Source organism: Oryza sativa, chromosome 4 (genome assembly GCF_034140825.1).
Source record: "Oryza sativa Japonica Group chromosome 4, ASM3414082v1".
In the NCBI taxonomy this organism is placed as follows: Eukaryota; Viridiplantae; Streptophyta; class Magnoliopsida; order Poales; family Poaceae; genus Oryza; species Oryza sativa.
This window is the reverse complement of record NC_089038.1, coordinates 7,074,677-7,146,316: the sequence shown is the minus strand read 5'-3', so window position 1 is coordinate 7,146,316 and position 71,640 is coordinate 7,074,677. Positions and strand designations below refer to the sequence as shown.

Sequence of the window (71,640 nt, the reverse complement as noted above, 5' to 3'; positions counted from 1 at the left end):
ACTACTATCATGTAAAATTGACATAGAAGGATAAAAATCCAATGACATGTCCATGAATAATACGTTATACAGACTCGACGTAATGCATACAATATATATACTATCTATATATGTTCACTGCTTAAAATTATTCTACGATACAATTTTTCAGTGAACTTTATCATTCAATAGACAAAACATCATCAGCATATTTATTACTTCAATTGAAACCAAAATCCAAGAAATTCTTAAATAAGTCATGTGGCCTATGAGTTTGATGGAACTACAAGGTACCCCGCGCGTTGCATCGGGACATTGTGCATGCAAAGAAAAGAGAACGTTTGATCCATCACAAATAGAAATAGTGTATATGAAAAACATTACTTTTATGAAAACATTTTATCATCACATTTTACACATTTTATTAGTCGAATAGATCCAAGTATTTTCCAACTGACCTTAATCTTATTATTAGACCGATCATAGGAAAATGAGTTGGTTGAATAGGTCCAAGTATTTTTCTAACAAAGCACAATCTTATTTGATCAACTATAGGAAAATGAATTTTATTGACTACAAATGTTGAAAATAGGTAAAATACTAACCTTCTGATGTGATCATGAAAGTTGAGTAGTATGTGCCGTGTAACGGCCACTGTTTACTGTGCTCTGCTTCAAACTAAGTACGGATCAGTTGCACAATTATTTCAAGAGTGGTAATATATTATTTGATAGAAATAAATAATATTGTAGTATAAGAAATAAGCTAATTTGAGGGGTACAGCCTGGAATTTCTAGAAATCAATGCCTCTGAAGAAGAAACTGAATCTCTTCCGAATCATACCATAGCTGAAATATGATTTAAGATAGAAATTAGTGACCAAAATTTACATTCTAATTAGGTGAGAACATGCAGCATAAAATCCATCAGCAAAAAAGTATATGATCTTCATCTAAAGGAAGGGGGAATCTGATATTAAATCTTGGCTGGCATACTGAAGACAGACACCTGGGACATTTCTTTTTTACAGTACTAAATGGGAAAAAAATGAGTACAGCCGATGAACTCATCCAAAAGACACATGTTTTAATTTGGTGAACCAATAAACTCAATAGGGGAGAATAAGGGAAAAGAAGAATGCACCTGATCCAATTGGGAACAGAAAAAAATAGTGCAGGCCAGGATGATAGGAAACACCGTCGCTGGTGTGTGCAATGCAACACCGTCGCTGCCTCGCTGGAGGATGAATTAGCTGAGGCCGTTTGCGTCCAATAATCCCTAATCAAGATGGAGATTGGCTAATCCATCTTTTTTTTTATCAAAAGAACAAATTGGCTAGTGTGTTGCAACAATTAGTTACATAGCAAAGGCGGAGTCTAGTATTCATGGGCTACTAAACCACCAGAGCTACAGATAGAAACCACCAAACCTGATAATCACCCGATGGATACCAGTTATATAGACTCACAATACCTGTGATGGGCATAGCACTCAGATTTAAATGCGTCAATCACGGTAGCCATCAAGGAGCAGTTGAGGTGTCTATGCCGTTTTCCTGATTTTGCGCGCACGAAGGCTAGGGTCACGAAGAGGGAGCAGAGCGATCAGGCGAGAAACCGTCGTGGAGGTAGGGGAATCGGGCGGGGGAGGGGAGGGGAGGGGAGGCGTGGAGAGGGAGCGCGATGCAGCTGGGACGGCTGGACGGGCGCGATCCAGGAGAAGGAGAGGATGCGGCACGGCGAGAGCGATGCGGTGAGGGCGGCGGAGCGTCGTGATGCGGGACAGGGAGAGAAAGCGGTGCAGCAAGCACGCTGTGGTGAGGCGGCATGGCGTGATGCAGGAGAGGGAGCCGACGCGGTGCGAGTGCGACCATGCGGGTGGATAAGAGCAAGGATAATACTATAGCTTGCTGCCGGCGGTAGATTATGTCCAAGTCATCTGAAGACAGCACAGTAGCTGGATGGTATAATGGTTTGGCTATACATTGTCTGGATAGAAGTTTGGATACATTTATTGACTGCATGTGAGTATGATCAAATCTAGCTTTCATTTGTGTGACCATCTGTGTGTCGCATGCCGGATGAGAGCAGAATCTTTTGCATGTTGCACTTGTGAGAGCAGGCAGAATTATTTATGCACACGGGATCAACAATAACTGCGTAACTACCATCCGCACCTGCTGCGGGAGGGCGGCAATGCCTGCGCCGGCATGCTAACGCTCGGCGCTTCTGCAATCGCCCGCTTCACTCTCTTTCCTCTTTTTTTCTCCTCCACGTAGGAATATGCTGACGTGGAGTTTCTTATCGCCAACCTAGTCAGCACTATTATACTTGCTCTAAGTCGATCCGAGCAACGGTTGATCGCTCGATTAGATCGAACGGATAGGGGGAAAGAGATGATGTGGAAGCACCAGGAAGCAGAGAATTGTAGTAGTGGGGATGATTTGTATAGGTATATAGGATACCTTTATAGATTGTACATTGGACTATCACCAATAGATCTTCTTGAATGCAAGGGGATTTTTCGATTTGTGAATTTAATCTAAAACTTGAAACTCATGGATCTATATGATACATGGCTTGGGCGAGTAATGATTCATGTCGTTTCAGAATTCGGATGAGAGAAGAACAGAATTATAATCTAATCTTGATTGGAAAATAATACAGTAGAAGCTAAAATCGAGAGTCCTGATTGATTAAAAAAATAGAATTGTACCTGAGCAGTTCAGCACCTGAGCTGTAGAAGTCTTCAGGTTGCGTGTGCTCCCGATGAGCCTATCATGAAGTCTTCGTGTCGCAAGGTAGTTCTGACTCTAAAGCCTGTAGGATCACGCACTACTAAAAAAATGATTTTCCTTGTACAGGGACCCATTTAGATTGCAGACGGATCATAACTGATCGCGTCTGAAAAAATAAGCTCATTTAAGCTAAAATGAGCCAATTTTCGCATGCGGACCTATTAAGAGGGCCACACGCAAAAATATCCACTCCCTCTTTTCCCTCTGACCCACTTTAATTTTTCCCTTCTTTCTCTCCTCTCCTGTCTATCTCTTTTTCTTCTCTCCTCTCCTTTTTTCCTCTTCCCAATCATCAGTCAACAATAGCGGCCTCACTCATCTACGCCCTCTCCTCTCCTCCTGACAACGGTGGTGGGTGTAGACGATGGCGACAGCGGCGGCGGCGGCGGTGGTGGAGGTGCGGGATCCGGCGGGCGGCGGTCAACCCCCGCACGGATCCGGCTGCCGGCCGCCCCCTCACCCCCCTCCCCCCCCAGGGATTAGGCTCCCCTCCACTCCCCTTCCTTCCCTCCCCAGATCCGGTGGAGGGGAGGGGCGTCGTGGCAGTGCGCCAGAGAGGAGCACGGATCCAGCGGCGGGCGGCGCGGAGTCCGCCGCTGACGACGACGAGGGCGGGAGCGGCGTCCTCGGACGACGACGAGGAGGCGGCGGCGGCGGCACCGCTGGATTCAAGGGTTTTCATTTTTTGAAATTTTATTTTTTTTTGGATTTTTGTTTTTCCGTGCAGGCGACATATCTCGTGTGGGTGCGCCCTAGAATTTTCTGTTTTTTCTCTCCAATCGCGATTTTTGCAGATCTCTGGGTGCGTGCGGGCCGCCCACCAGCATGCGAAAACCGGTTTTGACCGCACGCGAGAATCTTTCTAGTAGTAGTGACGGTACACAAATCGTTGCGGATATATATCTGAATGGATGAAGGGCGATTGGAGAGCGTTCGTCTGCTCGCGTGAAGTCCCATCTGCTCTCATGGAGAGATATAGATCGATGCTGTAGAATCGAATCACAATAACTAAGCCAACCAGAGGGAGGGTGAATAGTTGTTATACCCAAAAACCGAAAACTTTTAGCGGAAATAAAAGTTACCCTCGAATTCGACGGAAGTCGGTCTGACCGAGATTAATCTGCCGGTCTGACCGTGTGGATGCCGTCAGTCTAACCGGTATAGATCAACCGGTCTGACCGCCAAAGTCGCTCGCCGCACCTGTCGCCGCCGCCGGTCTGACCGTCGCAAAACCCTACTTTTCGTCGTTCGTTTGTTGAGGCTGTGCGAGAGGGGGTGATGGCTGGCGGCGGTGGGAGATTCGTCCGGCGTGACGGAGGCGATGGAACCAACCAAGCTGCCGCTGGTGTTCAGCACTTCAACCTAGGCAGAGGAGATGGAGGTGGACGCCGCATGCGTGGAAGAGGCCCTAGGCGCGGTCTTCGCGGTAGGGGCCGAAATCCGTATCACGCAGCCACAGGTTCTGGTACACGCCACAGGGGCTGATGCTGACGGCCACGTTGGAAGAGGTGATCCAGCGGGGAGGGGTCGTGCTGCCGTTGGAGGAGATAGCAGCGCTGTTCCTTCAAGTGGCGCTGGCACTGGTGGAGCTGCCCACGGCGTGGCGGCGGTCGCAGCTGCTCCTGCCCCAGACGCAACGGAGAATGAAGTTGTGGCTACTAAGGCAGCAAATGAGACCGCGGCTAAGTAAAAAATTCGCTGCTTCAGGTGCAAAGAAAAGGGACATGGTGTTACTGGGAAAGAAATTCTCTGCGGCAGTGCCGCAAGCCACACCCTATGCAACACCGCGTAGAATAACGACGCGTGTCCATTGTCCATCAGCGCGCTGCAGCCCCAGCCGGCCTGAGCCCAACTTTGGAGCCGAGCCGATGCCTGGTATACTACACCCACACACCTGTCAGCTCGTTGAAAATGCTACCGAGCCGCATCTACTGGCTACACATGAAGCCTGAATAATTTCATTTTTCAATAGAGCTTTTTTATGCAACTGTTGCTGATAATATGCTGGAGATTTTTCTAGTGTAATATATAAATCCTTTACATAAACTTTATCAAGATGTCTCGGGTGCTCAGAAATTACATTTTGATGACATAACAAATCACGGAACATTTAAGGAGTACTCCCTCCGTTCAAAAAAAAAAAAAGTCCAATCCTAGCTTGTGTCTAGGTTCGTAGCTAGAGTTTGTCTTTTATTGGCATAGAGTAGTAGCTCCGAAAATTTTTAATTGTACAGGTGCGGAGCTATATAGCCATATAGGAATACCAACAACATGAAAGCCTGAAAGTTTGCAACATACAAACCAATTCTAGCGCTATACCCAACCTGACAAGTAAAAATTACATGTGTTGATTGACAACTTAAAAGCACACCTGGTGTTGAAATTAGGTTGGCACGTTTACATCATATTTATACAGCATGTAAAATCATTTGGTCTATATTGCAGAAATAAAAAGAGAGGCAAGACACCACCCTTACATAGGAACCCGAAAACTTACAGACCTAATACAAAAACTATTCATGTGCCCTGGACAGCTTGACTCCAATAAGCAGCGGAAGAAATGGACTCGGCTCGACACCAACCAAAGAGGGCTCGGCCTGCAGCAGGAGATTAAACACGCGTCGCTATTCTGCGGGGTGTCGCACGGGTTGTGGCGTGCGGCACTGCCGCAGAGAATTTTTTTCCGTGTTACTGATTGTAATGCAGTTATTTGTGACATATGTGAAGACCCAGGTCATTTGGCACCTAAGAGCATCCCCAGCAGTTCCTCTAACCGGTCATCCGTCCTTCATTTGCCGTATAGAAGGGGAAAAATCAGCTCGAGCAGATACGCTAACAGGCCCTCCAAAAGGGGCGGATGCGCCAAATTAGGAGAGAGAAGAAGCAAAAATGGAGTGTTTCTCTCCTCACGCCATTTTGCAACAGCCGCCTCTCCCGCCCCCATCCAGACTTTTCCGCGACGCGACCTCACCTCCAGCGCGACCTCCCCTCCATCGCCGTCGTCGCCGGCCGGTGAAGGTGAGTCAGCGGACGGTGGAGAGGGAGGGTGGAGTGAGAGTGGAGATCGAGAGGTGTACCAGATCTGGAGCCGCGCCACCGCCGTCTGTAGCCGTCGCCCTGCCCGTGGCTGACCGCTGGCGCCCTCGCGATGCGCGCGGCCGCTGCTTGCCTCCTCCGCCGCCGCCGCCGTCGCCATGCTCGCGGCCGCCGCTTGCATCCTCCGCCGCCGCCGTCGTCACCATGCGCGCGGACGCCACCTTCCGCCGTCGCCCAGTAGCCCGCACCGTTGTTCAGCTCGGCACCACCCTGCCCTGCAGCGCCGCCCGCGCCGTCCCGCATCGCCCCTCCGTCTGCCGCACGCACGCACCCGCGAGAGGATAAGGTAGGGTCTTTATTTTTTTTTAGCGAGAGAAGGTCCGTTCTTTTCTGTTTTTCTTTTTTTTAAGCGAGAGGATAAGGTCAGTCGCTAGCGCTAATGTGGATTAGAAGTCCATTCATGTAAATACATCATCAATTAAAAAATTATTCATTAAAACTATATCGGTTAAAATTTACTCATTTCAAAATATTATTGCGATAAAAAATGCAGTTAAAATTTAGTAGTTCAAAATATATCCCTTAAAAATATAAATATAAAGTTAGTTGGAAGATATTATTAAAATATAGGAGGGTGGGATATGGATGATGTAATATAGATGATCTGTTAGAGTTGAAAGGAATATGAATGATGAATCTTTTTTGGATGACCATCCATATAGGTATTTGGAGGATCAAATATGGATGAGCTGCTAGGGATGCTCTAATTGCCCACTTCTTCTCGCTCCTAAACCCACTGCAATTGTGTGGCTGGGGTGTAGAGGGTGGTGGCTTCTTCATGATTCCTACACCAGCTAAGGTATCAGGAAGACCAAGGGAGTTTAGTAAGACTGCAACAGTTCGCGTAGAGAATGGTCACATTTCAATTGATAATCTCACCACTGAGCTGCGCCGGTTGGTTCCCGTCAGATTTGAAGTAAAGGAGACGGCACAGGATACATTTGTTGTTCAGTTTCCCTCTACAATTGAATTAGATAGATTGCATAGGGTTGGCAGAGTCCGTAGCTTTGATTTTGGTGTTGATTTGTTATTTAACAAATGGGAACAGGAGATTGAGGCAAAGTTTGTCCTGAAGAAGACATGGTTTCGTGTCTATGGTGTTCCATATGAAATTAGGGACTTTCTTAGCCTTCATGCTGTCGGTTCTGTCATTGGAAATACAACGATGGTGGATATGGTTTATCTTCGGAAACACGGGGTCGTAAGAATGCAGGTTGCGGTGGATGATTTAGCAACTTTGCCGCCCAGTGTGTACATTGTGTTCCGTAACCATGGGTATGAGATTTTCTTTGAACCAGAAATGCCCGAGGAGGAATCGAAAGGAAAGGAAAAGTTAGACGAAGATGATCAGCGTGATGACAGTGAACAAAAGAGGAACGATGATGATGTCATTATGGAAGATCGGAATCCAAAGCGACTAAAAAATGAAGCTGCGTCATCCTCAATGTCATTAAGAGGAGGCTCAGTTACAGACTCTCAGCTTAATTCACATTGTGTTTCAGCGATCGCAGGGTTGCTCACTGTTGTTGATGATTCTGCAGTAGAGCAGCAAGCTGAGGAGGTTTTGCCAACAATTTGCGTGGCTTCTAGCTTGGAAACGGTGATGAACAAGGCTCCAGAAGAGAGCTCAATGCAGATCCCAACTACCGGACAGAACGTGACCTTGGCAAATGAAGAGGTGGCTGCTTTGTCTTTGGCTGTACCGGATAGTGTGGCTGCCATCTCAGAGGAAGAATTTACAACGACATTGACGGATGCGGGAGAGATGGCACCGGCAGGTTGTGCATCTCTCTCGGAGGCTTCGACGGGAGCATCAACACTAGAAGGGGCTGTAACTGTGTCATTGGCTGCTCCTGTTGTCATGGACGACGCAGCCCAGGAGATCGAGTCGGACAAGGTGGGCTTGGTGGCTGCCGATGCTCCAACTTTGTCGGTCGATGCAACTCAGGTCTTGCCGTCCTCGTCAACTGGCACAATGGACGCTGCTCCAATGGTGAATCAGGAGGTGACAGAGGTAACCACATCACAAGACTCGATGATTTTGGATGTCGGGACTGCAGGTGTTAACACGGTAATTGAGTTGGCTGCCGATGGGGCACAACTTGATGCAGCACGCACCATCATCGCTGAAGCAAAGGTGCAAGCAGAAGCAGGTGGGAAGCGTCCCTCTCAAGAAGCTAAACGTCGCTCTCGTCGACTGATTCATCCTACACCAACACGTCAAAGTGAATGACAGAAGGCAATGGCAAACGGGGATGCACCGGTGGCAAACCGAGCAGAGTTTCTAAAAAAGATTCATAACCTCGAAGTGGTAGCAGGTAACAAATTCAACCCTACAAGTTCAATTCTATCTTTGCCTAACAAAACTCTACTTGCAAATATTTCTAAGCTAGGAGTTTCCCTGGGTAGAAATGACATAGAAGTAGATGAGTCTATTTATGGTACAAAAATTTCTGAAGTTGATAGATTTGTAGCTCTACATGCTAGTTCTTCTGTTTACAATGGTTCTTCTAGTAATGTAGATAATGACAAGGATGAGCTTTTAAAATTATCTTCTATCCAGCACTTATGTAGTGATTGGCAAGAAGAAAGTGAGGGTAGCGCTGACGAGTCTTTTGATTCATGCAACGCACCTCAAAGAAAGAAAATTTTGACAAAAGCCAAAAATAAAGTGGTATGTCCACCTTTGGCTAAGCCAAAAATGAAACGCAACAAACATAAAAAATGAAAGGAATTTTTTGGAATAGTTGTGGTTTCGGTGATCCAGCTAAATTCAGATTTATCTCTGAGTGTGTTAAGGAACATCACTTGGATTTTATTGCTATCTTTGAGACCAGAAAACCGTCATTCACTTCAGCAAATCTTAGAAACCTATGTGGTGGAAAAGATTTTTTATGGCATGAGAAACCTCCTGTTGGGAGGTCGGGGGCATTCTTTTAGGGGTTAATTTAGCCGTTTTTGATATCGGTTCAATTTCAGAGGGAGATTTCTATGTGAAATTTCAACTTAGAAATAAAGAAGATGGTTTTAAATGGGTTCTAATGGCAGTATATGGTGCTGCGCAACCCGATTTAAAAGAACAGTTCTTAACAGAATTAGCGCATACTTGCAGTAATGAGTCTCAACCCCTTTTGGTAGGAGGAGACTTTAATATCATCAGGTCGCAAGAAGAAAAGAATAATAATTCATTTGATCCCCGTTGGCCTTTTCTTTTTAATGAAGTGATCAATAGTCTCAATTTGAGAGAAATTGATCTATCGGGGAGGCAGTTCACCTGGGCAAATAACCTTGAAAATCCAACTTATGAGAAGTTGGATAGAGTGTTAATGAACACTGAATGGGAACAAAAATTCCCTTTGGTAACATGCCAAGCACTACCACACGCCATTTCAGATCATTCACCTATTATTCTTAGATCTGGTTCACATGCCCATTTTGGAAACCTCTCTTCCGCTTTGAACTAGGTTGGCTTCAACGGGACGGTTTCTATGAAATGGTCCCTAAAGAATGGCACAACATAAATAAGGGGAACACCCCCATGGAGCGTTGGAGTCATAGGATTGCCCACTTGAGACAACATTTAAGTGGTTGGGCACGAAGTACAAGTGGCGCATACAAGAAAGAAAAATTAAAGCTTTTGGCTTTCATTGATGTGCTAGACAAAAAAGCTGAATTTTCAGTTCTCTCAACAGCGGAATTAGCTTCTTTGAAGCAAGCCAAAAATGACTAGGCAAAGCTGCTACGACAGGAAGAGCTATATTGGTACAACGATCCAAAGCCAAACACCTGCTCGAGGGAGATAGTAATACAAAATACTATCATCTTTTAGCCAACGGTAAGCATCGTAAACAAATGATCTTTCAATTGGAGCAGGATGGGGCTATAATAACCGGTGATAAAAATCTCAAAGAGTACATCACCAATTATTATAAAGGTTTATTTGGGTCAACGGAAGTGAATCATGTTTCTTTGATGGAGGAACAGATTCAGAATATCCCACGGGTATCAAACCTTGAAAATGACATTCTTACTGCTGAATTTTCAGAAAAGGAAATCAAACAAGCAGTTTTTGAAATGGAACATAATTCGGCCCCGGGTCCAGATGGTTTTCCTACAGAGTTCTATCAAGTTTTTTGGGAGGTCATCAAGGATGATCTTATGGCTCTGTTCAAGGAATTTCATAATGGGACTCTTCCTCTTTTTAGCTTAAACTTTGGAATTATTGTTTTATTACCCAAAAGAGCCGATGCAAAACAAATCCAACAGTATAGGCCAATTTGCCTTTTAAATGTCAGCTTCAAAATTTTCACAAAAGTTGGCACCAATAGGATTACATCGGTGGCTCACAAAGTCATTCGCCCAACCCAAATGGCTTTTTTACCCGGTAGAAATATAATGGAAGGGGTGGTGATTTTACATGAGACTATTCATGAGTTGCACAAGAAAAATATGGATGGGGTTATTTTCAAAATTGATTTTGAAAAGGCTTATGATAAAGTCAAATGGCAATTCCTCCAACAAACACTACGCATGAAGGGATTTTCTCAGCAGTGGTGTCATTGGATTTCTAAAATGGTTGAAGGATGAAGTGTCCATATAAAAGTCAATGATGACTTGGGTAATAATTTTCAAACGCACAAAGGCCTGCGACAAGGGGATCCAATGTCCCTATACTTTTCAATATTGTGGTTGATATGTTAGCGGTTCTCATTGAGAGAGCTAAATGCGATGGTCAAATTAGAGGAGTCATTTCACATTTAGTGGACGATGGTTTGTCCATTCTACAATATGCTGATGATACAATATTTTTTCTAGATCATGATCTTGAACAGGCCAAAAATATGAAAGCCATCCTATGCGTGTTCGAACAACTCTCAGGGCTGAAAATAAACTTTCATAAAAGTGAGATTTTTTGCTTTGGGAAAGCCAAGGAAGTGGAGGATCAATATAGACAACTATTTGGTTGTAATTTTGGATCTTTCCTGTTTAGATATCTTGGTATTCCTATACATTATCGAAAACTCCGGAATGTTGATTGGAAATGAGTTGAAGATAGATTTGAGAGGAAACTCAGCACATGGAAAGGCAAAAACATGTCATATGGTGGGAGATTGGCCCTTCTAAACACAGTTCTTTCGAGCCTTCCCTTGTTTATGTTATCTTTCTTTGAAATTCCACGAGGTGTACTTCAAAGACTGGATTACTTTAGGTCACGTTTTTTTTGGAGTAATGATGACCGGAAAAGAAAATACAGACTAAGTGGGAAAACATATGTCGACCAAAAGATCAAGGTGGACTAGGTGTCCATAACCTTGATATAAAAAATAGCTGCTTATTAAGCAAATGGCTTTTCTAGTTGTTTAATGGTGAAGGCCTATGGCAAGACCTTTTGCGAAATAAATACTTAAAGGGTAAACCTCTTTCTGGTATGTCCAGCAAGATAGGTATTTCTTAGTTCTGGGCCGGTTTAATGAAAGTCAAAGACCAATTTCTTAGGTTGGGTTCTTTTAGATGTGGTAATGGGACAAACATAAGATTTTGAGAAGACACGTGGTTGGGATCGCGCGCTTTCAAAGATCAGTACCCTACATTATATAATGTGGCTCGAAAGAAACAGTCTACTGTGGTAGAGGTCATGAGCACAACACCGCTAAATATCTCTTTTAGAAGAGCTATTGTTGGCCAAAAGCTAATCGAGTGGAACGATTTGATCCTCAAGCTAGCTAATATAACTCTGTCAAATGAAAAAGACTGCTTTATATGGTCGCTCCATAAGAATGGTCAATTTTCCGTCAAATCTATGTATGCCGCGATCATGAACTGTAATGTTCGGATCAAAAAGAGAATTCTATGGGACTTGAAAGTTCCACTAAAGATCAAGGTCTTTATGTAGTTTCTTCACAAGAAAGTAATTCTAACGAAAGATAACCTGGCTAAAAGAAAATGGGGGGGGGAGACAAACATTGTTCTTTCTGCTATACACAAGAGACAATCCAACATCTTTTCTTTGAGTGTCATGTCGCTCAGTTTGTTTGGAGATGTGTGTTTTTTGCTTTTAATATCCCCCCACCCCGTAACGCCAAAAACATTTTCGGTAATTGGCTTAGAGGGGTATCTAGGTCCATTAAGAAGATGATTCTAATTGGAGCTAGTGCTGTATGTTGGTCAATTTGGCGTTGTCGCAATGATAAAGTTTTTAATGGTAAACAATTATCTAACCCTATGCAGGTTATCTTCATGTCTTCCTACTGGCTCCACTTTTGGTCTACAATGCTACCACATGAGGAGCAGGATACTATGCGCAATGGTGCTACACTCTTGGAATCGGTAGCCAAGGGTCTCTTATTCCACTATGGGTGGCATAGTTCCATAAGAATTGCTAGCTAAAAATTTTTACGTGGTTTAACGCTAGTCAATAATAAAGGGGAGTTGGAGATTTGTCCCATCACCTTATTTCTCGTTTTGATTTATTTTTATCTTACCTTTTTTATTACTTTTAAACTTATGGCTGTGTGTCTTATGACAGAAGCCGGAGATGTAATCCATTTCCATTATCTAAAAAAATACAACTGCAGGAGCTTGTTGGTACTGAATTTAGACTCAAAGTGGGTTCTTGATTTGGTCAGGTAGATTCACATTTGGTACAGGTCCACGGTGTGTGCGCGTTGGTGTGGCTCATCGAGGCCGGGGATATGGACGAGGGACCGATGATGAACGTGGTGTTCGACACGGGCGATGGTGATCTGGTGGTGCTGGCGTTCAACGCTGTGGGTGACTAGGTAAATGGCTAAGTGGCCAAGGGCGGATCTATAGTATAATCATCGGTGTCAGGCGACACCGACGACTTTCGGCAAAACCTATAGCAAAACTGTTTATCTATATACTATAACATCATGTTCTAAGCATAATTAGCATACTATGACACCGATAGACACGTTATGACACCAACGAACCAATTTTCTGGATCCGCTACTGTAAGTGGCTGCAGCACTGGTACCCAGGATGGTGGATGCCGGTGTGTTTAATATGACCAACGAGCAAGGAAGTGTGCTAGGATGCAACAGTCAGATCCTTTTCTGCCCATTGTCAAATGGGATGGCAAGCCAATTGGTGATGGTAAGTGCTATCTATATTCTTCATAACCGAAAGTAAGTAGAATTATGCATGAAAAATTCATCAGCCATTGAAGCATCTGAATTGATTCAAGTATATTCTAATTTTACAAAGCATGAAGTAGTACTGCTGGTGGTTTGCTGCCATTTTATAACAATTTATTTTTTAAAAGATAATCATAGTAGCAAATACTTGATGAAATACTAACTCTCTTAATATCTGGTTTATTATAGGATTGCATGCACTTGAAAGAATTCATGATAGTTGGTATATCCTTATACTCTATACATTTACGGTTCAAATTTACAGCATGTTCTATAAACTAATTCATAAATGACAAATTTCAATTTATTATGCAGAATGACAAAAAATGCTTTTGCACTATCTAACATGCTTTGCGAAGGCACGAGGACTGGTTCAGATAGGGTTCTTGTTACTTATGATTATACTTGAGCTAGACAACAAGGTCATTTCTGTCTAATTATATCCTTCCATTTAGGTGAAATTTGTCTCGGTGATTAATATAATTTATAAAATAATCAAAACGCTTCTCCTTGTAATATGAAGTTTGGTTTGTATTATTTGTAGGCAATATGTTTTGTTTGTATTCCTAAGATACAAAAGTTGTGATTTTATATTTTGGAGGCTATATAATTAGTGTTGACGAAAGAATCGAACATACCAGCCTAGAAGATCTGCTTAGCTCCTGTGCAGGTCCAAATCTTGATGAGATGCGGGCGTGCCAGTCAGTTTGATCCTGCAACTGACAAGATATGCAAATAGTAGATTAAAACAGTCGATTGGCTGACAAGCCGATGGAGTAGTTCCAACCGATAGCCGATAATAGCCGATGCCCGATACCAGCCGATAGCGATAGGGTTTAAGCAATCGGCTATATGTCCAATGTAGATAATGATATAAAGGCAATCGGCTGATGATGATGTAATAAAATAACAATATAATTCAGTATAAACCAATCGGCAAATAATGATATCATAAATAAGCATCGATCCGAAGGTTAAAGCATATATCGGCTGAAGGTCCGATGTCATGAAATCCACAAGATTAGATTAAACAGTGAAACCTTTGTTGTTATCGGCTAAATCCAACTTATATGTATATGCATTCCTTATGAGCCGATGCAACGTCCAGATAACTCACCGGCTAAAACCCCGATGAAACCCTTATTGGCAATCAAGAAGCAGGCTAGAGATTATGGTTCTAAGCACGACTTAGTAGATCAAACTTAACTGATACAACACTAAGTATGAAAAGAAACATAATATCTAGACAATCAAGCCGTTGACTGAGTTTTCAGGGTGGTAGATGTCTAAGCTAATCTAATCTAGCAACGCGATTTAGTCGATACCTGCAGAAACCCTAAAACGAGAAGCAGCTGATAGAGCTAAATTGATATGCTAAGACTAGATTAACAGAGACATATGATAAATAGGTAGGCAAATATATCATCCAAACCAGAGCAATCCAAGAGGTCGAATGTACTGATGCAGCCTTGAACGACGCCGACGTAAACGATACAATTGCATGGGCCGGCGGAACATTGGACTTACCCCTTAGTCGGAGATCGAACACCGATGCAGCCCCGCGTCAGGTGCCAAGTCCCGCCAGACGATAAAATAAAGTAGAAAAGGTAAAAGGTGGCGATGCGCCGAATTGTATTGATCATGAAGATAGATTACATAGACCCCGGGTGTACATATTTATACCCATGGGTTGATATAAGTCCTTGTCGGATAAGAAAGAAACTTTCCTAAAGATAAAAAGAAAAGATAAAGTCCTTATAGGACACTAAACACACTTTCCTAGAGATAAAAGGAAACTAACAAACTATTCCTAATTAATATATAACTTGCCATGCCGCATTCTCTTTGAACTCGGTCTCTTCTAGATAAGCTTCCTTTAGTAGATCAATTTCCTTAACCGAACATAGCAAGAATCCGACAACTGACGACTTGACAACTCTCATCGGCTAATCTCAGGATTTCGAAGCCGATGCTGACTCTAAGCCGATGTATACTCCGGGCTTACCAAATTGCACGGTTAACAATTAGCAACAATATAATAACTCTCTCCGTAGTTCTTTTTTCCTAAATATTAAATTTATCATATTAGATACTTGATATCGAACCATGTGCCGTGATACGTAGCGTTAGCACGGACACATTACTAGTAATTCTCGAGTTTAAGGTGAAGTCCTATGTCTAATTCACAAATTAAAAGAACTGCTTGAACCAAGATTTTATTTTGGCTTAATATGGCTAAAACAAGTGCAACGAACAAGCTGACCATTTGGTGGGGCTTAAACTTTTTCGTTTAGCTCATGAGCCAAAAAAATAGGGCACATCTATAATTGACATATGAAAAGCTACACAAATATGACTGTTGATTTTAATAGTGTAGGAGTGCTTTATAGCTTTAAATATAATCAACCAAAATGTTGTTTGTTTGTTTGGGTTTTAGTATTTTTGTCTTATAAGCTGCTGGCTCATGAGCCAAAATAAAAAAGAGAGTACCAAATTATAACTGACATTAACCATGTGTTTAACAAGAATACTTATGAGTGTGTACACTCTCTCTCGCGTCACCCTACCCCAGGGGCGGCTCGGGAGGCGAAGACCCTGCCGCCACCTCTCCCCCCTTCTTCCTCCTCTGCCTCGCCGCCACCCGAGCGGTCGCCGGCAAAGCCACATGGCCGCAAGGAAGGCAGTGGTGGGGCTTCTCGCCAGCCTGCTCAGGCAGCCAGGGGAGTCACCCAGGGTGGCGGCGGCGGCCGCCGCCATATCTGTGCCGCTCTGGCCAGATCTGGCGGGGTGTCTGCCGGCGGTGGGGACGGCGTCAGCAACAGCGGCGGAGATGGTGATGGCAATGGCAGAGTCTCGGCAATTGGACAGCGAGGTCTCGACAGCGACGGGAGCCTTGATGGCGGCGGGAATGGCGACATCGGCGAGGGTGGTGGTGGAGCGACGGCGGTGGTAGCGGAGACTTTGGATCCGACAGCGGGGCGCTCGGATCTAGCACCGATCGCGCCGGATCTGGTCTGAGACAGCGCACCAGTGGCACTGGCATGAGGCCGGCAGCTGGATTCGCTAGCGATGGCGCGGCGTCGACGGTGATGGAGGGCAGCACAGTGCGCGTGCGGAGGCGCGGCACGGTGTGCGTGTGGAGGTGCAGCTGACAGCGGAGGAGGCCAGTGAGGCGCAGTCGGTACGGAGGCCAGCGAGGCGTGGCTAGCTGCCGGCAGCGGAGGTGCAAGGAAGCGCACGGAGGGTTGGCTGCTGTTGACAATACTTGAATCATAATATCTAACCGTCAATGCCTGTATATAATGAAATAAAATATGGTATCCAACTTAGTGGTAGGGATTATTACTAATAATTTCCACCAGTGTTGGTGAAATAGGTGTAAGCAGGTATTTTATGGATGAAAACCACCCGTCAAGCGACAAAATACACCTCCGGACAATCACAACGCGATTACACGGATTGGAGGGCCAATCAAAGCTACTTAGAATTAAGCCAAATTATAATACATGATGTTGGGGGCCCATTAAGCAACCTCCCAGCTGAAGGAGAGGCTAGGAGGTGGGCTTTTGGGTTCGGACGAACCACCAGTTCGGCCGAACCCATCCTGGCGCCGTTGATCGCCATTTTCCACATGTACGTCCCTAATTACTCCTCAATGACGGTTGGAGGGTATTTTGGACATTTCCCATGGCTTTAACTGTCATATGGAGCCTATAAAAGGATGAGCTCATCTCACTTCCAAGGCACACAACTTTGAGCTGAATTACAAGAGGTTCTATTATATCTTTTACACATTAGAAAATAGTTAGATAGTGAGTGGAAGCTCTGGAGGAGTGCTTGAAAGTTTGGCAATCTCTCTGACTTCTACCTTGACGAGTGTAGGTTTCTAGGAGGAATTCTGGAGGAGTATTGGAGCTGTCGGTACACTCTGCTCCGAGTTCGGAGAAACATCTTCTATAAAGTAAGCATTCAAGATTTTTTCTTATGTTATTTAATTACTTAGTCTAAGTAAGATAGATTTCCATCTTGCGGGTTCATTGTTTAGTATTCGTACTAAGTGCTCTAGTACTAGGATTAGAGTAGTAATTAATAACTTAGGTGTGGTGTCTAGGTTACATATTACATTTGTTTGTTGTGTATCCCATAGATTTGTTAGAGGTAGACGACAGGTGGTGACAGCTCTGAATTCCGTCCTAATAATCCTTCACATTCGGGTACATTATAGAGCTATAGCCAGAACCACGCTGGCAGACCAGTAGGGTCAGTGCCCAAAGCAGCAGATAGAAAATTACCTTTAATTTAGCTTAGATAACTAAAACACATTGAAAGCCCTCTCTAGCCTAGCTAGTCTACCAATTGTTGTTGTCCTTGGATGGACTTAGTCTTCAGGAGATTACACATGTTCCCTGAGTTCGATATCCTTTTGAGGTCACTCGGAGGTGAAGTGCTACGGCGGTATTCCGTGCACTTGTGGATTTATCTGTGGTCGTAAGAAATACCAATAGCTGCCGGCAGCGGAGGCCAGCGCGACGCGGGGAGATGCGGCCGGCGCAGTGGAAGGTGTGGTCGGCATAGGCCGGCGAGGTGCATGCTGGTGCATCACGTTGAGGCACGACCGGTGGCGACACGGCGAGAGGTGTGTGTGTGTGGGGGGGGGGCGCCAATGCAGTGGTGCCCACGCACTGGAAGAGGTTTAGATGGTGGTGGAGTAATGATGTGTCAGCGGTGGATAGGCAGGCGGCGGACGGCCAGTGAAAACCCAGCCAGGCCTTGGTCGGGCCGGCAACGGTGGCGTTTCGAGCGTCACTCCCCCTTCTGAGGGCGTTGTCGTGCCGTCTCATCCCTCTAGCGGGTCGGCCGGGTGAAAGCCTAGTCTCGGTTCTCTTTGAGACCTTGACGGGCGGCGATGGCAGTGCTTCCGTCGCTTCTCTCCTTGGAAATGTTGTCTAGGCAACCTTTTGCCAAAACCTCCCAAACAAGTGGCGCAAGCTTGCTCTAGATTAACGTCCTCTTATGTCGGCGATCTAGCTTATGCAAGTTGGCTAAATCGGAGGGCCTAGGGGGAGAGCGGTTTTATTCTTCTCTCTCACCCTCTCTCCCTCAATCCCAAAGATGTGGATAGAGCGGGATTTCATGTCGCTTCTAAGGGTTAGGTTTTGGACGATCTCGGCTGTAGTTCCTTTGTTGGTCTAGTGGCGGTCGGTCACGCTTAGCGGCGGCCGGTCGGTACTAGCGCCTCCCCCGGGTTTGTGTATTAGAGTTGTCGGTGTGTGGGTGGTGATATATTTTTTTAACTGGTTATGACCTCTCAAGGTTGTAATCTTGTAATTTTTTTCTACTTTATCAATACGAACTTGGCACTGTCAGTACGAGACGTTCAAAAAAAACGAGCGTGTACACTGGTGTGCATATGCATAGTGGTATGTCTGACTACATCGATCTGCGGTTTCTGTAAAAAAGAAAACAAACCTTGTGATACAACACGTGCAACATTACCCTTTACTTGCTAATCAAGGCTCCCGACACCCCTGAAAGAGTGTACACCGCAAATTTGGACCGTGCAGGAAGCAATCTTGGCCGTCACTCCACTGCACTCCTATTAATAATCCTTCTGACTCAAAACACACACAGCAGCCGCGGGCCGCCGCATACCAGTACCACAAACCAAACAAGATCATGGGGAGCATGAGCACACCGGCGGCGAGCGCCACCACCTCGAACATCGAGGACAACAACAACGGCGGGCAAGTGCTCCTGTTGCCGTTCCCGGCGGCGCAGGGCCACACCAACCCGATGCTCCAGTTCGGGCGCCGCCTCGCGTACCACGGCCTCCGCCCCACCCTCGTCACCACGCAGTACGTGCTCTCCACCACGCCGCCACCGGGGGACCCCTTCCGCGTGGCCGCCATCTCCGACGGCTTCGACGACGCCAGCGGCATGGCCGCGCTCCCGGACCCCGGGGAGTACCTCCGCACCCTGGAGGCTCACGGGTCGCCGACGCTGGCGGAGCTCCTCCTCTCCGAGGCGCGCGCGGGGCGGCCGGCGCGCGTGCTGGTGTACGACCCGCACCTGCCGTGGGCGCGCCGCGTGGCGCGCGCCGCCGGCGTGGCCACCGTTGCGTTCCTGTCGCAGCCGTGCGCCGTCGACCTCATCTACGGGGAGGTGTGCGCGCGGCGGCTGGCGCTGCCGGTGACGCCGACGGACGCGAGCGGTCTGTACGCGCGGGGTGTGCTCGGCGTCGAGCTGGGGCCCGACGATGTGCCGCCGTTCGTCGCGGCGCCAGAGTTGACCCCAGCCTTCTGTGAGCAATCGGTCGAGCAGTTCGCCGGACTGGAGGACGATGACGACATTCTCGTCAACTCCTTCACTGACCTCGAGCCAAAGGTAATTAAGTGTGCTTCCGTCCAGCTTACATTGCAACATACCTCTCCGTTTCATATTACGAGTCGTTTGACTCAAACTTTTTTAAATTTAACATAGTTTATACAAAAATTAGCTATAAGATATCAAATTAGTTTCATTAAATCTAATAATAAATATATTTTGACAATATGTTTGTTTTGTGTTGAAAGTACTATTATTTTTTTATAAGCTTAAGCAAACTTAAATAAATCTGACTAGAATAAAGTTAAACAACTTATAATAATATGAAACGGAGGTATTACCAAAGAGGATCATTGCATTGCAAATTGTTACACATTTTGCTTGCGAAATATGAGCAGGAGGCAGCATACATGGAGTCGACATGGCGTGGGAAGACGGTCGGCCCGTTGTTGCCGTCGTTCTACCTCGACGACGGCCGGCTGCGGTCGAACACGGCATACGGGTTCAATCTCTTCAGGAGCACCGTGCCATGCATGGAATGGCTGGACAAGCAACCTCCTCGCTCTGTCGTCCTTGTGTCGTATGGGACAATCTCCACCTTCGACGTAGCCAAGCTGGAGGAGCTCGGCAATGGCCTTTGCAACTCCGGCAAGCCATTCCTTTGGGTTGTCAGGTCCAATGAGGAGCACAAGTTATCTGTCCAACTCCGAAAAAAGTGTGAGAAGAGAGGACTAATTGTTCCTTTTTGCCCCCAGCTGGAGGTGCTTGCTCACAAGGCCACAGGTATTGGAACTAACCAAGAACTCAAATTATATTAATCTTGATAACAAAAAGTATATAGAAGACTAGTGAATAAGTAGTAGACAACAATAACTAAATGCAAGTTTTTTTTAATTGGCACCAAATATGGCATCTATAGGTTGTTTCTTATCGCACTGTGGATGAAACTCGACATTGGAGGCAATTGTTAATGGCATACCGCTTGTGGCAATGCCACATTGGGCTGACCAACCAACCATTTCAAAGTATGTGGAGAGCTTGTGGGGCACGGGCGTGCGAGTGCAGCTGGACAAGAGCGGCAGCTTACAAAGGGAAGAGGTAGAGAGATGCATCCGGGAGGTGATGGATGGTGACAGGAAGGAGGACTACAGGAGGAATGCTGCAAGGTTGATGAAGAAAGCTAAGGAGTCAATGCAGGAAGGAGGGAGCTCTGACAAGAATATTGCTGAATTTGCTGCGAAGTATTCAAATTGACAAAAATTATTGCTGAAATCTCAAGCACCCAGCTATATATCAGAGATATTCTAGTTCTGAATACAATTGTTTTTTCTTCCCAGAGAAGTTCATGGAGGTCAAGGTGCTGAACTGCTGATGTTTTCCACGAGTCAGCAGAAGTAAATTAAGAGCAGAAGTAAATTAAGTTTACAGTGTGTGTAAAATGGTAATTTATACTACTTACAATTTTTATTTCATAACTGAAGTGTCGTTAGCTTATGTCCTCGTCGAGGGCAACAAGCTACCTTAGAGATATCAGGACAACAAATGAATTATGTAAGCTTTATATACTTTGAGAGTACCGGACATAGCTTGCTTACCAAATTACAGAACATATATATGTGCATGCATCAATTTCCTCTGATACCGGAAAAACTGTTATTTATCCTCTCCTCTTAATTCTTTCTACTAAAATTCGGCATTACAACAATATATCTCTCTTATTAATTACAAGTTTCTATAGTATATAAAGCAAAAAAATAAAGCGCAATGAAAAACTCAAGTAAATAATATGGTTAAAAAGGATGAGACTTCAATCTTCTATAACTTCCCTATCGCACAAAACCATCAACCAGAGCACTACCGGTTTATTTAAAACTGTTACTGAAATTAATATCATTCTCAGTTTAATATAACGATACTATTCCAGGCGGTTTATTAATGAACTGATAGTAAATATTACTATCTATTAACGGTAAAAACCGGTAGTGGTACTTGTTGGTTTTGAAACCATATGGCAAAATTAAAGCAGTCCAGCCAGTCAAGTCAGAACGCGTGTATACATAAGTCCAAGCTTGGCTCTTGCCTAGAAGCTATCGCTCCTTCTCCTTTCACACGCAGACGCACCTCTCCTCTCTCTCTCTCCGCATTCATTGATGTGCCCGTTTGCTCACCGATATGCCCCCTCCCCCACTCCCCTTCCCACTACTACTACGTACCTCCTTTCGGCTCTCCCAAACATCGCCGCATGATTCCTCTCTGTTGCTCCTCCATCCTCCTCGACGCAGGGGAGGAGGCAGTGCAAGGACCGGATCTGGCAGGGTTGCAACCAGATTTGGTCCTTGTAGCGCTTCCTTCGTTGCACGGGAGAGATTTAGGGGAGGAGATCGATGGAGTTGGAGTGCTTGATTTGCAGGAACAATGGTGGTGGCTTGGGAATGGGAAGACGACGACAACGGTGACTCAGAGACTAGGAGTGATGGCCAAGCCTTGGATTTGCTGGTAGCGGATCTAGCTAAGGAGGGAGAGCGATGGCAGATCTGGTAGCTTTGTAGTCGATGACTATGTTAGGAGCTCACGAAGACTCGGGAACTCAGGGCAGAGATTGCGCCGACCGCCTCGTTGTGAGCTTATAGAGGTTGGATCCTTCGGTGGTGGATCTAGATTCAGCCGTTCCAACCCTCATCTCCACCGCAAGCTTGAGGCACCAGACCTCACTGTTGCACAAGTTAGATTGTCTTATGTTCTCTTTTTTGCTTATTGTTATTGTCCCTGTGCACAACTTTTAATTTGTCTGTTCCTTTTCTTAGCTTGATTGTTCTCAACATATGGAGGCACTGTTGATTTTTGAATGCGTATGATTTGTTAAATGGTGAATTTATCGTATTGGTATTTATTTACATTTGTTTTCAAAGTGAGTATGACTTGCCATTAATGCCAGTTATGACTGATAATAAAGGGCCGGTCAGTGCTGTGTGCAGGTCGTTTCTTGATGAAATGCTAATGTCATGCCAATGATGGATAACCCCTAGTTGTTTTCCAAAACAAATGTGTTACCTTCTTTCTAGGCTGTTTTAATCATATAGTAGATAGATGGAGTTTCGGAGAAGGGGTGCAGCTGCACAAAACCCCAAACATGCTTTCTGGCTTTTTAGTTAGAGCAACAAAAAATACCCGTGCGTTGCAACGAGTGAAGTATATTTTAATCTTATTATTGTTATATGGTTTAGTTAAGATGAAATTCACTGTGAGAGTTCGCTTATATATATATATATATATATATATATATATATATATATATATATATATATATATATATATATATATATATATATATATATATAGAAAATCATGAACTGCAGTTAAGAGTCCGATCGTCTCAAGTTAGCATGCGATTTTTTTTAAACAGATTTCTTATATGATTCATTCTGTATTACCAAAAGTGAATGATATTAGAAACTGACTCAAATACAGATATGTATTTTCAAAAGCAAACGAACTTAAAAACTGACTCTTATATGGATAACATACCAAAATACCGACAAAAACATCTTCTATTTTTATAATAGAGATAGAGATAGAGATTGTCTACTAGTCGGCCCAAGCACACCTCTAAGAGCAATTGTTTTGTTTGACAGAAGGACTTCAAGGGCAGGAATCTCGGTGAGCAACTTCTCTTCGACCACGCGAACACCTATCCATTCTGTGAGGCTGTGATAGTCATAGTCCCTGGACAAAGCGAGTCTCCATTTCGCCTACAAACTTGTCGTCGTCAAGCGCGCCAGCACAACCAAAATTAACTTGCGCGCCACTCTGCCTCTCAACCCTTCAAACACCTAGTATAAAGCTCATCGTCGCCGCGAGCGAGCTTGCTACCTCCAAGTCAAATCACCAAGTGATTCGAACCCATGGCGAGCATGAATGATCAACACGGTGGCGCCACCGCCCACGTCCTGCTCGTGCCGTTGCCGGCGCAGGGCCACATGAACCCGATGCTCCAGTTCGGCCGCCGCCTCGCCTACCACGGCCTCCGCCCCACCCTCGTCGCCACCCGCTACGTGCTCTCCAGGAGCCCGCCTCCCGGCGACCCCTTCCGCGTCGCCGCCTTCTCCGACGGCTTCGACGCCGGCGGCATGGCCTCCTGCCCCGACCCCGTCGAGTACTGCCGCCGCCTCGAGGCCGTCGGGTCGGAGACGCTGGCGCGGGTCATCGACGCCAAGGCGCGCGCGGGGAGGGCCGCGACCGTGCTCGTCTACGACCCCCACATGGCGTGGGTGCCGCGCGTGGCGCGCGCCGCCGGCGTCCCCACGGCGGCGTTCCTGTCGCAGCCGTGCGCGGTGGACGCGATCTACGGCGAGGTGTGGGCCGGCCGCGTTCCGCTGCCGATGGAGGACGGGGGCGACCTCCGGCGGCGAGGGGTGCTCAGCGTCGACCTCGCGACGGCGGACTTGCCGCCGTTCGTGGCGGCGCCGGAGCTGTACCCGAAATACCTCGACATCTCGATTGTTAGAATCTCTCCTCTCTGAATGTTTAAGTACTAATCACTAGCACTAACATAAACACTTGTATTTACTCGGTGGACACAAACACACAAGAACTGAACAAAACACACAGGCTTTTGGTTGATGTGGCTAATCACAGCTCACACCATTTTCTTCATTACATAGACTCAAGTACATGCAAAAGATAAGGATCAGCCAACTAATTTGGCCTTGACTCACGCCTTACTCCAACGTGCAGATGCCATGCAACAAGGTAACTAGCTAGACCTATTCTTCCGCCACAAAATCACTTCGTGGCCTTCCAGCTTGAGCTGCAGCTCTGCATGCATCTTAACACATCCAACTAAATGCTTGCATGCAGCCGCTAATCACTAGTTCTACATGCTAATGCAACAGCCTTTACACATCGTAGATATCGGCACGTTCGTCCGGCCGCATCGCACAGCTCACAGCAAGCACGTTTCACACGTACTGGCTCGGATCCTTTGCTGCCACACACTACTACCTTGTGCAAAACCTATACAAACCAAATGCATACACTCTAAAGACAAGATTATTGCTAACATTTACCCCCCTAATCTTGGCATGCTTCATTCAGAGAAGAGTTGGCTCCTCATCACTTGACGCTGCGGCAAGGAGCGCTATCTCCTTCTTCTTCTTTTTCTCAGGGCACTCATACGCAAAGTGTCCAAGTTCTTGACAGTAGTAGCACATTGTCTTGGACCTGTCCGGCTTCTTGACGCGGCTGCGGCCACCGCTTGTGTCGCCGGACGTGAAAAGTAGATGCTCGCCATTCTTGTCATCACGCTTGCGTATCCTTTCCTCGTATGCCTTGAGGCGACCAATTGCCTCATCAAATGGCATGCTGTCCAAGTCAGAGAACTGCTCAATTGCAGCGATGACATGCAGAAACTTATCTGGCACAGAATCGAGTAGTTTCTTGACTTGCTCATCATCGTCCATGGTTACACCAAGATCGCTCAACTTGTTTGCCAGGCCACTGATTTTGCCGGCAAACTCGTCGATTGACTCGGTGTCCTTCATGTGCAATGCCTTGAAATCGCTCTTCAAGGTTTGCACTCGCGCCTTCTTCACACGCTCAACGCCAAGGAACCTCGTCTTGAGGCTTTCCCAGACCTCCTTGGCAGTCTTCTTCTTCGCGATCTGCTGCAACACGTCTTCGGGGACGGCCCCGAAGAGACACTTACGTGCCTGCTTGTCCTTCTTAATGTCCACGGCCTCATCGGCCGCGGGCTCGATGGCATCCCAGATGCCTTGCGCCTCCATGTTAGCCTCCATCTTGATCGCCCAGGTGGAGTAGTTGGTGGAGGTGAGCACTGGATATGGGAGCGACACGATGCCCTCCCTCATCGATCGCGATGCGGAGTGCTCGACGATGGCCATCTTGTTGAAGCGCAGGATCTTGGGCATAAATTGGCTCTGATACCAATTGTTAGAATCTCTCCTCTCTGAATGTTTAAGTACTAATCACTAGCACTAACATAAACACTTGTATTTACTCGGTGGACACAAACACACAAGAACTGAACAAAACACACAGGCTTTTGGTTGATGTGGCTAATCACAGCTCACACCATTTTCTTCATTACATAGACTTAAGTACATGCAAAAGATAAGGATCAGCCAACTAATTTGGCCTTGACTCACGCCTTACTCCAACGTGCAGATGCCATGCAACAAGGTAAACGTGCAGATAAGGCCACGAAGTGATTTTGTGGCGGAAGAATAGGTCTAGCTAGTTACCTTGTTGCATGGCATCTGCACGTTGGAGTAAGGCGTGAGTCAAGACCAAATTAGTTGGCTGATCCTTATCTTTTGCATGTACTTAAGTCTATGTAATGAAGAAAATGGTGTGAGCTGTGATTAGCCACATCAACCAAAAGCCTGTGTGTTTTGTTCAGTTCTTGTGTGTTTGTGTCCACCGAGTAAATACAAGTGTTTATGTTAGTGCTAGTGATTAGTACTTAAACATTCAGAGAGGAGAGATTCTAACATCGATCCGCCAATTCGAGGACCTGCTCGACGCCGACGACGTGTTCGTCAACTCGTTCAACGACCTCGAGCCGATTGAGGCCGAGCACATGGAGTCGACATGGCGCGCCAAGACCGTCGGCCCGATGTTGCCGTCGTTCTTCCTCGACGACGGCCGGCTGCCGGCGAACAAGAACCACGGCATCGACATCTTCACCGGTGATGCGCCGTGCATGGAATGGCTGGATAAGCAGGCACCCTGCTCGGTTGTTCTTGCCTCCTATGGCACGGTCTACTCCCTCGACGGCGCCGAGCTCGAGGAGCTCGGCAATGGCCTCTGCAATTCCGGCAAGCCATTCCTCTGGGTGGTGAGGTCGAGCGAGGCGCACAAGTTGTCTAAAGAGCTCCGAGAAAAGTACAAGGAGAAGGGGTTAATTGTGTCCTGGTGTCCCCAGCTTGAGGTCCTGAAACATAAGGCAACAGGTATGAATTGCTAATTAAAATGTCAATTACAAAGATAAAAATGTTTTTTTTAATGATGTACTTCCTCCGTTTTATATTATAAAACTTTCTAACATTATCCACATTCATATATATATATATATATGTATGTTTAGATTCATTAACATCTATATAAATGTCGACAATGCTAGAAAGTCTTATAATATGAAACAGAGGGAGTAATAAGTAAAGTTACCACACCTTGCAGTGTTAATTGGTACTCTACGACAAATCTTGAGTTAGAAATAGGGTCGAGTTAATACTTTCTCTATTTTGAATATACAAACACTGGTAAAAGTACTCCATCCGTCCATAAATATTTGACGCATTTGACTTTTTTAAATATGTTTGACCGTTCGTGTTATTCAAAAACTTTTATGAAATATATAAAACTATATGTATACATAAAAGTATATTTAACAATAAATCAAACGATAGAAAAAGAATTAATAATTATTTAATTTTTTAATAAGACGAATGGTCAAACATGTTTAAAAAAGTCAACGGCGTTAAATATTTATGGACGAAGGGAGTATTATTTATTTTATTATGACTTATCCTCTAATGGTAACTTACATTTTTTTATATTTATGCAATATTTCTAAATAAGATAAATCATTAAACTTATATCGAAAAGTTGATAGGATCATATATTTAAAAATAGTTGTATTATGTTTGCAATATTTGATTAAACTTCTGCCACACAATTATTTTTCTGTGCAGGTTGTTTCTTGACACACTGTGGATAGAACTCCACGATGGAAGCAATTGCTACGGCGGTGCCTATGGTAGCGATGCCTCAGTCAGCGGACCAACCGACTATAGCGAAGTACGTGGAAACCGCATGGGAGATTGGTGTGAGGGCACGACTAGATGAGAAAGGCTTTGTCACGGAGGAGGAGGTGGAGATATCCATCAAGAAAGTGATGGATGGGGAGAGGGCAGCGGAGTACAAGAGGAATGCAGCTAAGTGGATGCAAAAAGCCAAGGAAGCAGCACAAGTAGGCGGGAGCTCAGACAAGAACATTGCTGAATTTGTAGCAAAATATTTATCAAATTAGTATAGCTTTGTATACATCTAGTTTCTTCATGTAAGGATCTTGTAACACTAGTACGCAAAAAAAAAAAGTAAATAGCAGAAAAGAGTTAGTTTTAGGGCCTGTTCAGATTATAGCCAAAATAAACCTTACCAAGTTTTGGCAATGTCAAAATTTTGGCAAGATGACAATATCGCTAAAATTTTGGCGGGATTTTTTATGTATTGACCTAATTTGGCAATAAACTAAACGTAGACATTTTTTTTAACTTTGCAAAAAAAATGGTATGTTTAAAAATGCATCAAAGTGAACAGGCCCTTAATGTGTCTACAAAGATTTTGGTAGTATAAAAGTAAATGAGTGGAAATTTGGTGGTATGAGACAAATTTTCCCTTCCCAAAGACCACTAAAAATATAAAAATATAAAGTAATTAAACGAGAATAATCCTACCAGAGAAATCACCAGTCTACAGATGGTTTGTGAATTCTACGGAAAATTAAAACTCAATCGGAGATGGATTTTTATCTGTCTAGGAGATATCACCTCGTTTTCTTGTATGTCACTTAAATAGTTTAAAATTTTTAAAAATAAAAAGGTAGATTAATATAAAATATATCGTTCCATAAAGCTTGTTATGTCAAATTCGACTTCCACAAGTTATAAAAATAACAAATTAAACTAGAACTTGTATACGTACCTTCATATTATGTTGGTTTTATGTTTTTTGTTACCTAAATTCGTATTTGCATAGTGATATATCACATATTAATTTATATTTATCAATATTTTCAAAACTTAGGTAATAATTCAAGAAACAGGGAATTTTTCCTCGACGGAAGAAAATCGTTCCCACTACAATCTTCTGAAATATATACCTATAGGCTCGAACATTTTCTGTATGCAATTCCGTGAGTTCTATAGCACAAAATTTGTATTGTTTAGATTAACATGTGTAGCATGATCGCATTGTTCTGTCTCTGTGCTCTGCCAAAGGAAGCAGAGTGGAAGGGGGGGGCGCTGTGAGCCCGTGACTGCAGGGGAAGGGGAAAGAGAAAGGAACCTGGTGAAATTTCTTTGACACCCCTAAATATTTAGTCGATGCTTTCTATGTCTTGAATTTTCTTCATTCCCTTTATATTTCTGAATTTTGATTTGGATCTTTTCTATAATGTTGCCGAATTGGCCATTACTTTGTTTAATAGGTGTGGAGAAGTCTGTTTTATCATTGAATATGTGAGTAATATGTAGAAATTTATCGACTACATTGATTTGGATCGATGTTGAAGTATCGTTGAACTTTGTTTATATTGTTCGTCGAACTTTATCATATTATTAATCATCATATAATGGTGTTATGTGAAGTGTGATGATGCAAGAATGAAGTTATAGAGTTATCTTCATGCATAGTTAAATGTGTAATTATGCCACTCTCTCTTGTTTTTATATGAATTTTCAACTTTTGACCAATAATAATAGATTCCGTTTCGACAGTAACATTTCCGATATACCTACACCACCGATATTGTTACCCTTTTTGGTCTAATTTCGATTCCGTTTTTGAAAAAAAAAATGGAAATGAAAATAGTAAAGGGTTTTAATTTCCAACCGTTTTCATCACTGGATGCGTGTCTACATCCACGGTTTTTGTAGTGAGCCAAAAACAAAAGTGTGATACAACACGTGCAACATTACCTTTACTTGCAAATCAAGTCCAATTCCTGTTTCATGCCAGGTGCGCTGTCCTGGGCCGACACATCCCTGATTCCCTTAAACAATCCACCGCAAATTTTGACCCATACGGCTGTGTTTAGTTCAGCGCAAAGTTTAGATTTTGGTTGTAATTAGAGATGATGTGACTGAAAAGTTGTATGTGTATGACATATTGATGTGATGAAAAATGACTGAAGTTTGGGTCTAAACTTTGGATCTAAACACAGCCAAAGCAATCTTGTGCGCCACTCCTACTTATCCGTTTCAAACACACACACCAACCAGCACACACTCCACAGACCTCTATCCCATCATGGGGAGCATGAGCACACCGCCACCAGCGGCGGTCACGGCGGCGAACGCCACGTCCAACGTCGGCGACGATAACCGTGGCGGTGGGCGGGTGCTCCTGTTGCCGTTCCCGGCGGCGCAGGGCCACACCAACCCGATGCTCCAGTTCGGGCGCCGCCTCGCGTACCACGGCCTCCGCCCCACCCTCGTCACCACGCGGTACGTGCTCTCCACCACGCCGCCGCCGGGGGACCCCTTCCGCGTGGCCGCCATCTCCGACGGCTTCGACGACGACGCCGGCGGCATGGCCGCGCTCCCGGACTACGGGGAGTACCACCGCAGCCTCGAGGCTCACGGTGCACGGACGCTGGCGGAGCTGCTCGTCTCCGAGGCCCGCGCGGGGCGGCCGGCGCGCGTGCTGGTGTTCGACCCGCACCTGCCGTGGGCGCTCCGCGTGGCGCGCGACGCCGGCGTGGGCGCCGCCGCGTTCATGCCGCAGCCCTGCGCCGTCGACCTCATCTACGGGGAGGTGTGCGCCGGGCGCCTTGCGCTGCCGGTGACGCCGGCGGACGTGAGCGGCTTGTACGCGCGGGGCGCGCTAGGCGTCGAGCTGGGGCACGACGACCTGCCGCCGTTCGTCGCGACGCCAGAGCTGACACCAGCGTTCTGTGAGCAGTCGGTGGCGCAGTTCGCCGGGCTGGAGGACGCCGACGACGTGCTCGTCAACTCCTTCACCGACCTCGAGCCAAAGGTAATCTAGTGTATCCAGCTTACATTGCAACAAACAAGATCATTTGGTCCCAAAATTGTTACACATTTTGGCTGTGAAATGAGCAGGAGGCAGCATACATGGAGGCGACATGGCGTGCGAAGACGGTCGGCCCGTTGTTGCCGTCGTTCTACCTCGGCGACGGCCGGTTGCCGTCGAACACGGCGTACGGGTTCAACCTCTTCACGAGCACCGTGCCGTGCATGGAATGGCTGGACAAGCAGCCTCCTCGCTCTGTCGTGTTTGTGTCGTATGGGACTTTCTCCGGCTACGACGCAGCCAAGCTCGAGGAGGTCGGCAATGGCCTTTGCAATTCAGGCAAGCCATTCCTTTGGGTTGTGAGGTCCAACGAGGAGCACAAGTTATCTCGAGAACTTCGAGAAAAGTGTGGGAAGAGAGGACTAATTGTTCCCTTTTGCCCCCAGCTGGAGGTGCTTTCTCACAAGGCCACAGGTATGGAACCAACAAAAACTTAAATTATTTATTTTGACAACAAAATAATTTTCTTCCAGGTTGAAAATAATTGTCATTTTTATAAGAAATATGTGAAACTTTAAAAATTTGACTATAAATAACATGTATAATGTTTGAGTTAGAAATATGCAAACCATATGTATAATTAATCTAAAAAGTACTTCAATTCAATAAAATCATATATTTATTGGTGTTTATATATATATGTTAATAGAAAATATTGGTCAAAGTTATTTTTTTTAGCCTGGAGGGAGTGTGTAGTAGACTAGTGAATGAGTACTAGACAACAATAGCTCAATTGAAGTCGTTTTCAATTAGAATAAAATATGTTATGTATTGGTTGTTTTTTATCGCACCGTGGATGGAACTCGACGTTGGAGGCAATTGTTAATGGTGTACCGCTAGTGGCAATGCCACATTTGGCTGACCAACCAACCATATCAAAGTATATGGAGAGCTTGTGGGGCATGGGTGTCAGAGTGTGGCAGGAAAAGAGTGGCGGCATACAAAGGGAAGAGGTTGAGAGGTGCATTCGGGAGGTGATGGATGGGGATAGGAAGGAGGACTATAGGAGGAGTGCTGCAAGGTTGATGAAGAAAGCTAAAGAGGCAATGCATGAAGGAGGAAGGTCTGACAAGAATATTGCTGAATTTGCTGCGAAGTATTCGAAATGACAATCCAGTGAGAATGGCTATTAGCCTAGAGATGTTCTAGCTTATGAATAATTTTTTTTCCTAGAAAAGTTCATGGAGGTCGAGGAGCTGATGTTTTCCATAATTCAGCAGAAGTAAATTAAGTTTACGGACTGTGTAAAATGGTACTTTATATTACTTACAATTTTTATTTCATAATGAAGGTCATGTCTAGCATAACTCCAGACCCCATATCCCTTCTGAATTTGAAGTTTCTATATCAAATTATACTGTTTTAAAATTTCTTATTTCATCTAAAATAGGAACAAATGATTAATCTAAATATTATTCACGTAATCACAGCTCCATAGATTTGCAGGTACGACCAAATTTAAGAAATCTCGTATCCAGAGCTACGCCAAACTTTACCTGAAGTGTTATTAGCTTATGTCCTCGTCGAGGACAACAAGCTAAGCATAGACATATCGGGACAAAAAAAAATAATTCTTTAAGCTTTCCATACTTTGGGAGCACAAGGGTTATGTCTTTCTAAATTACAGAACACATATGTGCATTTTAATTTCCTCCACCAGACAAACTGTTATTTATGTTCTCCACTTAATCCATCCTTTCTATTAGAACTTGCCATTACAAAAATATATCTCTCTCCTACTAATTACAAGTTTCCATACTATACGAAGCTAAAAAATAGCACAAGGAAAAACTCATGTAAATAATATGGTTAAAAATGTTGAGACTTCAATCTTGCGTAACGACCCTATCGCACAGAACCATCAACCGGAGCCTCATTGTCATTGCCGGATTATTTAAAGTTGTTTCTGGAAATTATATCATTCTCAGTTTTATTAATGATACTATTCAGGCCGGTTTATTAATGAATTCATTGTGATATAAAAATACTCCTATTTGTTCATGATAAAAAATAGACAGTGGTGCTTGTTTTCTTAATTAACCGATGGTAAAAACAGTCAACGCAGGTCACAACGCGTGCATACATAAGTCTAAGCTTGGCTCTTGCGCATAAGCTATCTCTACATTTCCTCTCACACGTTGACATAACAATCCTTTCGCTCTCCACAGCCATTGATGTGACCGTTTGCCCACCGATATGCCTCCCCCCCTCACCTCCCCAATTCTACCGCGTGCATCTTATTCTGCTCTTTCAAACATCGCTGCATGCCCCCTCTCTATTGCTCCTCCCTCCTCGACGCAGTGTAGGAGACGGTGCAGGGACCAGATCTGATACCCAAACTGTAGACCCCTGATTTTGGAAATCGGAAATCTTCTATGTTTATCCGTACCAATCCCTGGATCAGTAGTTGGTACACACATACATAGTTGGATCACAACATATCACGAATGAATTCAGGCTATAAGAGTTAAATACTTACATTAAGGCCAGGTAGGCCAACAACTATCAGAGAACAACAGCGGAAGACAAAATAATAATAGGGCCCGGTTAACATGCTACAGGCAGTCGACTGGGGAACGAGACCTAGAACAAGACTGCACTCCGATCATCTTGTTGGATACGCAAGCGTACCGACAAGGGCTTCTCTTCGACACTCTCCTAAAAGATATATAAATAGCAAGGGTGAGTACCAACCGTACTCAGCAAGCCACCACAACAACAATGCGTATGATAGAAGGTATTTCAAGGAACGGCTTCAGGTTCTTTTGCATAAAGCTAGTTTTGCAATTCTTTTCACAAGCCTAAGACCTAGCATAGACTGATCAAGTTTTAATACCAGTGTTCACATTAAACAACGACGGTTCTGTCCATCATCCATTGTAATCCCAAGGATAGCTTCCCGCTATTGAGTCGTCATGGTTTTCTGAGGACGTCCACCTTCCCTCCTCTCAAGAAGTGGCTCCATCAGCATAAAATTCATCATGCAATATCCCATCCCACACAAGTTAAGAATTTAGAGTCTAGCCAAGTGTAATACATGTCCCGGTGCTCAATAACCGCGAGCACGGCTATTCGAATAGATTTGGTTTACTTACACTGTAGTGGATGTACACTTTACCCACACCCCGCGACTGCCCAACACATGAGCCTTGTCTCAACATATGAGACGCGTCACGACAAAGCTTTTCGATAACCTCGCATTGGCAATACCCGCTCTATGAACTTTTCATCCTCATGCACTCTAGGCGTACACAGTTTCTAGTAGTGAGAGGAGTTCTGGCGCACCCGGGAAGGGAAGTTTTACACCCATGTAATTAAGTTATAACTAGGTTCAACTCAACACACGGCAGTCCTAGCAATGGCGACACCATTGTAGAGCCACTGCCTTACACATGAGAAACCACTATGCATGGATACTGCCTCCGCTCGGCTATTTACTCCGCTAGGTCTATCCCCATTCGAGAAATGTGGTTGTACGGGGTCGTTTCATGCTTAACTTCATGGCTCGGTCCTTAATTGACCGGGGACGGTACTAGCCTTTCCCGGATACCACCCAAATCCACCGTCCACCCCGGTCTAAAACAAAGGTTTTTAATTCCTTTCATGTCATCATTATCAAGGCAATGTGGTGCTCATGTCTCCACATGCCGCATCTCAATTACCTTCCCAAAGGTAATTGCCCAAGCATATAATATTTGATAAACATGAGTATGCAAGATTCTAAAGTAGCATTTCTAAGCAAGTGTCATAGTTGACTAGGGACTCATACGTAATCATGGTTTCAAAGATTTAAGGGTAAACAATAATCAAGGCATGGCATAATCACAAGTAGGATGTTCATCATTACATACAATCTTATTTGTAAACAAAAATTAATTTCGCAATTGGGATCAACGTGATCAAAGAATAGTGATGACTTGCCTGCTCAGGATAGTCCTTATTCTTGATATAATCTTGATCAACCTTCTCCTCCTAGAAATTGCAGACGTTGCCTCACGACTAACCGATACACAAGGTCTATAATACGCGAGAAAAACCAATATTCAAACAACAATCAAATATGCACAATAAAATGTACTATTCGTGTTTGCTAATGGATTCCAATCATGCTAAGGGCTAAAGCTTCTTAATCATTCTATTGTCATCGTGATCTATTTAGGAGTTAACCAACATAGCATTTATGGTATATATATATATATATATATATATATATATATATATATATATATATATATATATATATGAAATGGCTATGGAAGGATTATGACTATGTATACATCTATGTAAATAGGACGGTTATATACTAGAGGTTCTGTTGTTAGATGGATTTAGGATCAATCAAATATTGAATCATTTTTATTATTATTTAATTGATGGAGGCTTTACTTTAATTATGAACATATTTTACTTGTCACAATAAGTTATAAAAGGTTAATAATTATCCATGCTTTGTATGTTAGAGTTGTTTAGGCTAATCGTATTATGGTTACAGATTATCCCACCACATAATTTTACAACGAATAATCCTAACTTACAATTGAACTTAGATTATATTAGGTCATGATTTATATTTAGTATTTATCCACTATAGATGTTTGTCATAGACTCCTTAGTTTATTATATTCAAAAGGGTAGGTTATTGATATACTGTACATCTAAATTGGGATGTACAATATACGTGTGTGCAACAATATTTTAACATTGGATCATTTACTGAATAGTTGCTATTTACCGTAAGCTATTCGATATATGTGATTAGGATGGCTATGTTATTATCTCACAAGAAAGCCTAGGAACGATCTATGTGTATCCATATTTTATTTGCCTAATTATAAGGCTAACTTTATTATTTAAATAATCTATAAGTCATGGGTTTAATTATACAACCATTTAATAGTACTAGTATCTTCCTATACATTAATTTGAGACATATTTTAAAATTAGTTTGTGTGGCTGTTACATTGACAAAGCATGTTAGAGACAAATATTCTTACATCTACCTTACTGTAAAGTACTAATTTTATTTGTTAGCACATTTTTAAGTTGACTATTATGCATTATCTTAGTATTAATTATTTAATAATTATAAATATATTTTATCAAATAGTGAATTATATACCATTGGAAAGCTTATAAATTTAGATAAATTTAGGTTCAAGTTTCACTCAAATCCGAGTTAAAATGAGAGAGTTATGCTAGTTTAAAGATTCAAATTTGAGTTAATCCGAGAAATTGTAAAAATGTACTGTTCATAAATGATTTATTTTTAATCGGAAACATTATCCAAAACCCACTGTGGTTGACATGTGGGACCGGCCCTGGTTGACTTAGGGTCAAACCTGCTTGTTTAATTACCAGTGGGCCCCATACGTCATAGAGTGTAAACTTAATGTTGATTTTAATTAGATTTCTAATCATCCGGACCCACGCGTCATAGGCTCATTTATCCGGGGTGAACTAAGTAATTACTGTGCACTAATCTCTTCTCTCGTTCTTTCTTCTCTCTCTCACAGCCGAGCGGCGCGGCGCGGCTACCGGCAACGAAGGAAGGCGGAAGGGCTTACCGGTCCGGCGACGACGGCGGCGGGGTCGACGCCGGAGCACGGCGCGGCGACGAGGCGCAGCGCGGCGGCGGGGCGCGTCGGCTCCGCGGCGGCGGCGGCGGCTTCCAAATAGGCGGCGACGCCGGAGATGGGAAAGAGAGGGGAAAGGGAGAGAAGGTGATGAGGGTAATGGCGACAGGGGGGGGGGTTTATAGGGCGCGGGGAGGGCGGTCGGCCTGAGGGCGATGGGACGGCGCGGCGCGCGGTGAGCGAGGCGACGGTGACAAGCGGCGACGCGACGGCGCGGGGCTCGGAGCGGCGACGCGACGGGCGGGACGACGACAGGCGCGCGGCCTGCGGCGGCAGCGATGGGCGCGCGGCGGCTCGGGGCGCGAGGCCGACGGCGACGGCTCGCGGCGCATGGTGATGGCGACGCGACGGGCGACGCGACGGCGGCGACGAGAGTGGCGTGGGGCTCGGCGCGGCGCAGCCGACGGTGACAGGCAAGCGGCGCGGCGGTGATGACGATGCGACGGCGATGGCGACGGCGTGCGGCGTGGTGATGATGGCGACGCGACGGCGACGGCGACGGCGTGCGGGGCGCGAGGCGGCGCGACAGCGCGCGGCGGAGCGAGGCGACGGCGATGGTGATGGCGGCGCAGGGCGCGAGGCGGCGCGCAGCAGAGGGCGGCAGCGGCGCGGCGTGTGCAGGGGCGCGGGGCGCGAGGGGGAGCGCGGCAGAGGAGGGGGGAAGGGCTAGGGGACCACATCAAACACCTAGGCCATAATGAACAGTGACTTTTCCTATGTTGTCTATTTGATTGATTTCCTTTTCAATTCTTGTTCCATAAACCCTAATTTTCACACAAATGGAGTTTACCCATTATATGTTTTAATTTAGATGAAAGTTTACCAAATTTTAATATTACCCATATTTTATTCTCATATATATTTTTCTATTGTATTATTTAAATGAGGTCTAATTCTAAAATTAACCTAAATAATTTTGGAGGCTTTGAGGGTTCTAAAATTAATTAGAATATCCTAATGTGGCCCTTATTATTACAATAGCACATTGAGTGAACTTATTTGCATAGCAATATATTTTACACGGATAGGTTGAATCTATTTATTCTATAAATAGTATATTAAGACTCGGTACAACATTAATCTAGTTTTAAACACTCACATATTCTTGTTTATATATAAAGATTAATTTATTTATGTGACCATTATTTTATATGAGTGATTTTCATGTCATGAGGAACTCGGCGAAATGTTGTAAGTATCAATCTATATATATTCCGGTGAATTACTTATTTATAAACACGATCATTATAGTGGTGATCATCATTTCATGTGTTCTTATATCTCATGTGAGATTGGATTCAAGTGAATTATATTCAACCATGTTGTTTCCTTTTGTTAAATATGAAATCAGGCTATCAACATGGTTTGATTATTTAATATTTGATTTGTGATTTATACTACACGGTTTAATAATTAACTTGTACTTTATTTGGCTTGGCTTTCATGTGCATAAATATTTATGGGATTGATAATAAATACCGTATCGTTGTAAATCGTAATTATTGCTCGGGTGTAAATCTTTAGATTGATTTTTCCATTGTGTCGATTTATGGTTTGGCAAGCAATAACAACCATAACATCCAGCATGATGCAAAAAGTTTTAAAAAGTTCAAAATTTTAGTGATTATTATCGTCAGGAATTTTTAGGATGTTACAAACCTACCCCCTTAAAGAAATTTTGTCCTCGAGATTCGGTGGAACTACGATGACATTAAACTAGTTCAACATTAAATATTGATCGATAGACAAACATGCTAATCGAATGTAGGAAATCCAGGGTCTTCGTGGCTTCCCGACTTCATGAGTTGATGAGCGAAGCGAAGCGTCACTCTTTGTACTTCTGCCGTCTTGGTAAGCAACGGGCTCAGCTGACAGTCTTTGGGCACATGATCCATCCTTTCGCAGAGGAAGCAGGTGATCTTCGTAGTTGGGCATTCTTCAACTGGATGGTCTTGGTCGCAATAGGGGCATTGAGTAACGCAATTACTACCATAGTGTCCTATCTCTCCGCAAAGAGTACATGCCTTAACCTTCGATAGTTCTTTGGATGGTTCTGGAACTCTGTCCTCTTCTGGGCTGATCTGTGAAGGCAGTGTTTCTTGTTCTTCACTAGTGTCTTAAATACAGCCTATTGCATAATGTCCGACTTGTCCACAAGAAAAACAACAGCCATCTCTCTTTCGTTGCCATAGTTGTAGCTCGTCAACTTCTTCAGGCAAATCACCGATTTCTATTCCCATTTTACTGAGATCCAGTTCAGCATAGGTTATTAGTGGTGACATCTTCCTTTTCTGTTTTCCTTTCCATCCATGTGGTGTAGTTCCTTGTCTATGAAATTGCTGATACAGAGGTTTTGGATTCCCTGAACGGGGCATTGGCTTATATCTCATTATAGTGGTGATCATCATTTCATGTGTTCTTATATCTCATGTGAGATTGGATTCAAGTGAATCATATTCAACCATGTTGTTTCCTTTTGTTAAATATGAAATCAGGCTATCAACATGGTTTGATTATTTAATATTTGATTTGTGATTTATACTACACGGTTTAATAATTAACTTGTACTTTATTTGGCTTGGCTTTCATGTGCATAAATATTTATGGGATTGATAATAAATACCGTATCGTTGTAAATCGTAATTATTGCTCGGGTGTAAATCTTTAGATTGATTTTTCCATTGTGTCAATTTATGGTTTGGCAAGCAATAACAACCATAACATCTAGCATGATGCAAAAAGTTTTAAAAAGTTCAAAATTTTAGTGATTTTTATTGTCAGGAATTTTCAAGATGTTACACAAACCTCAGGGCTGCTAAGGGTTACCACCAGATCTAGTCCTTGTAGCGCTTCCTCCACTACGCGGGGGAGGAGAACTGTTTGCCTACCGATATGTCTCTCCCACTTGCATCCCCAACCCTACCATGGGGATCTCCTTTTGCTGTCCCAAACATCGCTGCATGCCTCCTCTCTCTTGCTCCTCCCTCCTCCTCGACGCAGCGAGGGGCGATGCAAGGACCAGATCTAAAACCCAAATCTCGGGGCTGCTCAGGGTTCCTCTAGATCCGGTCCTTGCAGCGCTTCCTCCACTACGTGGGGGACGAGAAGTTAGGGGCAGAGAATGTAGTGATAGTGCTTGATTGGTAGGAATGGCGGTGACGACAATGGTAGCTTATTAAGTAGGAGTGATGGCGGAGACTTGGATCCGCTGGTTGGGGATCTAAGGAGAGGGAGTGGTGGCAGATCTGGTGGCTCCATGGTCGATGACTGTGTCGTGAGATCACGAAGGCCCGGGAAGTCAGCACGGAGATTGTGACGACGGCCTTGCCCTGTTCTTACGGTAGTTCGATCCCTAGGTGGTGGATCTAGATTCAGTTGTTCCGACCCTCCCCTCTCCTTTTCGCTGCGAGCTTGAGGCACGAGACCTTGCTACCTCACAAGTTAGATTATCTCATATTCTCTTTTTTTTTTCTTATTGTTGTGTTTTCCCTTTGCACAGTTTTTCGTCTGCTGCTTTTCTTAGCTTGATTGCTATAAACAAATTGTGGCAATGTGGATTTTTGAAAGCGTATGATTTGTTGAATGTTGAATTATAACATTAGTATTTATGTACTTTTGTTTCCAAAGCTAGTATCACTACTACAGAAAAGGTAATTAGTGCCGGTTGGGAAACCCCCTCCGGTGCCGGTTTTCCCAACCGGCACAAGGGAGGCGGCACTGATTTGAAATCAAAAAGGTGCCGGTTCATTAGAACCGGGACCTTCTAGAACCGGGACCTTTTAGGTTCGACGAATAAAAAAAAGCCGGCTCGATGCGTTAGCTCAATCGAGCCAATGCATTGAGCCAAGCAGTCCCTCCTCCCACACCTGGAAGAATAGAAAGAACAAGAAAATTTTTTTTGGCAACATTCATCCCACAACATGCAAAGATGGAATCATCCACATATCAAATTTTGGCAGCATTCATCCCACGACACAAATTTTGGCACTCTAATCAAATTTATGGAATAAAAAATATCACACCTCTTCAGTCGTCGCCGTTGCACGGTCATCCGTCGCGCCACCTCCCATCGCGCCGTCTCCCTTCAGAGAGCCCGCCGCCTGCCACCACCAACCCCCCGCGAGCCTGCCACCCCTACTGCCGCCTCTCCTCCCGCTAGATCTAGCGGAGGGGAGGGCTCCTCCCCACCGGCGAGCCCTCCGCCGCCTCCCCTTCTTGAGCCACCCCACCCGCCGCCAACGCCGGATCCGACCACCCCTGCCTGTCGCTGACGCCTCCCCTCCTGCCGCCGCCGCCTCCCCTCCTACCGGATCTGGCAGAGCGGAGGGCGTGGTTGCCACTATCGCCTCCGCCGGCTGCGGGAGAGATGGGAGGGGGAGAGAGAGAAGAGAGCGAGAGAGAAGGGAGGGAGAGAAGAGATAAATATTATTCAAGTGGTGAATAATCAATATTTCTCTTTTTAATTTTTACTCAAATAAGTGGGCTCATCACGGATTGGAGGCGATTGCCAACGGTGTGCCCCTTTGGCAATGCACAATGGGCTGATCAACCAACCATTGCATACTATATGGAGACCTTGTGGGGCATAGGTGCGCGGAGGTGCAATGGGACAAGAATGGTACTTATGGAGGGAAGAGGTGCATCAGCGAGGTGATGATGGATGGAGATCGGAAAGAGAAATACAGGCGAAATGCTGCGAGCTTGTTGAATAAAGCTAAGAAAGCAATGCAGGAGTTCAGGAGGGAGCTCTAGTAAAAATATTACTGAATTCGCTGCAAAATATTTGAAATGAATAGAATTCTTTGAATGCATTCTTAATTAATGAGAATAGCCAGTCCAGATGTTATGGAAATTACAATTTTTTTTTCACTTGAAAAGTATATAGGGAGAACAAACTGCTAGATTACTCAGGATTCAGCAGACATAAATTAACTTTACATAGCAGGTCTAAAATGAATTCTTTTTTTTATAACTGGTATATATCATAATAGGGATAAGACATTTTACGAAGAATTTTCCACCTTTTAAGTTATTTACATAGAACGATAATTAATATTATAAAAATATGGTGACATGTTTCCAAAATGTTAGCTTTGTAATACCAAGCATCAGTAGTAATTTTAATGGTACATAAGTACACCAAGACATTATCTAACAAAATACACCAAGAAGCATAAAAATATAAATTATTATAATTATAAATTATAACACTACAATGGAAACCTTAATAGGAAACGGCTCATAGTCATAGGTGCCAATTCATTTAAAACCGGCATCTATTGACCAATTTCCACTTTCATGGGATAAAAAAAATTAAAAACTGGCATCTTTAAGAACATACAGGTGCCGATTCTAGAAAAAAATCGATACCTATACTGATATTATATGTGCATGTTCTTTAAAAGACCGCCTATAATTAAAAAAAACCGGCCAACCGAGCCGACTGGCGTTATCCTCTGCCGCCTCCTCCTTCTCCCCGCTACTGCCCTTCTTCCTCCTCCTCCTCATCCCCACCGCCACCCCTCCTTCCTCTTCCTCCTCCTCCTCCTTAGCCACCACCACCACCCCTCCTTCCTCCTCTTCTTCTCCATCCAACCAACGCCACTGTCAACACAGGGACTGATCCACCGCCACGACCACGGGGTTGGCCCGGTCGTCGATGTGATGGTGACATTCTTTGTCTGTTTGTGATGATGGTGATCTCAGTGATGATTGTGATTGTGTTTGATGTGAATGATGGTGATCTCAGTGATGACGGAGAGTTGGTCAAGGCATCAAGCCAGTTTTTTTTCATTCCTGGGACCTCAAAGGTGTTGCTTTGCTGGGTGGCGTTGGAAAATCTGGCACCTATGGTCATCTCCCAACCAGCACAAATTTCCTTTTCTATACTCCCTCCGTTTCATATTATAAGACATTCTAATATTGCCCACATTCATATAGATGTTAATAAATATGTATATATATATATGTCTAGATTTATAATATGAAACAGAGAAAGTAGTAGTGTATGTGATTGCTAGTGATTTCAACAATTTGAATTATAAATTATGACAGTACATGTTATTTGTTCTACTTATAACCTTACCAGCCATCTTAATTAATTGTAGCAAAGGCTCATTTGCTCATGGACAATATATACTTGACCTATTTTATCAGATCCAACCCATGTTATCCATGCATCTCGTAGATAAGTGCATTATAAATTATATATTTTGAACAAACAAAGTATGAACCACAGCAACACATTATTCATCAATCCCTATACATCATCCACATCACACTTGAGCTTTCCCTATGCAGTAGGGTAGGAAGGCTCCATGGCGAGGCCACACATGCCCCTTTTGTCAGAAATGTCCTTTTCCATCCTCAAGAAACCATTCTCACCCCAAGTCATGCCCCAGGAGTTCTTCAGCAACCAATACTTGGTACCATCACTAGCCTTGCCATAGCCAATGGCCACAATACCATGGTCCAAGTCAGTGCCACATGAGCCGGTCATCACACCACCTTTGTAGAACTGGAATGTCATGTCGCCTCCATCGACGGCCACAGACACAGGTTGGTTAGCCACCGCCTTCATAAGGGCAGCCTCATTGTTGGCTGGCACATCCTCATAGCCCTTGATCGATGCGACGCTGTTGGATACACTCTTGAACTTGTCGTCTACTGCTGCGTATGGGTAGTTGGACTCGGTGGTGAGGCCACCATTCTTGATGATGAATTTGAAGGCATCATCCATGAGCCCACCCTCGCAGCCCTGGTCCTCACCATGGACATCACAGTCAACAAGCTCTTGTTCAGAGAGTGAGAGATAAGTTTGCCCGTGCTTAGCTTGACAATACCTTCCATGGCTGCCACGGCCGAAAACGCCCAACAACAACCTGCAATAATCATTCATGTTCAATGCATTGGACACAATAGATGTTATCACAAAACTCTATCATAAAAGATACTGAAGAATGTCATCTGAGTAGCCTGAATTTTCTTACCACATTGGCCTTGATCCTTGATGGGAGTGACCACGCCCTTGGTTCTCCAGTCCATGGTCGCCGGCAGCGCATCAATGTTAACATTCTCATTCCTGAATCCAGTAGGAACCCTAGTCGTGCTAGGAATGAATCCCTTGTTGGTCTTCGTCGACCTGAACTCGTCATTGGTGAGGTCGGCGAACTGGTTGACGCCGAGCCAGAACTTGTGATTACCAGCATTGAACGACTCGATGAAGGCGACATTGGCCTTGAACACCTCGAACCGGCGTGCCTTCTCGGCATCGTCCTTGTACATGCGCCCGTACTGCGCCATCCACCTCTCGTGCCTCGCCGCCATGGCCGCGTCATCGCTCAGCTCACGAGCTGCTAGAACAGCGCTGCAGAGGCAGAGGCATCCGAGGATGGCGAAGAGCAGAGCCTTGGCCATGGCCATGATCGATCAGGCTTTGTGTGACCTTGATCCTGCTGCTGTTGGTTGCTGCTCTGCTGCTGCTTCTGTGAACTCTACTTTGGTTTGGTGAATTGGAATTAGGATGCATTGGTATATATAGTCAGTGGTACGAACTTATGTAAGCACATACGGTGCGTGTACGATGTTGTGTTTCTGTGTAAACGGCAGTCTGCGTAGCCGTGAAGTATATACGCGTGTATAAATTATTGTGGATTGGACGTACGTTTCCTGCAGCACACAGACGCCTACATTTTAAATTATGCTGTGGGGGTTTGTTGAATGGGAATATGAATACAAAATTGGAATTTGAGTGCTCCAAATTTGCCTTGGTGAATGTGATTGGCTAAATCAAACGTGGTTCACACGGAATGAATGTGTTTGTCATAGGTAATGGAGGATTAGAGTGATGTGTGTATCCTATGGAGAGTTTTGCACATTGGGGCAATCGAATTTAGGATAACAGAACTGAAAATATTTGTATTGCATATAATAGATAGAACATAGAGGAGTACAATATATTTTTTAGTACTCATATTTACAGCTAATTATTTTTTTCAATTCTAGACAACGTACTTATCGATAACGAGGTACCAGTGATGACTTTGTCACTCTCAAAATATGCAAGTTCGGTCTTTTCGAGGCGCTAATAAAGGTTGGGTGTATGTGTGCGTTTATATGGGTGTATGTGTATTGTGAGTATCTACGTTTGTAATGCATTTCTCAAATAAAAAAAATTGTATTTTTGGAGTTTTTTTATAGATAGAAAATACAGTATTTTGGTTGCTCTTAATCGAAATTAACCAGATTAACGTTACTCCCAACCAAATTAGTAGAGTACTTTTAACTCTACATGAGTCCACCAAATCGATGTACTCAAAGTGAATTTCTCCTTGCCGTAATAAAATTAATGTAGATTTTGTTCTCTCGCTGTTGGATATTTGGGCCAGCAGCAGGTGGAGGGCAGCCTCCTGTATTGTTCTCCCTCATAGAGAGCACATCTGTCAGTCTCTGGTCTATGATAAAAAAAAATCTGTCAGTTGTCCAAAACCTATACTTGCGATCAAACCAAGCCAAAATATGTTAGAGTTTGCACCCAAGAATTGGATTTGATACGAATGTTATTCTGCCCAGCCGAAATATGTTAGTTGTCTTCTTCCAGCAGATATGATGGGTCCCTTGCAGCTGCTTCCATGAATGTCTGAACTCTTGTAGGTGTGTCGTGTGCTCTCACGGTGGCACAGAGGACGACACAGGGGAGATGATGCTCGTTTCTCAGTTCATTCCATCGCAAACCAGATTTGTGCAAAATATCATTCCACAAATAGTGATCTGAATGTGCGCTTTGGATGCGCCCCGCCCCATGATCCCGCGAGCTGCCCCAAGATGAGCTTCGCCCGCCTCCGCTCCGCCCACAGCCCGGCGCCGCTCTGCCTGCCACCGCCCATCGCCACTCCGCTGCTGCACGGGCCTGCTGCCTGCCCATCGCCACTCCGCCGGCCTCCCTCACTGAAGAGGAAGAGAAGAGAGAAGAGAGAGAAGAGAAGACAAGGAGAAGAAAAAAAAAATGTGCAGCTGACATACAGGCCCCACGTACTTTTTTAAATATTTTTTTGCTGACTAGGATGCCACGTCAGCAAACCCACCCATATATACTGCCATAGGACCTTAAGTGCATGGTTTGTGTGAGATTAGGGGTACACATTTCTGATTTTGTAGTTAAGGGACCTTAAAAAATCTCGTTGTTAAGTTGAGGGACCTCCGGTGAACTTATTTCCATCTAGAAGGACTTGGGTATAGTGGGCTGGCTGGCTGGATTTGCTAGGAAGGTGGAGAACTAGAGATGGGCTGGTTTGTGGCTGTACTTTGCTGAGATTAGTTCTGTAACGTAAGAATCCAGGCAACAGAGTTTTATTTAGGCTACTCCAAGCATATTTCAATAGTTATCTAATTGTCGCAATAGCTTATTTATAATTCAAAGAAAATTCAAATAATTTTACCACATCAATATAGTGAGGTATGAGAGCATATTTATTACAATGAAAATTGAAACCGTGTAATATTTTTCATCATGGTAACTTTTAGCTTTTGCAAGTAAAATTCTAAAATATGATAACAATGCATATTTTATTGGGAGAGCGCTACAAATCGGACGTCCGATGGAAGAAGAAACATCGGATAGGGTTCCATCACATCCAAAAAAAATGTTTCATATATTTCATAATTCGATGAAAAAATGTTTCAACGAGAATTGTTTCAGCGTGCCATGACTTGATCAAGAGTGTTTCATTGCTCTATCGAAAGATGTTTCAATCACATGCAACATTCAACGATACTTATTGCAACACACAAAACCAGAATATTGCAACATCAAGAAATTATTGTACCAATTTGTACAACATCCAAAAGAGACTGATTGAAACACCAAGTAAACATTATGTGCAACATCAAAAGAATATGGTTTGCAATATTCTTTCCCAACTAGTCAAGCACATCAGCTTCACCTTTGTCAGCACCAGCATCTGCTTCTTCACCTCCTCTATCGGACCGGTAAGGGACATGACGATGGAGATGGTGGCTGCAAGAAGCTCCCGAGCTGAAGCCATATTCATGCCTCTCTCCCCATCTACATGGTGGCCTCGCCCCGGATCTGATACCCGAGATCAGGGATGGTTAGATCTAGCCGAAGGAACACCGCCACATTGGGAGAGATGAGGGTGGGAGAGGAGGAATAGTACATGAGGAGTTGAAGAGGAGAAGAACAGGAAGGCGGCGCCCTGGGAGCCAAGAGGCACACAGTGGCGGCGTCTCGACGACCGACAACGGTTGCGCGTGGCGAGAGAGAGGGACAGAGCGAGAGAGAAGAATGGGGAAGCATGGACGGTTACAACGAGGAGGAGTCGTGGACTCAATCACTGACTAACTAATTGCAACAATTTATATATCGTTGCAATATTTTTTGTGCCAATAATTCTGTAGATTATATATTTTCTAATAAATATAGACTAGTTTCATGCATTTATTAAGTTTATTGCTCTATATCTTTCTTAGTTGGCAACTGCAATAAATGAGATTCTCTGGAGGCATTAAATTCATTCTTCTTGAGCGGTCATATTTGATTTCTCTACTAATACTCGTACATCATTCGCAGATTATATACATCATGTCTTTTGTTTTTTCCATCTTCACTATATCTTTTGAGTCAAAGACATGACAGTTCATTTCCACCAAATTCATTAAAACGGGGGTTACTGTAAGAGCGGTAGCCACCCTCCATGTCCTATAAAACGGTAGGTCTGTATCCTAGAATAGTGAACAATTCAGTTTTCTCAATGACCAAACCACTAGAACTTCCAGTGATAATTTTCATATCATATCTTGTCCTCCTTGCGGCAGGAATACAAGAAGGTAGATATGTAAAGCATGAAGCAAGTTATGATCAACCTATTTCCGACAAGATTATCAACAAGATCATTGAGGTACTATCTACACACCTTTTTCATTTCATATCTCCATATAATTTCGATTCTTCTAGATTTACATATATAATTCCTTTGTCTAGTTGACAAGCAATATAAATTTCACAATTAATAGACTGGAGACGGCGACGTGTTTCATTGCATCGATATCAATCTACAACCAGCACTATCTCATCCATTGTTGAAAGGGCACATAATACAGGTATGTTGCTATTTCACACTCTCTTTCTCCGTTTTCATATTATCAAGCTTTATTCTTCTCATCCTAACCCCATAATCAAATAGTACAAATAAGTCCTTAATCCAACTCATGTTTCTCAATTAGTCAATTACACAAAAAAGGTGTGGTTGGACTTGTTTTCTTTCTTTGGCGCAAATCAACTGCTTGATTTGGCAAAATTAATTGAGCATCTAGGTTGTTCTTTATTATCAATGGAAGGAAAGGGGATATGACTGCATATGTTTGTAGTTTAGTAAATATTGCTCCCTCTGTCCTATAATATAAGGGATTTTGACATTTTACTTGCACTGTTTGACCATTCATCTTATTCAAAAAATTTTAGAATTGTTATTTATTTTATTCGTGACTTATTTTATTATCTAAAGTAATTTAAGCACAACTGTTCATTTTTTATATTTACACAAATTTTTTGAATAAGACGAGTGGTCAAACAGTGCAAGGAAAATATCAAAATCTCTTATATTAGGGGGACGGAGGGAGTAAATAGTAATGTGATAGTGTTTTATGACTTGTTTCATTTGCCCAACATTTTTTTATTTGTAAACTTTTCAACCAGATGGAGCCCACCTCTTATCCATCAGAGCTGAAAATCAAATCATCATCAGACACTATAGCGACAGAAGCTCATCTGCCTACCATTGCATGCCCAAAGGGAACAATACCATTGTTACAAAATAGTAAAGCTGATCTGAAGACACAATTTAGTTTTGATCCAATCGGTAATACCCATCATCGTGGAGGGGAGGTATGTTCTAATTTACTCCTCAAACTAATCAAAAGAATACTTTCCAGAGTCAAGTAGTTCTTTTATTGTAACGTTACAAATGTTCTTTTGATTTGCACTAACCTAGAAAATATATGCCCATAAAATATTTAAATAATATGATATTGAAATTTGGCATTTTTCTACGACTATTTGTATTGAATAAAACAATGATAAAAGTTCACCGTAATAATGCAGATAAATGTTAACACTAATATTTGGAAAATATGTAGTAGAAACCTAGAATTACCATCGGATCGAAAAATGTACGTCTGAGATTTCGTACACGTCACCATGAGTAAAAATATAAACCTACTAGTAAAATTTGTATCCGTGGTGACGTGGACGAATCTCAGACGTCCATTTTTCAATCTAATGGTAGTTTCCAGGTTTACCACTACATATGTAGTTTCCAGCATATATTTTTTTCCTAATATTTGCACAAACCTTGCCCTCCTTCTGCATCTTTTTCTTCCCTTGTTCTAACTCTATCAACTAGAGCTCCACAAGTAAGAACGATTTTGAAAGAATTTCCAGATCAACGTTCCAGATACGCTAAAAAAAGAATGTCTTTTATGGCAATTTCTTAGTTTCCTCTCAAATTTCTACACACAGACTTTCTTACTGACATGCGTGTCTTGAAACCCCCACGTACTGTCATTAGGACAGTATAAGTGGCAAACTAAGTGAATGAGTACAATTTTAGTAGCAAGTAATAAATTTATCCCTAAAACAATTAGGAATCAAGAAATCTCACCTTAGTGTTACTTGTGTTGTGTGTGAAGTTTTTCTTCTATCCAAAATTTTTGTTTTTATTACTAATAATAAACATGACTCTATCTTCTATGTAGAGAGCTGGGTGTACAACATATGATGAAATATATGGAACACAAGTTGCAATCAATGTCTATGAGCCAAAAGTGCGAGGACAAAATGATCTTAGTGCATCATGGGCATTAATGGTAAACGGACCTACTGGAAATTATGAGGGAATCGGTGCTGGTTCTATTGTAAGTTACACTAAGCTTGCAGTTATTATACCATGAATATTGTATTAGGATCCAGTTTGCTCTAGCATTTCAGAGTCAGGGACAATAAAACCCAAGACAACACCTAATTGATCCAAGTAATAAAAAACACTGAACCATCCCATAGAGAAATAGGACGAAGGAAAATCGTTGGATCTGATCGGTAAAAAGCAGCAAGACAGATTATTCTAGGCTTTTCTAGCGCAACCCCTTACATGTGGAACAGACATAGACAACAAGTATGAAAAACTTTGGTCTTTACAGGTGAAAAGTGAATCCCAAAACTCAATTAGCGTGTGTTTGGTTCTGGGACTAGGTGGGATGGGATGAAACCATCCCTGATTTGAGGATTGGGATGATTCCATTCGGGTGTTTGGTTTGTAGAATAGGACGATCCCAGTTTTTTGTTTGGTTCAAGGAACGAGGGAGGGATGGGATGAGCGCCGTTTGCAACCACCGACAACGCCGTTTGCAACAACCATGGCCGACGCCGCCTCTGCCCTCACCTCCGGACGTGGTCGCCGCCGACCTCCTTGATGGCGTCGATGAGCGGCTGCGGGGGGCTCGGCGACGGCGGCGGTAGACGGCTCGGGCGACAGCGGCGGCGGCGGGCTCGGGCGACGTCGGCGGCGGTGGGCTCGGCGACGACGATGGACGGGATGACCCAACCGAGCGCTAGCGGCGATGGTGTCGGCCTTCGCGCAGAGCAGCCGCGGCTCGGCGACGACGACGGCGGCGAGGTCCGCGCGGGAGAGGGAGAGGAGAGGCCGGTGGAGAGGAGGGCGAGCACGACCACCATCGCGGTCAGGCGGGCGGAGAAGCGCGACGACGCACGGTCGGCCCGCCGCCGAGTTCCCCGCCTCCGGATCCGTCTCCACAACCTTCCCCATCGCCGGATCCGCCGCCGCCGCCCTCCACACCACCGGATCCGCCGCCGCCGCCGCCCTCCCCACCACTGGATCCGCCGCCACCGGGCCCCCTGCCGCCGCAGTCGTCGAGCCCGCCGCCGCCGCAGTCGTCGAGCCCACCGAGCCATCTACCGCCGCCATCGCCGAGCCCCCCACCGCCGCCGTTGCCGAGCCCACCGCCGCCGTCGCCGAGCCCGCCGCCGTCTCCCGAGGAAGAGCGTGCGAGCAAAGCGGCGGTTTCACGCCGTCGCTCGTCCCAAGTGGGACGAGTTCGTCCGCCAGTTTTGGCCAGACTGATTGGTCCCGGATCTGAGAGGAATATTCCTCTGTAGGGACCAACCCATCCCACTCACCCCTGAACCAAACACCCCTAAAAATGGGTTCATCCCATCCTATCCCATTCCATCCCAGCAACCAAACACTACCTTAGGATGCACCAAGTAATCAGCAGATTAATGACCTTTGGATTCATGGTAACAAAATATAGATAGAAGAAATATGAGCCGTTGGATAGAGGACGTAGTAATCATTTTTTATTAATTTAACTTTGTCTCGAAATCTCCAAAGCCAAGAAGAAAAGGCTAGTAAGATTCTGGATATAGTTTTACAATGTAGGGGTGGGCATTCGGTCTAACCGAAAATTTCGGTCTCAGTCTTTCGGTCTTTTCGGTCTTTGAAAAGTGAAGAACACAAAAATGTCAGGACCGACAAAAGTCGGTCTCGGTCTTTTCGGTCTCGATCTCGGTTCTGACCGAAATTCAACAACATTTTCATATATGCAAAGAAATAATGGAAAATTTTAACACAAAAATCACAAAAAAAAAATTCGTAAGCACTTATGAGTAAAGACTCTTATTAGGTTGCATGCCTAGAAGAAGTAGGGATGTGAAAATTAGAGTTTAATCCTATTAAACATAGTGGATTGTAGGTTGCATTTAGATATTTTTTGATAATTCGGTCTATTCGGTTACCCGAGGGTACTAACCGAATTGACCGAACAAAATTCAGTCTTTCACTACCTTGGACCGAATTGATGACCGAATTTCTCGGTATCGGTCTTTTCGGTCTATTAAATGTGCAGGTTTCTTTAAAAAAATTACTAATAAATCATTGACTTATATTTACAAAGATCTAACAGCCAAAGAAAAAAAAAAGGAGGAAGATATAGGTAGTGCATATAATTTTATAACTTGCACGTTAAATAAAGATTATTTTCAAATAAAACCCATCCTTTAATAAAGATTCATTGGTTCAGACTAATCTTCACATCATTCAAAGTATATATAATTAGCCTTGAGTATGTATAGTATATATCTGTGATGTACTAATATGGTTATCACCTATGTACCCATCGAAACGTGTTATTATGATTTATTATCATTACAAATTTAAGCTTATTATTAATACGAATAACCAATAGACATATTAACAGAGAGGGTGGTTATAGTTGCGTGAAAGTGCAACTTAATACACTAGTAAATATTGAAAAAACACCTTAGAAAAAAACTGCCTCAATTTTTCATCTGTGCAATTGTCTGATTTTAATTGGACTACCACAAACGTTAGTGGAGTACACCTTCCTGTCGTTAATATATGACGTTTTAAACACTAAATTAGTGTTAAGGGTAAAAAAACTTTAGTGGAGTACTCCCTCCATCTCTAAATATTTGACGCTGTTGACTTTTTTAAACATGTTTCATCGTTCGTCTTATTCAAAAAATTTAAGTAATTATTAATTTTTTTCCTATAATTTGATTCATTGTTAAATATACTACTACTACTCAAGTTTTTGAATAATATTTACAAAAGTTTTTAAATAAGATGAACAGATAGACATGTTTAAAAAAGTCAATGGCGTCAAATATTTAGGGACGGAGGGAGCAGTACTTAAGGGTTAAAAAAAGGAATAAGTCCATTTTCCCTCCCTCAACTCATGGCTGTGTATTAATAGCATCCCTCAACGGCAAAACCGGGTATAACCCATCCCCCAACTCCGAAAACCGTTGCAAATCAACTCCCCGGACGGTTTTGGAGGTGGTTTTGTCCTACGTGGCACCTTTGACCCTGTTGACTTGCTGAGTCAGCAGGTGGGGCGCACCTGTCAGTGACAAGGATAAAAGGAAAAGGTGGGGCCCACTGTCAACCACACTTTTCTTCTTCTCTACGCCCTTCTGTCGCTCCTCCGGCCGATCCCGGCGGTGACGTGCCGCCCCACCCCGCCATCCCCCTCCTCAGATCCGGAGCGGAGGAGGGCGAACGAGATGAGGGAGCTGGCCGGCAACCCTTGGACGTGGAGCGGCTTCTCACTGCAGGTGGACCAGCCCGTCTTCGCCGCCACGTCCATGTGCACGACGGCCTCCCCCCTAGGCTTGGGGATCGGGGATTCTCTGGTGACGGTGTTTTGCGTGCTTGGGCAGAGTGATTTAGTGCTGATCATAAGCATCATAGTATCATACACGCTTGAAAAATCACGATACAGTCGACCAAATTGCTGATCGATAGCTTAGTAAATTTGGTCAGCATGGTATGCCACCCGGCAATTTTCTGATTGATACTATTGTTGGGGTACCTGGCTATCTGCACCTTTTTTGATGGATAACCATTGATCTTGCATTGTTTTATATCCGACTGCTTGCTTCCTGGAGCCGTTTGTAGATGTAATTGGTCTTGCCACTGCCGTCTCACGTGCTGCCCTAGCCAAGTCTCCCCCGAGGCCGGCCGCACGAATCACGCTATGCCGCGGGCCGCCGCCGGCAATCCATGTGCACTGATGTGCAGACATAGCTGCAGGAGGAGGAGGGGAAAGAGCGGCGGGGAGAAGTTGTCGTACATTACGGTGGTACGGGCGGCGCTGCTCCTCCTCGTGGCGCTCAGCGCACTCTCGCTGCTTGCCATGGGGTCTCGGAACGACCGCCATGCCGGCCTCGGTCTCGCCGCGCTTCTACCCATCCACAGCTGTCCCCGGCAAGCCTCCCCCAGCAGCATCGTCGCGGTGGCTAGGCACCATGATGGCGGCGAGCTCCTAGCCGTCGGGATCGGCCGGAGGAGCGAGAGAAGGGTAGAAGATGAAGTGTGGTTGACAGTGGGCCCACCGTTTTTCTTTTATCCTAGTCACTGACAGGTGGGTCCCACCTGCTGACTCAGCAAGTCAACAGGGTCAAAGATGCCACGTAGGACAAAACCACCTCCAAAACCGCCCAGGGAGTTGATTTGCAATGGTTTTCAGAGTTGGGGGATGAGTTATACCCGGTTTTGCGGTTGAAGGATGCTATATATTCATACACGGCCATGAGTTGAGGGAGGGAATGTGGACTTATTCCTTAAAAAAAATGTCTGTTTGGGCTTCCTAGGACGTTAGTGGGCCGCAAGCCCGCCGCAAGCCCTCCGTAGGACCATCTATGCTGCTCCACCTCCTAATGCATAAATGCCATAACAGAGTCTATAGTAAAGTCTTCATTGCATTAAACTTTCCTTTTTTTTTAATAGAAAGCCCTTTTTGCCGTACACTAATCGATATTTCAATATATAATGCTTTTAGGTATGGCCAAACTACCATGGTGACAACTTTGCCAGATTTCATATATACTGGGTAAGAATTTCTGTAAACAGTCATGCATTTGAACTGTATATATGTTGTTGTTGTTTTGAGTCGAACAGTATTGCACTGCTTAAGAATTCTATTTACTTTTTGTTTATGGCAGCAAGTTAATACGGTGAACATGCCATGCTTTGATCATATGTGTCCTGGCTTTGTACAAGTCAGTACGAGTGTTGGTATTGGTGGGAGAATTGAACCAGTTTCTACCTATAATGGAGATCAGTATGAAATTACTGTTACTATATCAAAGGTATGTTTTTTTTTACTGAAAATATCAAAGGTATGTTTTGCTTAACAACTCTCGAATGAATTCACTTTTATTGAAAATCGTCTTTACTTGTTCTGGAATCCTATATCTTTGATTTGTGAAATCCTTGTGTTCAAGCATTACTTTAGATGGTTAAATGCATCAACTTTACATGATGTACCATGGGACTAAACATAATTTCTCTAAACTAGATTATCAACATGGCTAAATGTTATATCAAACAATATAATTCTCACCAGAAAACAATATAAAATTCAACTGATAATTAAAGAGAGGAGGTTGCATTTATTGGATATTAGAATGTCCATTCGATATCTTTGTAACTTAATGGGTTTATGCTTCCTAAGAGCACGTTGATCCATCTTACGAGTCAAACTGTATATGGTATCACATATATATATAATGAATCATCTAGGATTTGTGTCATCAAGCCATTCTATGTATTCCAATGTGTCCTTAATTAAATAGAAATAGTTCCAATGCATATAATTATTAGTGTGGCTTTGCAGTTCATGAAACATCTAATTGATAAAGTACAAATAAGATATTTTGAATGTTAAGCTTCAATTAACATGCTAATGTAGTATGGGGACAAGACTATTTGTTAGTTTCTTATTTAAGGCAGTACTATTTGTTCTTTTCGCATGCTCTCTGATTTTAATTGGATAAATGCTATTTATTATTTTATTATATTGTGTTAGGTTAACATTTTCAATGCAAAATAGGTGTTGTTTTCACAATTGTTTTGTGTTTTCAGCTTGTCATTTCATAGGCTAACATTGTTCATCTTATGCTCTCCTAGAATACTTGGACACATGATTATATCATAACTATAAGCCATAAACATTTAGTTGTGTTCTTTTGTCCATAATGATTAGGCAAGTAGTCATCACTTGTAAGGACACTACAAGAGAAAATTTTAGGATACCTCTGTTAGTTGAAGTGGCATTTTGAGTTTATGAACACGACTACACCTGAAAGTGTGTGAATGTCATTGAAGTTTGTATTTTCTTTTTTCAAATCAGTACAGATCAATAAGGTAGATTTCTTTTGAGATTTTTTTTATTCTAAGTAGTTTGTAACGTATATATTTACTTAGTGAAACTAACCACACATTCTATCAAGTTGAAATTACTGCCAAATTGGGAAATGGGAATGACGGAAAGAATTTTGAAGGATGAAATATATATCAATTTATTTATGCAAGACTTTATTTAATCATGTCGCCGATCACCACACATTGTAGGACCCGAAGACCGGAAATTGGTGGCTAGCATATGGGCGTGATAAAAAACCACTTGGATATTGGCCTCCTTCAATTTTCACCTACATGAATGAAAAAGCAAGTGCTTGTTTTTGGGGTGGGCAAGTCCATGGACCAACAGTTCAATTACACCTTCCAGAACTGGGCAGTGGACATTGGGCAGCCACTGGACCTGGGAAAGCTGCCTATGTGAGGAGTATCAAAGTCATCAACAAAGACAGCCAGTACTTCATTCCAGGCACACACAACACATTTTCAGGCAGTACTAGACCATTCTGCTATGATGCTGGAGATATCAGGTTCAACGATGATGGAGCCCGTCTATTATATGGTGGACCTGGTAATTGCACAAAGTGATACATCTGTAGTGTACTAGCATGTTGTATCAAATAAATCAATGTTCGAGTTCAATGCCCATCGGTATTTTGGTAGATCTGAGTCCAACTAATATAATTAATATTTGACGCGATTGCTGGTTGTATTAGAAATGTTGTTTGCAACGATGAATCTGCTGCCACCTTACGTTCAAAATTGTAAATTTGCATTGAAGCATTATCCAAAATAATAACATAAAAAAAATGAAACAATGATATCTGCACCGAACCAAGATAGATAACATATCATATAGGTGAGTATTAGTTATTACAAAATTGCAATGTGAGATAAGGGTGATGATCGAGTGGCTTTGGAATGGGAGGGAAGTGAGAGAAATATAGGAGGTACGTGTCGGCTTGGATAAGATGGAAGTGGGAGGAAAAGGGGCAGAAAGGAATGGAGAGGAAAACAGATTTTCTGAAATAAAATTCAAGAATTTGTAATTTTGAATTTTTTTTCTAGAATTTACAGCATTTAGGGAAAAGCCTCCACCTCTAGAAGGCAAATAAAATCACATAAACTCCAATTAACAAACATATGAAAAAATAAAAGAAATATTTAATTATTTCCTCAAATTAAACACTTTTTTAAACACAATACAGAAACATGCGCTTAAATAATTATGCACACACTCACCCTATAAACTTACACCCAACCCCTATGAGCACCTTCAAAGACTAAATCGACATGTCTTGGGATTTACGGGATAACTACAGGCGTCTCATTGTTGGTGGGTATGTCACCTACCTCTGAAAAATAATTAGTCGAAAATAAAAACACTCGTGCTAATATCTTTGGACAATAAAAGCGAATGTGAAATTTTAAATTAGGCAAACATAAATGGGATGTGAAAACTATGCACATATTTGGCTGAGGGGAAAAAATTGTCATTTCTATCTAAATTTAACCTCTAAGATGATAGTTTTCATGGTGTGTTGATGTTGATGGCGAATAAGGGAAAATAAGGAAACATGGTAACTTTGAGTGGCAAATTAAAGAAAGAATTCTCAATTTTATTTGATGTCACGAATTTTCTTGATTTTTTTACTATGTCCCTACAATGGAACAAGCTAGTAATTAAGCTATTTGTTACAACCACCAGGTCCACCAAAGACGTGCATGTCAGTACTATCCTGACCAAAGCTATCAACCGTGTAGCATTTTTCTTTGGTCGTACCAGCAATGGCCTTGTTGTCTGGGATATGAAGCTATGGCCTGCTGCATCTATGAAGTGAAGGTTGCTGATACGGGCTGCTTTCCCATAGCACCCATTTGCAAAATGGGTACTGCCCATGGGCGAAGGGTTGGTTTTATATGTTGGGCCATCAACAAGTCCACCTGAACCTAAAAGATTCAGAAGGTTAGACGAGGCCCCCGTGTCGCTCCAAGGGTAGGGGCGACACGGGCGGCGACCACTACCGCCTTCCTCCTACGCCTCGCCGCCGCCCGAGCGGAACGCCGGAAACCGCGCGGCTGCAAGGATGGCAGCAGCGGGGCCTTCCTCCTCCCTCTGTGTTAGGGGCTCAGGGCGTTGGGCTGGGCGCACGGAGGCAGCTAGGTGCGGAACGGCTGGGCGCGGAGGCGATTGGGCGCGGGGGTGGCGACGGTGCCGGACTTGGCATCCCCTTCTGGTCTAGCCACCCTTGCATGACGGCGGCAGCTAGAGGTGGAGGTGGGGAAGGGGGAAGATAGGCGGCGGTGTGGAGCAGCGGCGATGGCGAGGACAGATCTAGAGCTGGCGAAGGTGGAGGAAGGGGAGGATGAGGTGGCAAGCGGCGGGGGCGCAAGAGAGTTGGCAGTGGGGCCGCGGGGGCTGTGGCGGGCGTCGCCAGAACTGGTTGGTAGAGCTGGCGACCGGCGGCCATAGGAGCAGGGGGGCCTGAGGTGGCGCCGGAGGCACCGTCGCGACATGAGGAGGTGGTCGTGGCCTCAGACGTAGCAGCGACATCCCTCACAGTTAGTGGCTTGTAGGGGAGTTCTCTAGGCGCTGGCGTCGGCTCGTGCTTCACTGGTGGCTAGGCATCCTCTTCTTCATAGAACTCCCACCTCCTATGGCTAGCCCTAGATCTGGTCGCGGGGAGATCCACGTGGAGGGTGGAGGCGGTGCCTTGTAGAGGGGATGCGGTGGCTTGGCGGCATTCAGTGCGGCTTTGTGAGTCAGAACTATGGGCGGTGGCCTAGGCCTGATCGTTGAAGGGACGATGTAGCAGACCAGCGACGATCCTTCTTGTGTGGATTGGTTGTATGGGTTTGGATGGGGAATCACTGGCAAAAGCCTCACCAGGCCATTGGCCGGCTGACGACGGCGACGCCTATAGGCATTGTTCCCCTTCTTGGAGGCGTCGTTATGGTGTTGACCCCGATCCTTTCCTTACCGTTCTCCGGGTGAAAACCTTACTCCGGCTTCCAGACGAGCGGTGGCGGCGATCCACGTCGTGTCCTCCTTGGGGGCACTGCTTTGGAGAAACTTCTTCGTGTAAGGATATTGTTGATGGTCTATGCATTGGTTTCAAAGCTTTTCAGTCCTAGGTTTGATGAGGCCTTCACTTTCTGGTTCCACCTTTTGTTTTGCAGTGGGCGACCTTCGCTCTTTGTTTGATTTTACTAGGTGGAGTCGGAGCTGCTTCGTCCGGGTGACGAAGCTAGGCAACAATGACATGCTACATTTCTAGGGGTGTTGTTGTTGGCCGTGAATAGGATATGGCGCTTAGGTGGCTTTGGCTGAAGTTCATCGTGGGAAGTCGAAGCCACTTGATCATTTTGGCAACAAGCTAGGTTTGGATGATGCATCCGGTTTGAAGTCGGAGCTGCTGTGTCGCTTGGCAGCAAGCCTGGCAACGATGACACGTTTGCAAAGTCCAAACCCCCTATGTTGTTTTCGGTCAAGCTTGGTAACGACACCCTACGTTGGGCTCCGTCAGTGTTTCAGTTGTTAGTGAGTTGTGGCGTGTGCTGTGTAGCTGTTCAGCCAGCTGGTGGTTATTTTTTCTTTTCTAGTAACCCGTCTAGGTTTTCACTCCTACTTATTGAAAATATAATTGGCAGTTTCTCTCGCCGGTTTAGTTTATAAAAAAAACAAGTCCACCTGAAAATGAACCTGTTGCTTTGTCTTGCATGGCTGTGATATCTTTTCAGTCCAGCTCCTATCCACCGATTATTAGTTGTTGGGTCCTACACACAAATAAAATGTTGGATAATGTCGGAGACATGGGCCCAGGGGTATGCGAAGTGAGGGGAATTTACCTTCCCATCCTGTCGCGTGACCCTACAGCCTGGCCCTACCCTCGCACCCCACGAATAGCAAGAGCGGCCGGGGGGCCTCGGGGTGCCACGCCATGCCCCTCGGGCCCTCGTGCCGCTTTGCTCCGAGGCCCTCGCCTAGCTGTCATCTGGTGGGAGGAGCAAGCGGGGAGGGGGCCCAGGCTGAACCACCTTTAATGCGCGCAGCGCCCCAATTGCCCCTTGCCGCGTTCAATGCGGTAGAGGCAGACGTGCGGCGTGCCCGACTGGCGCGCGTCAGTTAGGAAATGACCGGTCTGTGACCGGCCTGTCGCCGGTCATGTCTGACTGGACGGACGGCTGTGCCCCCATGTCGCATCTGTCTTCGGCGGAGTGGAGGTAGGTATGACCCGTCCCATCGGAGGGTCATTCGGAGCTCTCTCCACGAGAGGGCGGCCACCACAAGTCTTCACCCATTAATGAGGGAATGACAGGGCTGCCTCCCGTGTCAGGCGGGGGATGGCGCTGGGTCCCGCTCAAGGGCGAGCTGCGGCTTGGTTTCCAGGCGAAGGCACGGATCGTGTTCTGGTCAAGGTAGGGTGGGTCCCCACCCTGTAGAAGAGTAGATAGAGGCGGTGCATGTGGTATCCCCTTGAGCTATAAAAGGAGGACCTTGCCTACCGAGGAAAAGGACGACTCTCAGAAAACCTGAGCTCTAGGAGAAGAGAATCAAGAACGCTCTCCGGAGTTTAGGAACCCTTGTAACTCTCAACCTAAATCCCACACACAGGGGTAGGGTATTACGCTTCATAGCGGCCCGAACCTGTATAATCTTGTTGTGCACACGTTGCCTAGCAGCCTTCAGGGCGGATACGAGATTTCTAGAGGCGAGCCCTTTCCCCCGGCCGAACTCACAAAAGGGGGATCTCACGATCTCCCGCTAGAGAGGATCACTCCTCGACAGATAACATAGCAATAGAAAAGTTGGATGAAACACTCAATAATACAATATATAGTCAAGGCATTTCTGGATAATATAGCATAAATATTTATTCAGAAAGAGAGTTTGGGCACTAGATTTTACCCTTTAAACCTAGTTAAATGAAATGTATTATTATTGAATCTTTCAATGTTGCATGTGAAAAATGGTCTGTAGTACAAATTACTGTTTCATATTAAATGACAGAAATAATTGGCTGTTAGTAACTAAATGAGTATGCAATAGGCATAATTAACTATTCAACATGTTCAGTTCACAAGCCATACGTTGTGAAAGAGAAGATCTAATGTATACTATGGTCCATAGTAAACAGAAACTAGTAGTATCCCTCCTCCAAGGCCAACGGAACTAACTTGCACAAAACCAGGGCAAAGATGATCATAACATGCCCTGTAAATCTGCGTTGCAACTGCCTGTCACAAAAAATACATGCCAAGTGTTCAGGTTGATGAGTTTCAGATGCAACATTTTGTAAAAGTGTTTACTCGCGTAAAATTGTATTGGACATATTGTGTGACTTTAGCATTACTCAAGTAATATGGAACCTTACAAAGTTGTCACTACTAAGGTCCCGTTCTTTTCTTCAATAAGAGTTGGATGAAGATTAAGATTTTCATGGCATGCTTTTCAAACTTCTAAATGGTACGTTTCGTACGAAAACTTTCTATATAAAAGTTGCTCTAAAATATCATATTAATTTATTTTTTAAGTTTATAATAATTAAAACTCAATCAATCATACGTTAATACCAATCGTTTTCATCTTTATCTTCATCTTCAGAAGAAAAAAACACCACCTAAAGCTTGGCTATACCTACAAAGATCATATCAAGATTAGTAAAAGTTTTTACAGTAATATTTATCCAAGTTTACTTGAAAATGCTACTATTATTAACTGAACAGGTAATTAGAATTTCACCTATTGACGCGTCAAAGCCGTTGCTCCTGCCTCTCCTGCCACACACGCAGAAGCAGGCAGTGCAGGCCCGAGACTGACTGCCTGCCTGCCTGTGCCTCGCTCTCTCTTCTTTCGCAGTGCATAAAAAGCAATCATCAACAGGGTAGATGCTGGCCATCAGGCCATACTTGTACTGCTGCATTCTCTGCTCAGAGCCTCAGTAACAAACAGATTATAGATCACTATACTAAACAGAGAGTACTGTAGCATTAGGCATTGGTCCTTGATTACTGCATGCTGCTGCTACTGCTTCTCTCCGGTCTCCAGTCTTTCGCTTGCTGATAAGTTCTGAAGAGATGCCGACATGAGTGGTTGAGGTTTAACAGTTTCAAGCTTATGTATGAGTAATAAGTATATTCTAGTACTGTAACAAACGAAGTTGTTTAGTACTAGTATTACTTTGTTGAATATCCAATGTCGTAGTATGTGTGTTCTGGAGCTGCCTGGTCCTGCATATGCTGTAGTAGTCTGTAGCTTACTTCCAAGTCGAGCAGGACAAGCAGATTCCTGGGATGATGGTGCCGGTTGGGCTGCACCGGGAAGACACAAGAAATTGCCCCCATTGATCGTGACCAAAACTAATTATAAATTGTAATGGTTTATTAGTAATAAAAAAATAATTGATGTATAAAACTTATATATATATATAAGCTCTTAGCAGCTTAAAAGCTAATTTTTTTTTAAAAAAAAAAGACTACGTTGAAAATACTCAAAATTAACTTCAAATTAAAGTTTAGACAGAGGTTGATAAGGTTGCAGAGTAAACTACGAGGCCCCAATGTCTCCTACCGGTAACGAATTACTGCTGAAATCGCGACCATCTCGTGCCATCAAACAGTCGAGAAATTTTTTTTAAAAAAGGCAGAGACACGTGCAGCTAGACGACGTGATTAAGCTCTGGCAATTGATACGTGCAAACGAGTAGGTGAACCAAACCAGCCAATTCGGCGTATTGGACAGGCTGATGGCCATAAAAGCATACATTTTAGAGTAAATTTTATAAAACTACAAATGAATTCACCAAACTATCACAAAACTACATATATAGAAATATGTATCACAAAACTACATATTTAACCCCAAATTTATCGCAAAATTATATGTTTAGGATATCGTATCCCAAAACTACATATTTAGTGAAGAAGTCATAGAAAACTACATCTTTTGGAGTTTATATCCATATCACAATTGAGATTACAAAAGTCTTAGTTTTATGATAAAACTGGTTTTAAATACGTAGTTTTCTGATACGATACCTTAAATCTGTAGTTTCATGATATGCATTTTTAAAACTGTAGTTTTCAGATAGATTGATTAAAGTACCTATAGTTTTGTGAAATTTACTCTATATTTTATAATTTGAGGGAATTAGACAGTTGACAAGTTGAGTTATATGCTTCTGATTTTTTATTCAAAATGTTTTTTTAAGAAATTGAGACCATACAGATAGTTTCTCCAAGCATTGTTCAAAAGGCATTTACAATCTAATCTTTTGAGGCGCCTAAAAAAAACTTATATTTATAGGACTAGTTTATTATGTTGTAGATATTGTTGAATATGTGCTAGAAATGTCTAATAAGGTAGTAACTACAAAATTAAACTAACGCATACCAACAGAAATTGTTAGGAGAAAACTATTAAATATAAAATTAAATTCATTTCCTCTCACTTCTGGTTCATTGATGGTTATAGATACTTGCACGGGTACCCCTAATGGGCGATCGATCGCCGTGCGGATGGGGTAGCGATCAGATTCGCTCCCCACCTCCCCCCTCCCTCCCTCCACCTGGTTTCCTTTTTTGGCACCACATTACTTTTCTATTTTAGTAAATTTATGCACCTAAAGTTTACACATCTAAAGTTTAGAGACCAAAAGTTTATAAGTCAAAAGTTTATATATCCGATTCACATTTGAATTTGAATTCAAATATTTTTTATATATAGTATTTCTGTACATCTAAAGTTTATACACCTAAAGTTTATAGACCTAAAGTTTATAAGTCAAAAGTTTATATACCCGTTTCAAATTTGAATTTAAATTCAAATATCCGATTCAAATTTGAATTTGAATTGAAATAGTTTTCATATATAGTATTTCTATACATCTAAAGTTTATACACCTAAAGTTAATAGACCTAAAGTTTATATACCCGATTCAAATTTGAATTTGAATTATATCCGATTCAAATTTGAATTTGAATTCAAATATTTTCTATATATAGTATTTCTATACATCTAAAGTTTATACACCTAAAGTTTATAGACCCAAAGTTTATAAGTCAAAAGTTTACATACCCGATTCAAATTTGAATTTGAATTCAAATTTTTTATATATAGTATTTCTATACATAAATTTTTCTAACTTTTGTTTTTCAAAAAATTGTGTGGTCTACTGCAGTAGAAAGAGGAGAAGGAGAGGAGGAAGGGGGAGAAGAGGGAGGAGTACATCTAGTAGTATAGGGGAGAGGGTGGGCAGGTGATCGCTGGGCGGGTGGGGGAGCGATCACCCGCTCATTAGCCTTTCCGTACTTGCACTCCATATATATCATCCAAAGTTCTAATCCCAGCAAGCTACATATGGAATAATATCATGGTCATTGAAAGAAGGGGAAAAATATGAGTCACAAAAAGGCAGAAATTCAAGGCTCAGTTTAGAATGATATTATGCACTTTTGGTTCTTGTGTATTTTTATTAAACATGTGCCCTCATTTTCTACGACATAAGCATATAAAATAACACAAGACTAAGAAGAACACCATAAATATAAAGAATAACAATCGAAGTATTCAATTGATATTGGTATTGTTGGTATTGCTGGGAAGGTGGGAAGATCTGTGGTATTTTTTTTTTACCGTTCAAAAGTTTGTGGTATGGATGTAATTTTCCCAAATTTATATGGTACCTATCTACAAATAAATGAACTATCATTAATTGGTTGCATCCATCCTGGCCTAGCGCTGTATAGGAATTGATCATTTGAATGGAGGATTCATTTGAGGATTATGATTCATGTTAATGGGTCCATAAGGTCAATATCAGAGTGCTCACTAAGATTGATTAGCTTTTTAGATAATGGAAGCTTTATTGAGACTAGTCAATTACACCAAGATTGAATAGCTGAAACTGAAAGCACAAAACAGAACTACGGTGCAATTCATCTTTCCCTGCCGGGGACAAAACAAAAGATGTATGTAGCTCAATGTCAGGAGATAGCTTTCTGCGTGTAGAAACAACCTAAAAATTTCAGATCAAACAAATGCGTGAAAATGTAAACTCTTTATAAGTTATTCTTAAAAGCATTGAGTGCTGGACCTCTTCTGTATCGTTCTGTGTGTTTTCGACCTGCATTTGTTGAATAACAGTTATTAGAAGCAGATAAAGGAAAGTTAAAATTTGCTTCAGGATCTTGGTTTTGCAAGAAATGGTGCATAGAATAGTTTTGATGTTTAGGAGAAGAGAGCAGCTTTGGGTATTTTTTTTAATTTCAAATTAGTGTGACCATTTCGCAAATGATGAATATTGGATCAGAAAGCATATAGACATGAATGTACTGTAGTTATGGGTACATTGTACTGAGCTTTCTTAGGGTATTTATAGCGTACCTGGTGACTGGAGCATCAAACCAAATCTTCTTTGAGAAAAAGAAAGTGTTGGCAACTTTTTGTGACAAGTCGACAAGCACGATCGCAACACCTAAACGCCTTGTGGTGATATGGAGTCGCTAACCACCTCGATCTAGCCAAAGGGCCAGATCAAGATGGGTTTTGTAGAAAAACAGCTAAACCGGCTAGCGGAGCCGATTTAGAGATCAAAATCAGCCTCTAGGCCGATTTAGATCGATATGAGGATAACTACCCGTCTCGTGGGCAAAACGGAAGGTTTTCAGGACAAACCTACAAAGGGGTGTCGCACTCTCGCAGCGGCGACGGACGGTTTACGGTGCAAACCGACAAAGATGGACTAAATTAGGGTAAAATAGAAAACATGGTAAAAGAACAATTCAAGTAGATTGTATTCGTTGTATTCGGGGGTTTTACAATGAACCGGCCTTGTCCCTTAAATAGGGGTTGGTCTTGCCCTCTACAGGTCTTCTCCACGTCCAACTCGGGATAGAAACCAAAGGAAACACGAAACATGCCTTCCCGATCAAGGAAACCCGAGACCCGACGAAAACAGACTCGGACTCGAACCTTGACGGTCTGACCGCCCACATACCTGCGGTCAGACCGGCCCTACTAGCCGGTCAGACCGCCCACACACCTGTGGTCTGACCGGCTCTGTGAAGAAAACCCGTCACTTTCCAAACATTGGCAATTTTTCCCTATTTCGTCCATAGGTGCCAAATTTGGGTGTAAACACATGCCCCCTGCCTTTTTAGTGAACATACATGAACCTAAAAGCATAGAACATGTTATCTCAGGGCGATAATCCAATTACCGGCCATAGGACTTCCTAAGCATCTTGCCAAATACTCGGGAAGTATTTCTTCAAGTATTTCCCATGAATTGTTCTCTGAAAACACCGTCTTGGAGTGTCTTCATCTCCTTCAAAGTCTTCAAACGCTTGTCGATGACGTCTTCAAAATTGCTTCCCATCAAGGTCTTGTAATCTCCAACCGACAAGTCGTCTAGCTTGAAATACCAAAGAGAGCCAAGATTTACCTCAACTGGCAAAACGACAATTTCAACAATGTTTTATTACTCGACTCGGCTTATCCATTAGCCTGAGCGTAGTAAAGAGAAGAACTCAACAACCTAATATCATAAGATTCAGCAAAACTTCTCACTTCCTTGGACATAAAAGAAGCTCCTTTAACGTTTGAGGAATACCAAATCTATGAACAATATGCTTACAAGTAATATTCTCGAGCGGCACGGCTTCGGCCCACTTAGTGAAGTAATCCATTGCAACTAGCACGATCCAATGCCCTTTTGATGACGAAGGATAAATTTGACCAATGAAATCCAAAGCCCAATCTCAGAACGGCCATAGTTTAATGATAGGATTCAACACAGCGGTAGGCATTAATTAAACATTGTCGATCCGTTAACAAGCTTCACTCCCTCTATAGCATTTGAAACAATCATCAATCATTTTCGGCCAATGAAACCCCACTCTCCTAAGCAACCAATTTATCTTACGGGCCGATTGATGAATTCCACAAATCCTTTCATGTACTACTCTCCTAGCAACTTTAGATTGATCATTATCTAAGTAATACTCCATCTATTTTTCGGCGATATAATAATTGAACGCTTACCGCCGAATCTTCTGATCAACCTTATGTGTAGGATCTTTCAAATATCTAATCAAAGGAATTCTCCAAGCTATTTCTAACTCATGGGCACAAATGTCCGAATTCACAATTAATTCGGCCTTTTAATCAATTGTAACATGCCCCCTAATTCTCCGCCTGGTATTGGTCAGACCGGCCACGCAATGCCGGTCAAACCGCCTTGTCTACCCGGTCAGACCGGCCATGCAGAACCGGTTAGACCGCCGATACCACCGGTCAGACCGGCCATGCAATGCCGGTCAGACCGCCCCTGGTCTATGACTTTGCCAATTTCGTCCAAACTTTTGAAATCAAGCATCGGCCTTTAGTATATAAATTTTCTTCACATAATAGCCAGATGCTTGGTGTACCAAATTATTGGACCAAAATTCCTTCTCTCTCGACATATGAAAAATTATAATATCCAACTAATATGGCTAGATGAATACTAATTCAAGTGGCTTTTGAAACAATAATCATCATAGCATCAAAACACTTAGCCAATTGAAGTATGATCAATAATGAATCACCAAAGTCATATGTGTCACATGCATAGATTCCAATAAACTACAAATGTAAGTAATCGGCTTGAGCATGTATGCAAAATATTAACAATGCCAATGTTCCTAAAGAAAACAACTCTAAAGCAAATCATCACATTGACCATTGACATTAACCGAATTACTAATAAGCAAAACTTTCATGGTGCAATAAATATGAAATCTATATATTATATGGTGATCCATAAAAACACATATGATTTGGCTTTAAATAAATATCAAAGACTCATGAGCCAAATCATACTTCAAACAAATTATACGCCAACCTACCAATTCCTCTACTTAGAACTGGCATTTGCAACATGTATGTATAATATGAATTTGATAAGCAAAAACACACATGTGCTAGATAGCAAGCAATGTTCTAATAACATGGCATAGGCATATAATATAATGGTAAACACAATAAACTCATACCTTGCCTTAGCATCCAACAAACGGCGGCTCAAAGATGTGATGTTATATCCATCACCGTTCATCTTCTCTTGGTTTCCTCATGAGCATATTAATGTCTTGCCCCCTGAGCAAAATCGGCTTTCTCGACTGCACAATTTCGAAGGCAAGACGAACACCGCACCAACATCCATAGTATCATGCGAAGGAGATTTATCTCTAATGACTGATGATTATTCTGTCATCAAATTGGATTTATCTCTACTATGGGAAATTACCGGTCTCTTAACTTTTACCTCTTTGGATCTCCACACTTGCCTAGGTGCTGTTCGAGGCTCTAAATTATTGCATGTCTTGTTCTCCACATCTTCGGCCTCCTTTTCTTTTTGACCTATGGCCCGAAGACGCTGTAGCCTCCTCTTTTGAGAGCGAGATAAGCCAGAAGGTATCCACTTCGGCTGTGATTGTTTTCCAGGAGCTAAGCAATGATTCTTCATATTTTTGGTCGAAGTGGAAGCTCCTATGTTGCTCACAATTTTCCTACTCTTCTCCAATGCCCCCCGGTCAGACGGCCTCTGGGCCCGGTCAGACCGGCCACAAGCCGTCGGTCAGACCGGCCGTAGTCTGGCGGTTAGACCAGCCAACTAGCTTGGTTAGACCACCGATGTTGACAGCAACGGCGTCGGCTTCAGTCTTCTCCGCTTGTATAGTTTTCGCCGCATCTTCAGTAGGTACTTGAACATCTTGAGATTTCTCCTTGATAGCAACGACCTCCGGAGCTTTGGCTTCTTTCCTCACCCACACCTTTTTCACCTTTGATCCACCGGACCGATTCTTTTGTGAGAAACGGTCTTGTCTTGAGTTAGAATTACTTGGTACTGTCCTAGGTGATTGCTTCCATCCTTGATGACACGGCATAGGTGGTTGAGGCATCCATGGCATGTAATACATAAAAGGATAACCAAATGGTGACATTGGATGTGGATACCATGGCATCACAACCGGAGGTTTGTATGGAGTTGTTATAGTTGATGGCTCCGATTGCTTTGGTGTTTGACCAAATCTCTCCCTACGAGATGATCTTGGTCTTTTTGAATCACTAGTTTGATTATCAAATCGTTGACCGGCTAATCCTTTCTTGTACTTACCCATAAGCATCTCAAAAGTGAGCTTCGGCTTTTTGGTCTTTTGGGAACTAGATGACTCATCCTTTGCAACTTTATGATCTTCGGCCTTCGCATTTTTGATCCTATTCTTAGGCCGAGGATCCCCAATAATAACACTTTTCCCTTTCCATTTGTCATCATCAATAGGACTAATAGGGAAAGGATTACTAACAATTCCGGTCTTAGGCATAGGTGTAACCGAAATAGTCTCACAAGTGACCGATAAATCATCAACCGGTCTTTTCTCTATCAAGCTTGCATCTTTAAAATAATCATGAAACTCATGCTCCATTTGTGACCATGTAGAAATTGAATTAGGAGCAAGTAAACTATACCATGTAGATGCAAAGTTTGACAAAGAAAGAGGAAACAATTTTAACTTAAGCAAATCATCACTACCGGCCTTACCACATTGTTCAATAAATTGGCCGATATGCTCCTTTGTTGTTCTAGTATCCTCACCTATGAATTTTGTGAAGTTGGGCACCTCAAATCCTTGCGGATATGGGACCGAATCTACATGTTCAGGATACGGCCTTTGATACGTATGCATAGCTACTTTGGGTTCTATCTCACTACTATCCCGCAAGACATTGTCATCATCTTTTCCAACATCCACATAACCGATTAGTGACTCGGTCTTAGGTGATAATGCTATGCTTGTGATATAACCTGAACCGTCACTTAGTTCGGCTATATTTTCAATGATGCTATTCTCTAAGCTAGCAACACAATCCGAACCATTACTTGGTTCGGCTATTCCATCGTTGTCTAAACTAGTAACAAAATCCGAACCAATACTTGGTTCGGCTATAATGGTTGTTGCATTATCATCCAAGCTAGTAAGACAATCCGGACCAACATTTGATTCAGCTATACTTGTCACAGCATCATTGCACAAATTATTAACACAATCCGAACCATCGCTTGGTTCGGCTATGCATGATATTGCATTTTCATCTAAACTAGCTTGTAAGCTATTGTCATCCACTCGGCTTTCCTGAGCCAGAGCTTCATGCAACACATGATCAATATCAAGAAATATCTGGCCATTCAATTTCTCTTTAATAGAATCAAGCAATCCATTATATGCAATGTCGGCCAAATCTTTGTCAGTTATTTTCAAATTGAAGCATCGGTTTTTAACATCTCCAATCCTTTCAATATAATCAACAACAGATTCATTGTATTTATGTCTAACCAATGTTAAATCAGACAACTTAAGCTCAGTTTCATTAGTGTGAAAATAATCATGAAATTTTTGTTCTAATTGAGCCCAAGCAGAAATAGAATTTGATGGTAAAGAAGTAAACCATGTAAAAGCAGTACCAGACAAAGATAAAGAAAACAAGCGCAATTTACATGTATCCATACTACTAGCCCTACCACATTGCGCTAAGAATTGACCTACATGTTCGCATGTGGTCCTACTATCCTTACCACTAAACTTGGCAAATTCAGGAATTTTATAATCAGGAGGATATGGGACAACATCATAAAAATTAGGATACGGCATTTGGTAAACCCTAGCATGATTCCTTACCTCCATGATTTCAGGCCTTGGTGGATTTGGTGGTGGATTTGATGGCCTAAAAGGTGGTTGTTGCGGCGCAATATTGTCATATTGGCCGTACCCGGTGTCATGAGAATATCCTCTATTATGATCATTGTAAGCATTAGGGACATGTGGAGTAGCATGACTAACAGTATTAACAGATGATGAATAATAATTAAAATCAGCACTGCTAGTCGTGGTATGAAAACCTGGAGAAATTTCCAGGGAACCAGTCTGAGGTATGACCGGCCAAGCACCCAGTCTGACCAGCCCATGCCCAGTCTGACCGGTGGTCAATGGTACGGTCAGACCGGCCACAGGAGGCGCGATCTGGCCAGGATAGGACACGGTCTGACCGTTTATGGTAGGCATGGTCTGACCGGCGTAGTACACGGTCTGACCGGCCATGGTGGGCACGGTCTAACCGGCATAGGATGCGGTTAGACCGGTGTCATGACCAGTCATACCGTTATCTAGGTTTTGCATATAGCCGATTCCTGTGTAATCAGCCGTATAAACACTCATTGACCCCCCATAGCATTATAAGCATATTGTATAGGAGTAAAACTAGAAGTAGTATATACATCTACACAGTGATTATTAGCAAAGGACGGGTTGGGCGAATCGGAGGTTACCTTTGGTAAAACTACAACTTGAGGAAGCGAGACGTTTTCCTTCACGATGCCTTGATTGGTCCTGATGTATGATTTCATCAACAGCTCCTGCGTAACCACCATCATCTTGTGTTGCTCCGCGTCAAGATCCTCCCATGTGACCTCGTCGATCTTATTCCCGCTCATCATGGTTGATGAAGAAATTCCTTGATTAATTCCGGCCATATAGATCATAGCCGAAATCGCTGACCGAATAGATTAATATACGGTCTTGTAATTTTCCTTGTATGCTACTGTACTTAGCAAAAAAATTGGAGAATTTGAAGCTTCTCGGGAATAACCGATATAGCAGGAATCGGCTTTTTTTTTATGTGAACAGAAGTAGATCGGCTTGGATAGCCTGATCTTTGTTTTAGCACGTGCACAGTAATAAAAAGAAACAAAGCTCCTGCTGCTTGTCTGCCAGGTAGATCGGCTCTAGAAGCCTGATATTTTCTCTGTTTGCCTTATGAAACAAAAAGAAACGAGGCCATCGAGCCGGCCTCTGCCTCCTGACGATGATCCTCGGTATACGCGGCGTGCTGAACGGCAAGTATTCAGATGGATTCAGTGACGACTAGATAATTAACTTCGCCGCCGAAACTCCTGATTTGATGAACAGTAATTACTAGATTAAACGAAATTCGGCCGTGATATGGCCGATTAGATCGTTCCCCAGCGGAGTCGTCAAAAATCACGTTGGCAACTTTTTATGACAAGTCGACAAGTACGATCGCAACACCTAAACGCCTTGTGGTGATATGGAGTCGCCAACCACCTCAATCTAGCCAAAGGGCCAGATCAACATGGGTACTGTAGAAAAACAGCTAAACCGACTAGCGGAGCCGATTTAGAGCTCAAAATCAGCCTCTAGGCCGATTTAGATCGATATGAGGATAACTACCCGTCTCGTGGGCAAACGGAAGGTTTTCAGGACAAACCTATAAAAGGGTGTCGCAGTCTCGCAGCGGCGACGGACGGTTTACGGCGCAAACCGACAAAGATGGACTAAATTAGGGTAAAATAGAAAACATAGTAAAAGAACTATTCAAGTAGATTGTATTCGGGGGTTTTACAGTGAACCGGCCTTGTCCCTTAAATAGGGATAGAAACCAAAGGAAACACGAAACATGCCTTCCCAAGTAAGGAAACCCGAGACCCGACGAAAACAGACTCGGACTCGGACCCTGACGGTCTAACCGCCCACATACCTGCGGTCAGACCGGCCCTACTAGCCGGTCAGACCGCCCATACACCTGTGGTCTGACCGGCCCTGTGAAGGAAACCCGTCACTTTCTAAACTTTGGCAATTTTTCCCTATTTCATCCATAGGTGCCAAATTTAGATGTAAACAGAAAGAATCAGATACATGTTCATCATAACAGATTAGTCTACCTTATATTCTCATGCCATATACCCCAACAAAGCTCACCAAGAATCCTTGATTTCTGAAAAAACCCATGCAGTCAAGTAACACTTGCTGCAAATTGAGGAACTCACCAAATACCTAGAATGAAAGAATGAAACTAAGGTACCATCCATGCAACAGATAAAAGGAGATCCTAAAACAGGTTTAAGCCCAGATTAACTTCACATGACAAAGTAGTCCCAAAGTCAAACAAACCCAGATATTTTGTCATTTTCGAAATAAAACTATTTCAATAACATGCTTATTTTT

General features: G+C 43.5%; 4 protein-coding genes, 1 long non-coding RNA gene and 3 pseudogenes across 8 annotated transcripts in view; 6 read left to right on the top strand and 2 right to left on the bottom strand.

The window, feature by feature from the left end:
* LOC112938672 (uncharacterized) overlaps positions 1-1,833 on the bottom strand; it is a 2,469-nt gene extending 636 nt beyond the window's left edge. The window contains exons 1-3 of the long non-coding RNA XR_003241864.2: positions 1,453-1,833; positions 1,123-1,257; positions 585-827 (exon numbers count right to left, since the gene is read on the bottom strand). This is a non-coding gene — a long non-coding RNA (uncharacterized lncRNA). The remainder of the gene's footprint in view (positions 1-584; positions 828-1,122; positions 1,258-1,452) is intronic.
* A 3,816-nt stretch (positions 1,834-5,649) lies between these two features.
* Positions 5,650-12,465, top strand: LOC4335160 (uncharacterized). Of its 4 annotated transcripts, XM_066309943.1 has the most exons (5): positions 5,650-6,158; positions 6,535-7,886; positions 7,984-8,190; positions 9,565-9,707; positions 12,101-12,465. In XM_066309943.1, the coding sequence occupies exons 2-3, from the start codon at positions 6,651-6,653 to the stop codon at positions 8,071-8,073; spliced, it is 1,326 nt and encodes a 441-aa protein (XP_066166040.1). In that variant the 5' UTR covers positions 5,650-6,158; positions 6,535-6,650; the 3' UTR covers positions 8,074-8,190; positions 9,565-9,707; positions 12,101-12,465. The 4 variants fall into 4 exon arrangements, with proteins under 4 accessions (XP_066166040.1, XP_015636665.1, XP_066166039.1 ...); XM_015781179.3 differs by lacking the exon at positions 9,565-9,707; XM_066309942.1 differs by having other exon boundaries at positions 6,535-8,190.
* LOC136356262 (uncharacterized) lies at positions 8,197-9,500 on the top strand (annotated as a pseudogene).
* A 6,193-nt stretch (positions 12,466-18,658) lies between the features above and the next one.
* On the top strand, positions 18,659-20,918 carry LOC4335159 (UDP-glycosyltransferase 79-like). Its single transcript, XM_066309223.1, has 3 exons — positions 18,659-19,413; positions 19,752-20,136; positions 20,273-20,918. The coding sequence occupies exons 1-3, from the start codon at positions 18,706-18,708 to the stop codon at positions 20,296-20,298; spliced, it is 1,119 nt and encodes a 372-aa protein (XP_066165320.1). The 5' UTR covers positions 18,659-18,705; the 3' UTR covers positions 20,299-20,918.
* A 2,224-nt stretch (positions 20,919-23,142) lies between these two features.
* Positions 23,143-27,637, top strand: LOC4335158 (UDP-glucosyltransferase UGT13248-like; annotated as a pseudogene).
* Positions 27,638-29,373: 1,736 nt separating this feature from the next.
* On the top strand, positions 29,374-31,501 carry LOC4335157 (UDP-glycosyltransferase 79-like). The gene is made up of 2 exons (XM_066309255.1): positions 29,374-30,132; positions 30,219-31,501. Exons 1-2 carry the CDS (start codon positions 29,404-29,406, stop codon positions 30,624-30,626), a joined length of 1,137 nt encoding a protein of 378 aa, XP_066165352.1. The 5' UTR covers positions 29,374-29,403; the 3' UTR covers positions 30,627-31,501.
* A 10,610-nt stretch (positions 31,502-42,111) lies between these two features.
* On the bottom strand, positions 42,112-43,244 carry LOC4335156 (senescence-specific cysteine protease SAG39-like; annotated as a pseudogene).
* Positions 43,245-46,554: 3,310 nt separating this feature from the next.
* Positions 46,555-55,239, top strand: LOC4335155 (protein neprosin). Its single transcript, XM_015779732.3, has 7 exons — positions 46,555-46,738; positions 46,854-46,940; positions 47,536-47,724; positions 48,594-48,752; positions 53,217-53,267; positions 53,380-53,526; positions 54,791-55,239. The coding sequence occupies exons 1-7, from the start codon at positions 46,592-46,594 to the stop codon at positions 55,163-55,165; spliced, it is 1,155 nt and encodes a 384-aa protein (XP_015635218.1). The 5' UTR covers positions 46,555-46,591; the 3' UTR covers positions 55,166-55,239.
* Positions 55,240-71,640: the final 16,401 nt, after the last annotated feature.

Coding starts and splice junctions, on each gene's coding strand:
- LOC4335160 (XM_015781177.3), top strand. CDS start 6,651: ATGATTCCTACACCAGCTAAGGTATCAGGAAGACCAAGGGAGTTTAGT.
- LOC4335157 (XM_066309255.1), top strand. CDS start 29,404: ATGGGGAGCATGAGCACACCGCCACCAGCGGCGGTCACGGCGGCGAAC. Junction 30,133..30,218: donor TCACCGACCTCGAGCCAAAG/GTAATCTAGTGT, acceptor TGAAATGAGCAG/GAGGCAGCATACATGGAGGC.
- LOC4335155 (XM_015779732.3), top strand. CDS start 46,592: ATGACCAAACCACTAGAACTTCCAGTGATAATTTTCATATCATATCTT. Junction 48,753..53,216: donor GAATCGGTGCTGGTTCTATT/GTAAGTTACACT, acceptor TAATGCTTTTAG/GTATGGCCAAACTACCATGG. Junction 53,268..53,379: donor CCAGATTTCATATATACTGG/GTAAGAATTTCT, acceptor TGTTTATGGCAG/CAAGTTAATACGGTGAACAT.
- LOC4335159 (XM_066309223.1), top strand. CDS start 18,706: ATGGGGAGCATGAGCACACCGGCGGCGAGCGCCACCACCTCGAACATC. Junction 19,414..19,751: donor TCACTGACCTCGAGCCAAAG/GTAATTAAGTGT, acceptor AAATATGAGCAG/GAGGCAGCATACATGGAGTC. Junction 20,137..20,272: donor GCTTGCTCACAAGGCCACAG/GTATTGGAACTA, acceptor TGGCATCTATAG/GTTGTTTCTTATCGCACTGT.